Below are 70968 nucleotides of genomic sequence, written 5' to 3' on the forward strand. Positions count from 1 at the left end.
AGAGAGAGAGAGAGAGAGAGAGAGAGAGAGAGGAAAAACCCATAAGGGTGCTCCAGTTCTCCAGACAGCAGTAATTCTACAGACCAGAAGAGAATAAATGAAATTTTCATAGTGCTGAAGGGGGTGGGAGGTACTCAACCAAGATTACTATATCCACTTAGAAATAAAGGAAAAATAAACACATTCCCAAACAACCTAGCCTACACACTGAATTAGAAGCTAGCCTGGGCTACAGAGTGAGACCCTATCTTTAAAAAAAAAAAAAAAAAAAAGCAGCTGGGCATGGTGGTGCACAACTTTAATCCCTGCACTCAGGAGTCAGAGGCAGATGGACATCTTTGAAAGATAAAGGCCAGCCTGGTCCATATATTATACAAGTATTCAGAATGCTCTAACATTCTAAGCATGTTGCATAAACCATGCCTTTAGCATTGAGACTAAAGCAAAATTAATAACAGGTGATATCAAAAGATGTAAAATGAAACATCAAAATCTAAAATGTGGGGAGGAATGGAGAGATGGAGCTTATTAGTATATTTTACGTTTTTCTGTTTCCATCTTTATGACAATATTAAATTTTTCTTTCAAAATAGTTTTTGTAATCTAAATATGTTTTTATAGACCTCATGGTAGCCAGAAAGCATAAAAAACCTATAACAGACAAACCAAAAGTAATAAATCAAGACATACAACTAGAGTAAATTACTTAACCACAAAGGGGCTCTGGGAGATGAAGAAAGAAAGCAAACAAAGCAAGTATCAATAGACCTAAAGAGAGAGTTAGGCTCCAATGCAGAAATAATATGTGAAAACCCCCACTTTCAACAATAGCAGAAAGCCAGCAAACTGCAGACTTCAATTGTACCCCAGACCAAATGGACCTGAGCGACACCAACAAAACATTCTAACAATGGCAAGATACACATCAGTGCATGCAGTGGTTTCTGGAAGCAATCATGTGAAAGTGATATAGGAGGAAGCTCTCTGTAGGCAGCAAGGGAAAAGGGCCCATGGTGACAACTCCAAGTTGCTCACATAGGTTGCAGAGAATAGAACCTAGGGTTAAAAGGAAGATCAAGCATTAATTTTTTGTTTTTATTCTATATGGATGAGTGTTTTGTCTTGCATGTATGTAAGTGCATCATGTGCATGCAGTGCCCACAGAGGCCATAAGAGGGTGTCAGATCCCCTGGAACTGGAGTTACAGACAGTTGTTAGCTGTTATGTGGGTTCTGGGAACAGAACCTGGGTCCTCTGCAAGAGCAGCCAGTGCTCTTAACCACCGAGCCAACTCTCTAGCCCTAAGATTAAGGATTAAAGTAGCAAAGTTGAAAGCACTGAAAAAGGGGATAAGGGCCTGCAGCTGGGTGTGAGATAAACAAGCCAAACAGGTAAGAGGAGGACCAACACTCTGGGCCAGTGACGGCAGGCCTGCTGCGCCCCCACCCTGAAGTCCTTGAGGAAGATAGGTAAGGCACTATCGTCTTTTCATATGTTCTTGCTTCTAATACAATTAATTGTAACAAATCAGATGGAAGTTTCCTAGCCCACTCCATAGACAAGGCACTAAACATGAAGTAACCAAAAAAGACTGCAGCTACATCTTGGTGGCTGTGACAGCATTAACTCTGCCATGGTAGAACTATGAGCTGATCATGTAAATGTGAGAACAAAGAGAACATGGTCTAATTAGCAGCCAAAAGACACCTGCAAGGTCAACAATAACAACACGGGCCATTGCTAACAGCCAACAGACAGTCAAGGTCAGCAGCTAACAAATGCACGAGTCAGACAGGGACAGAGACCCCATCAACCATTCCTAACTGGGCAGGGAGTGTGTGAACAGCATATGATTATCTTTCTGGTTGGCCCAGGGGAACAGTCACAGAGCATGTGGGCCCTCCATTGGCTTGGCCCATGATGGTCCAGAGAACAAACCAGTCTCCTAGCAGTTACTTCACCCTTCGTCCAGTTTCTAGAACCCTAGAGCCCTAGACAAGGAAGTGCAATGGCTTTTCTTCCCTTAAAACCCCTCTCAGGAGTTTTTCTTGCTTTTCCTTAATGTCTCACTTTCTCACAATTTCTTGCTTTTCTGTCTTAATAAAGCTCACTTCCATTCTGCACTTCCAGGAGTGTCTGCATCTTTAATCTTTGTTGATGGTAAGGCAGCAAACTTAGAGCTACTATCCCAAGTCAACATTTGGGGACCATGAGTGACCAGCACCCTAGGTCCTTGGGCCATGCACAACTGGGCTGTCAAAGATCCTGTCACACTCAAACTCTGTGTCAATAGTCCATAAAAAATTCTCACATTTTTAAAATTAAAGTCATATTATCTTTTTATGTCAACATAATAGTCCTGACAAGAGTCAGGCATGGTGGTAATCCCAGCTATTGTGGACGCTGAGGCAGGAGGATTGTGGGTTTGAGGCTAGCTGGACAACATACCAATACTTAACTTCATAAAGCAAACAAACACTTAGAAATCAATAATAAAAACTCAGAAAGCTACACAAAATACATGGAAACTATATGATGTACTTTCAAATAACCAACGAATTAAGGAGGAAATGAACAAAAGAATATAAAATGTGAAAATGGAAATGCAACATACCAAAATCTATGGACTACATAGATTACAGCAGTATTGAGGGAAGTTTGTAGTAATCAGTGCCTGCATGGAAGGAAGTAGAAAGATCACAAGCAACCTGTCACTGTATCCCAAGGAACTAGCAACAAACCCAACCCCAAATTAAAAGAATAAAGGTACTGGGCACAGCAATCCACTTTTGTAATTCAGCGTTCAGCATTCGGAACATGACTGAGCACTGTGAGCTTTAGACCATCCTGGATTACATAGCAAGATCCAGCCTCAAAGGGCTAAGAAAGAGAAGAAAGGAAGGAGGAGATGATGAAGGGAGGGAGGAATGAAAAGAAAATAAACAGATCAGAACAGAAATAAATAAAACTGAGGCAAAAATATACAATATCAATGAAACAAAGTTAGCTCTTTGAAAAGATTAAAGAGGACAAATTCTTTGCAAGACTAATAAAAGGAAAAAAGAGTCAAGAAATGTAAAAGAAAGGCCTGGAGAGCACAACTGGTAAAATGCTTGCCTTGTACGCATGTTCAATCCTCAGAGCCCACATTAAAAAAGCCAAGCATGGTGGTACACATTTGTAATCCCAGTGCTGGGGAAATGGAGACAAAAGGATCCCTGGGCCTCACTGGCCAGCCAGTCAGCCTAGCCTAATCAGCAAACTCTGGCCAGTGAGAGACCCTGCCACAAAAAACAAGGCGGATGGCACTATTAATGTTGTCCTCTGGCCTACATGCGCACACACACATACACCACACACACGTACCTACATGTGGGAAGCGAGCACAGCTGAGTCAGCCAGATGGCGCCCTGGCTGGCTGCCAAACCTCGTGCTGTTTACTCCAACTCTTGGCTGATTGCCAAGGCTCGTGATTCCCGCTTGCTTACTCCAAAGTATGGAGAGGCCAAACAGGTGCTGCCAGCCTGATGATCTTGCTACGTGCCTAATGAGCTACACTCTGCCTGGCCGCTGCACGTGTGTGAACCCTGATTGGTACCGGCTGGGGGGAAGGCTGTTGGAAACGCTATATAAAGAGCTGAAGTGTGTAATAGTGGGAGCAGCATCATAGTGAGCCAGCATCATAGTGAAGAGAACATGAGATAATAAGAGAGAATAAAGGAGAAAGAGAAACAGAAGCTTGAACCTCACCTTGGTGTCTGTGTCGTCTTTCCTGGACTCTGCTGGACAGAGTCCCGGAGAGACCCTGCCACAAAAAACAAGGCGGATGGCACTATTAATGTTGTCCTCTGGCCTACATGCGCACACACACATACACCACACACACGTACCTACACGCTTAAGTACCTGCATACACACAAACAGGTACACACATATGCCCGAACAAATATAAGAAATAAGAGCAAAAACAGATGCGTTTAAAAGGAGACATTACAATTGATACCACAGAAATGGACAAGATCATCAGAGATTGTTATGAACAGTTATATGCTAATGAATGTAAAAAGAAATGGACAACTTCCTAGACATATACCCTCACCAAGACAAAATAATGAAGAACTAGAAAAACCAAACAAAGGGGCTAGAGAAATGTCTCATCCGTTAAGAGTGCTACTGCTCTTCCAGAGGACCAAAGTTTGGTTTCCAGCACCCATGTTAGGCTGCTCACAACCACCTGTAACTCCAGCTCCAAGGAATCTGATACCCTCTCTTGGCCTCTGAGAGCACCTGCACACATGTGGCATTCACTGATACACACACACACACACACACACACACACACACACAAATAAAAATAAATCTAAAAAAATCTGAGGAAACTAATAAAATTAATGAGATTATACAGTAATTTTCAGAAAGCCTCCCATCAAAGAAAAGCCCAGGACCAAATGGCCTCACCGATTAATTCTACCAAACATTTAAAGAACAAATACCATTTAAGTTAGTCCAAAACAACAGGACATTATGTGAGGTTGCTGTGTAGTTACCATCTTGTTTCAGCTTGCATCACCCATAGCTGGAGGTGGAGCTGACCCCTCTATGAAACATACTTGGGCTTTTCTGTTTCAACTGTTCTCCCAGAATCCTCCATACACTCATGAGTGTTCCCTAAAGGAGGAGCTCTGGGGCTAAAGTGGCAAGAGACAAGAAGGTCTGGATTGACTCTTTATGTGGCTTGCTTGTTCTCTGTCCAGAAGTGCCATTTGTATCCTATGAGGGGGCTGTGGCCAGGCTTGTCTGATAGGACCCAGCATTTACTGAGCAGTTGTAGTCACAAGACCCTTGGTTACCTGATGACTGGACATTCTGTACTAGGCACACCATCAGGTTGAGTTGGTAGTTGTTTTGTAGACACACACAAGGGTAGCCTTGAAAGACAGTGGTGAAAGAAAGTCCTCGGTGATCTGAGCCTTGAGTAGGGCATCTGGTCATCTACTTGGTGAGGAAAAGAACAGTGACCTAAGACTACAGGGTTGAGGGGAAATGATCTGGCCAGCTGCTCAGGAAAAAATGGAAAGATCAAAGATAAGGGGTCTGGGATACAGAGGTCTGTAGAGGGACTTAGTGAAGTGGGCATCAAGTGGAAAAATCTTCAGATCGCGTGTTAGCTCCCATCACACAGCATGCATCATTGATAAAGAACATAACAGCCAAGTAGGGACTAGAGAGATGGCTCAGTGGTTAAGAGCACTGGCTGCTCTTGCAGAGTACCTGGGTTCAGATACCAGCACCCACATGGCAGCTAACAACCATTTGTAACTCTAGTTCCAGGGGATCTGAAAACTCTTTTGGCCTCCTCAGGCATTGCTTACACAGGTGTGCTTAGATACATGCAGGCAACATACTCATACACATAAAATAAAAATAATTTGGGAAGTCTTTTTGAGAGACAGTCTCCCTGCAGCCTTGAGCTCCCTGGTCTTGAACTCACAGAGACCCACCTGCCTCTGCCTCCCAAGTGCTGGGATTAAAGGTATGTGCCACCATGCCCAGCTAAAAATAATTTTTTGAAATATGTTAAGGCATGGTGGTGGCACATAGCTTTAATCTCAACACATGAGAGGCAGAGGCAGACAGATCACTGTGAGGTTAAGGCCAGCCTGGTCTACATAGCTAGTTCCAGGCTAGTTGGAACTACAGGAAGATGAGACCCTGTCTCAAAAAAACAAACAACACCCCCCCCCCGGAAAAAGAAACTAAAAATACACTCCCTGAGTATGAATGGCATCTTCCAGGATGCAGAACATACATAGAACCAAGAACTCAGATGTGGTACTGCCTTCAGGAAAAGAAGTGGACGAGTAGCCCAGCTTATCACCAGCCCCATGGCTCTACTTTTTATGTTCCGTCCCTCTAACTCTGTATCTGCAGGGTTTGATGTCTTGATCCTACGTAATTAAGAGCTAGATCCCTTTGGGTTTTCTATATCCAAGAGCCTATAGGCAGAGGGTGGTTCCCGTTTGGACAGGGCAATTGGCTCTGGTCATTAGAAGGACATAGGGCTGATATTACACATTGAGAGCAAAAAATATCAAAAAAGTAGTGCTGAGTAAGGAAATGAGAAGATCGAATTATCTGTCATCTATCTATCTACCTATCTATCATCTATCTATCTATCTATCTATCTATCATCTATCTATCTTAGTGGTGGGGTTTTTTGTTTGTTTTGTTTTTGAGACAGTCTCCCTATAGCCCCAGATGGCCTGAACTCACTATGTAGACTAGAAATCTGCCTGCCTCTGCCTCCAGAGATTAAAAGCATGCATTACCACGCCCTGCAAGGATTTTTTTTTTAATAAAAAAAACAAACTCTGAGGCTGGCGAGATGGCTCAGTGGTTAAGAGCACTGGCTGCTCTTGCAGAGGACCTGGGTTCAATTCCCAGCACCCACAAGGAAACAACACGTCTGTAACTGTAGTTCCAGGGGATCCAACACCCTCTTCTGACTTCTGTGGGCATTGTACAACACAGGTGTACCTACCTACATGCAGGCAATACACTCATACACATAAAATAAAAGTAACAAATAAAACTGTTTTTAAAAAGAGCTCTGGATTGCAAGGAAGATGAATTAGAAACAATGTCACAGAGGCTCTCCAGGGAACACTTAAGTTTGGAGTATACGGTGTTTATTAGAGATCAACATCTTTGATGGAACAGAAGGAAAAGCTGAACCACCCTGGTATTGAAAAAAAATCCAACCAACTCAGTGGAACTTAGAAGGGCCATGCATTAGGGGGAGATGGTGAGGCCACCAGAAGTGGGCGTGGATTGCTCCAAGAAGAGCTTCACAGCCCTCTGGCACACAGAAGACTGCTCTCATCCTTCACCTGGCACCAACCCCACCCTGAAGACAGAGGCATCGGTGCCCACCACCTCCCATTATGCCACATGGCCCCCTGTGAACATATGTTCAGCAGCAGTTCCTCCCGAATCATGGTGAGCCCCTCTTCCCGAAGGGAACCCCTAGAGAGGGTTGGTAGGAGGAATCGGCACCCACTGCTGCTGATGGTTTCTGGGCCACAAAGACTGCTCATTGGGGTGCTCATTCTAGAAGCCTTTCATTGACAGACACCAGCTCCCTTGGCTTCATCAGTGACCCTTCAGATCAGGTTATTTGTTTCCTTAGGTATACCAGGAGATATGAGAAGCCAAACTGCATGAAGCTGGGCTAAAGGGTCAGTTTGTCTCTTTTATGTAATTTCAGATGGATTCTACAATTTGTCTTGCGCATTGTGTGGGCACAAAGCCCTCCACACTCTACCCCATCTGCCAGCCCTGCCTCTATATCTGCCCTTAGACGGGAACATTTACTAAGAGACATCTCCCTGCTCCCATAAGTAAGGCTGAGCCTCCAGAGGACTCTCTCCTGCCCTTCACCTGCCTAAAGGCTACCAAACTGCTTCACTCCTTCAAGAAGACTAGCATGTCTGCCAAGGCCCTCCCCAGAGCATTTCTTAATCTTTCCTGTGTCTGGTCGTTTCACTGTCTCTATCTGCTGCCCCTCATTTTCCTCCATTCTATACTGTTCTGTTCTTAAGATACTTTTGTACATGAATGTTAGCAGCTTTATAACTTCCACAAATTGCAAACAACTCAAATGTCCACCAGCAGGTGACTACACAAATTGTGGTAGGCGGAGAAGGCTCAGTGAGTAAACAGCTTGCTATGCAAGGATGAAAACTGGAATTTGGATTATCCAGAACTCACATGACAGCCAGACAGGCGAGGTAAACACCTGTAGGCCCAGCACTCAGGAGGCAGACAGGGGAATCCCAGGGCGAGCTAGCTGACTAGACCAGGTAGAATTGGTGAGCTCTGGGTTCAGTGAGACCCTACCTCAATACCTACAGTGAAGAGCAATCAAAGAAGACACCCAATGTCAATTTTGGGATGCCATACACGTACATGCACACATATACATGAACATGCATGCATGAACTCATGCATACCACATACAAAAGTTTTAAATTGTTATATAGTGTCAGTGTGCCACAACATCCAGAATAAAAGGCCATAACTAAGTATTAAACAACATTTATTTCTTCACAGTTTGCATTGTCTTTTCTCTGTGCATGCATCAAAAGATTTTTGTTTTCTTTTGAGACAGGGTTTCAATTTCTAGCCCAGGCTGGAACTTATGTAGCCAGGTTGGCATTGGCACGCAGCAATCTGCCTGTTCTGTTCTGTGTGCTAGAATTGCAAGCATGAGCCATCATGCTTCCCCACCACAAAAGATGATATTTTAAAGGAGGGCATAATCATGATTCTCATATAGTTACAAAATAAACAGATTGGGAATTTTCATTAATTAACATGAGGTCCATCGAATATTACAACTTGTTCAAAAGAGAATTAAAAGTGCTCAACATCAGGAATACTGAGAATTTACAAATAAATGAAAAATCGACAAAATGGGTCAGCAGTCATGGGGAAATTCCACCAAACACAATTTGCAATATTATGGTAAAATCATTCTTATGACTCAGTTTTTCTGAAATTTGTAGAATTATAAAATGGTAGCCAGTACAGTCCATTCCTGTAATCTCAGTCACTTAGGTGGCTAAGGCAGGAAGATGAGGAGTTCAGGTCAAGCCTAGGAAACATAACAAGACTCTGTCTCAAACTAAAATTTTAAATTTAAAAATATTTTGAGAAGTAACTCAGTGACAGTGTTTGCCTATCATGTGCAAGGCCTTAGGTTTGATATCCAGCACCAACCAACCAACCATCCAATTGACTGACCAACTGACTGACCAACCGACCAACCAACCAACTTACAAAAAAGAATTGTCTGTAAAAGAGCTCTGAAAACATGAGTAAGACAGAGCATTCAAAAATCTTTTTAGTCCATTCTAAAGTCTTTCACATTTTCCCCTAACTTTAGTTGATGGTTGACTCTTCAACTCAAAATTATGCATTTAATTATCAGGAGGTAGCTCAGGAGGTCAGTGAGTGCTTGCCTAGTATGCACAAAGCCCTGGTGGGTTCAGCCCCAGGCATTGCATAAAACCAAGCATGGTGGGGGGTATCCGCCTGCAATCCAGCACTCAAGAGGTGTGAGCAGGAGGATCAGAAGTTCAAGGTCATCCTTGGCTAAATAAATAGGCTAAATAGTGAGTTAGAGGCCAACTTGGGATATAGATGACCCTGCCTTGAAAAAATTTTTTAAATTTTATTTATTATTTTTATGTGTATGGGTGTATTGTTTGCATGTATGTAACTGTACCCATGTCGTGCGATGCCCTCAAACATCAGAAGAGAACTGCAGTGCCCTCAAAGGTCAGACGAGAACATCAAATTCCCCTGGAACTGGAGTTATGGACAGTGGTTAGCCACCATGTGGGTGCTGGGAATCAAACCTGGGTCTTCTGCAAGAGCAGCCAGTGCCCTTAAGGCGCTGAACCATCTCTCCAGCCCAGGGGGGAAAAATGTTTTAAGTGCTTTGTTCTTGATACCCTTGAGAAAAGTCCTCTTCATCTTTGACCAGTTAGCCAAGCAGGTAGTCAAGTACATCCAAGGGGCAGATGGCATACACCCCAGGATCCTTGTTCTTTCCTCGAAATATTCACATACATGGTCCCTACTCAAAAAATACATATTATTGGCAATATCAAAATTAACAATAGAAAGGTTTTGGCTCAGATTCTCCATTCTGAAGAATTAGCAAACGCTGACCTCAGGAATAGGTTTGGAGTCAGGTCTGAGAGCACTACTTCCTTTGCCCACACTGCTGGGACATCTCAGTTGTGTTCAGAGGGCCTAGATGGGGGCTATCCCTCATGATATCTTCTTCCCTTCTTTCCTCTCTGGGAAGTACTTGGTGGCCTCATTCCTGTTGTTCCAACACACAGTTTTGCAGCAGAGAGCAGCAACCATCCAGCTTAACATATCCCCATGGCACTGAGAGCATTGTGGCCTGACTTAGTGCCAGTGAAGATGGGATGGATACCAAAACTGGACACCCAAGTCACAGAATGTGGCCCAGTGATAGCTTCAAATGAGAGAATCCCAACAGACCAACTGGGGCCCACGTGAACACCTCTGTGCTCATGAACCAGGATGTGATAAGTAATGGTTATGTAAGGAATATACGCTTACAAAAGAAAACAAGGTAATGGAAGGGGAGGAGAGTGAAAAGGAGAGGAAGGAAGGAAAAGGCTAATTACATTTTTAGTGGTTGGTAAAGAATTATCAACTCCCGGTGTGGTGATACATCCTTGTAAAGTACTCAGGACTTCAAAGCTAGCCTCTGCTATATAGCCCAGATTAAGACTAGCCAGGTTTACATGAGACGGTGTTTCAAAACACAAATTTAAAAAACAAAAATAAAACAACAAGAACAAAGATAATTACCAACCACAATTTTCACCTGTTCCCCTAGGGACCGAGGACAGGTCAGCAGAGACATCTTCTCTGTCCAGGCCCAAGACTGTTTAAAATGAAGCAGGCATTGATGAGATCAGGAATTAGCAAGGGGCGCTGGAGAAATGGCTCAGCGGTTAAGAGCACTGACTGCTCTTGCAGAGGACCCAGGTTCGATTCCCAGCACCCACATGGTGGCTACAAACCATCCTTAACTCCAGTTCCAGGGGTATCTGAAGCCCTCTTCTGACCTCTGTAGCACTGCATGACATGGGTGCACTCACATACATGCAGGCAATACACTCATACACATAAAATAAAAATAATAAAATATTTTAAAAAGGAAACAAAATCCATCTTTAAAAAAAATTAGCAAGGACAGGTGACTGCAGTAGTGACTCTGTGTACAGGGAGGGGAGAAGAGTGGCCACCCATGATCCTCTCTGGTGTGGCTGCTTCCATAAGAGAAGCCATGCCTGGCTTCACAGTTTCAAAAGACAGCTGGGGACTTCATGTTGAAGTCAGTGCTCAGTATCCAGGGCGGGTGGCAAGGACAACTTGGGTTTAGAAGGTGTTTACCTGGGGGTCTGCAAGGTAAGACTGGGTCAGAGCCAGAAGAATGTCTCAGGGGCAGGCAGTAGGGGTAAGGAGGAGCAGCTGAGGCAGAGGAGTACCTTGGAGGAAAGAGCTTGTACACATGGTAAGGCTTCCTTTATATGACTTCCACATTTTTTCTTTTCGTCTTTTGAGTTCTCCTGGAACTTACTATGTAGACCAGGCTGGCCTTGAACTCACAGAGATCTGCCTTCCTCTGCCTCCTGAGTGCTGGGATTAAAGGCGTGCACCACCACGCCCGGCCCACATATGTTTTTAAATTGTGAAAAAACACACACATATATATATATATATATATGGCACAATGTAAAGAAGGAAGGTAATACCCATCCAACATTACAAAGCAGTATCTTTGCCTTTTTGGCTTTTTTGCATGTGTGTGTGTGTGTGTGTGTGTGTGTGTGTGTGTGTGTGTGTGTGTATTGCTAAGGAAGGATAGCACCCAGGACCCTCTACTGAGCTCCACACCCTTAGCCCCACCTTTGCTTTTAGAACTCTCTAGTCCAGTTGCCAACACCCACCTTCCAATACTGAGAAGGCTACTACCTCTGATCTGTATTAATAATAATTCTGTTGCTTTTCACAAAAGTTGTATACCACATATGTATGTCTTTAAGGAAAGTATCATTTAATTTTGTGTGTATGGTGTATGCCTGTGGGGGCGGGGGCTGTGTGTACCTGTGCATTCATGGGTAGAAGCCAGAGGTGAAAGTTGGGTATCTTCCTCAATTATTCTCCTCTTGATTTTTTTGAGACAGAGCCTCTCACTGAAACTGGAGCTCACTGATTGGCTACAATGGCTGGCTAGCAAGCTAACATCCTCTTGTCACCATCTCCCAGAACTAGGTTACCAGCATGTGCTGCCACACCTGGCTTTTCAAATGGGTTCTGGGGATCTGAACTCGGGTCCCCATGCTTACATAGCAAGCATTTTACCCACTGAGTCATCTCCCTAGTCTTGTATCATTTAGCATTTTATTTCTTTTTGCAACTTACTTTGTTCAACAAAATGTTAGTGAGATTTAGTCATGCTTGCAATGGGCCATTATTCATTTCCACTGCTGCACAGCATTCCATTTTATCTTTTTTGTTATATTTTTTATTTGTGTGTGTGTGTGTGTGTGTGTGTGTGTGTGTGTGTGTGTGTGTGTGTAGGTCAGAGAATAGTTTTCAGAAGTCAGTTTGCTCCTTCCACCATGTGGGTCCTGGGGATCAAACTCAGGTTGTCAAGCTTGGCAGCAAGCACCTTTACCCAATGAGCCATCTAATTAGCCCCTCAGTTACAATGCCACTATTAGCATTCTATAAGTGTCTTTTGGTATAAAGCTTATTTATAGATGGATTATTATGATTTGCATTCATTTGTGTTGTGGACAGATGCCACAGTACAACGGTGTGTGAACACAGTCTGACCGTTGGCATCAGTTAAAACCAAGAGTGGGCCCAATCTGTTTAAGAACTTGTTTCTTCAGATTTTGCTCAGAATTGTCCCTAAACAAAGGATTTGCTCTACACTTATTGAAGCAGTACATCCAGCATGCTATGAGAAAGGAAAAGAGAAACCTGTCTTATCAGAGAAGGCTTTCCCTTTCTGACCCCCACTGACTAGAACAGCACACACAAGAGTCAGCTGTTATCAGTCTAATCGCACCTGTTGTTTGCAACATAAACAGGGGATAACTTATTGCTTCCAATAATATGTACTGCTTTCAGCATGGATATTTTTACAACATACATGACATATATTATTTTGGGTTGGAGGCAAGGAAGGGTCGTGATACATTCTAAGACAGAAACTGGCAGGCAGCGGGGACTGAAGAGATGACTCAGTGGTTAAGAGCACGGACTACTCTTGCAGAGGACTCAGGTTCAGTTACCAGCACCCACATGGTGGCTAACAACATCTATCACAACAGTTCCAGGGACCCAGGACTTAATCCAGAGATTAAAACTATATGTTTAACTTACAAAAGGAGCTTATGACCTAGTAAGATTTGTAGCCTAAACTGGCCTTGAACTTGAGCTTTTCTTGTCTCAACCTCCAGAGTGTTGATATTACAGATGTGCACTGACAAATCTGGCTCTAAATGGATTGTCACTTTTTAAAAAATATTTTATTTTTTAAATTTATGTGTATGAGTATATTGCCTGCATGTGTATAAGTGTACCCATGCCATGTAGTGCCAGCAGAAGTCAGAAGAGGGTGTTGGATCCCCTGGAACTGGAGTTATGGATGGTTGTTAGCTGCCATGTACATGTTGGGAGTCAAACCCAGGTCCCCTGCAAGAGCAGCCAGTGCTCTTAACTGCTGAACCATCTCTCCAGTCCTGGATTGTTATTTTTTTGACTAAGATATTTTCTCTTTCAATTCTATCTTCTACTTGATTAATGCTGGTATCTAAGGGTAAGTATATTTTAACATTTATCTTGAGCCCAGTTTGCCTCAGAGATTAAATAAAGAAGATTAAAGAAGGGGGTACTATTTGAGAGGAGGTAGGGGATCACCAAGGGAGGGGTGGGCAAGAGGGATCATGGAGGCAGTAGGGGAGGGAAATGAATAAGAAAAGATATATATTGATGAAATGCCATTACAAAACATATTATTAATGAGGAAGAACCCAATAGAGGGATGCTATTGGAAGCCCTTGTCCAGAAACTCTAATGGACTATCATATGAATACTTGAAAATTGCCCTGTTCGGACTTTTTTCTAGTTCCCTGGCTAGAACTTGTAATGCTAATTACTCTTGTCTTTGCTTCTCTTTCACATCCCTATTCAGGATTCAAGGATTTCCTTAGAGACAAGAGTTGGGCAATTTGGGAGTCTTTGACTCACCCTGCGTCCCTGTTCAGCATGGAAGAAGCCAGAGTAGTCTGCATCCCTATTCCCTATTGGCAATTTCGATAACCCCTTCAGAAGATGGCACGGTAAGAATAGGAGGTAGGACTTGGCTAGGCAGTTAGGGTAAAAAGGCCCCAAAGATATGTAGCCAGTTTCTGGACCTAAAGTCAAAATGTCCTTGGGCCTGTTAGGAACACACTCTGTTCCAAAGGCCAAAAATATCAAAATGTTAAAAGCATTTGGGAGGTTGTATCTAATCCTTAAAAGATGTTAGGGTTACCTCTTCAGAGGGGGGAATGTTGGAGGGGAGGGAGTGGGCATAGATTTGATCAAAACACCTTATATGCATGTATGAAATTCTCAAAGTTTCTGTGAAAGTTTTAAAAAAAAGTAAAAACTACAAATATCAACTACAAAGCATGAGGATTTTTTACTACACCTTCTAAATGATCAAATGTCTTTATAGACCACCATTAAGTTACTATGGTGGTACCAAGTGTTCTCGTTTTGTCTCCACTTTTGATAGGGCCGCTGTGGAATGCACCATTCTGTAATATGTCAGCTGTTACATAGTGGATTAGAGAAAGTTAGTTTTATGTTTTAGGTCTATTTTCAAGCACAAGTGTTGAATTCTCTCAAATACCTTTTTTAAGCTCCCCCCGAAATAGCTTTTTACTGAACTACTGGTGTGAGGCTAATGCCAGTGGAGTTTTTCATATCTTGTATGTATTAAGACAATTATCAATAAAGTATGGAACAGTATCTGTCTTTTAAATTTATTTATTTTTATTTTATGTGTATGAGTGTTTTTCCTGTATGTATATAAGTGCATCTGTATGTGGAATGCCCGAAAAGGTCAGAAGAGGGTGTCAGATTCCCTGGAATTGGAGTTACCAACAGTTGTTATCTTCCATGTGGGTGCTGGGAACTGAACCCAGGTCTTCTACAAGAGCAGCCAGTGCTCTTAACCACTAAGCCATCTCTCCAGCCTCTCAGGTTCCTGTCTTAAGGTGAAAATGTGTCATAGGATGTCCAGTCCCAGTAATCCTCCAAGATTTTTCTCCCTGAGGCTTTTATTTATAACTGAGAACATTGATGGGGCTGAGACGACAGTGACTGTTGATGGGTAGTCTAAGTAAGGTCAGAATTCCTCTCCTCTTTCTGATGAGAGGCTCACGCCAAGCAAGGTAGAGTAGGAGGGATAGTATTAAAATACTTTCCTAATCCCAGTCATGTCCATGTGATTAGGATTATGGAATGAAAAGCTGCAGATGGACTCTGCATGAGGTCAGATGCCTGACAGAGTCAGCATCGCTGCAGGGTGAGCGACATCCAAGGCAGTGCTGTCTGAAGTTAAAAGTCTCGGGAGAGGTTCTTGTCCTGTGCCAGTCTTGGGGAATAAGGCAGGCAGGTGGTGCGCAGGTAAGAACACTTCTGTTCTCCTTGGGTCTTAGCTATAGCCACTGTGGTTTGGGGAGCTGGTGTGTGCATAGCATAGCAGAAAACACAGTGGCTGACCACACCCCTTGCCATGCTCTCCTGAAGGCTGTTTTTACATTCCTTCCCGTTATTGCCGCTTTTCCCTCTTTCCTATCTTCTTTGACAGTTGTTTGCCCTCTAAATTTCCAGGTTCTCTCAGAACTGGAATGTAAAGGCAATACTACTGTCTCTGAAGAGGGGTGAGGCAAGGAGACCTGGGTAAGTCTAAGGTCTCATGAGTGTCAGTCAGAAGCTTGTATGCTGGTCCTGGCCTTGCCTCAACCTTTCTTGAAGTGCTTAGGTCAGGACTGTCTGTCCTGAGTGGATGACCAAAGCCTCTGGAAGTAACCTCAATGCATTTGGCAAGTGGCAGTCCCTCCTCTAAGACATACTTGTATAGTAGGGATCTCTTTTTTCTTCATTTAGCCATCAACACGTTTTGTGCAGCCAGGGTCACGGTAAGGAACAGACACCATGCTTCTGTCAGGATCATTCTGAGAGGTAGGGCACAGCATCTGATGGGCAACTCGGTGTGGTAAGTGTTCCAGTAGGACCAGGGGAGATGTTGGGGCAGAATTCCCTGAGGATGAGTGTGGGTTGCTAGAGCTGAGTGTAATAGAGCACATAGGTGTACTTACATAATATAGGCAAACCACTCATACATATAACATAGAAATACATAAATAAAAATAAAGGCACTCATTCCATCATGGAGGCCCATCCTTATGACCTAGCGACCTCCTAAGGACACTATCGCCTAGCTTGGTCACAATGGAGGTTAGGGTTTCAACACACGAATAGGTGTATATAGCCTAGTGGCAGGATTTTCACGTGTGGAGTGAGGCAGGGTCTTTTAGGCTGAAGGGGAGCCCGGGCAAAGGCAAGGAAACACAACCAGCACCCCCAATGAGGCGAGAAGAAGCAACTCCACACAATAGAAATATGGGAGAAAGCTGTCAGGATTGTGGGAGAGAAGGCTGGAGGAACCTGTCTGCCATAAATTGCCCAGCAAGCCCATTAAGATGTGGATTCCAAGGTCTTCTTCTTTCCCCAAGGAATCAGAATCTCAGTGGTAGAGACTTTGGAATCTGTCTGTTGCCAGAGACAAGAGAGCCTCTTGATCACTGTAGTCCCTAGAACTACAGGAGTGCTGGGAGGGCACATGGCAGACCAGTTTCACCATCTCTGGCTCCTCTGCTGGAGAGAAGTTCTAGGGGCCTGACTGAGAGCCCTGGGTTTGAGAATATAGCCCTTCACAGCGGCTGCTGGGGTTAACTGCCTCATTCCTTCACCATGTGCCTGTCCATGGCCAAGACAAGCATGCTGGGGAAAGGCAGGTTTTCAGTTAGCCAAACTCCCTAAGTCTGTACAGTAGAGCGCGGCAGAGGTACCCCTCCCACCTTGTTTCTACCTGACCAGGCTGTGGTCCTGTGACCTGTAAAATAATCTCTTTTTAATCCTTTCATTCATCCTAAATGAAACCTGGTTCACATGCTACCAGCTCCTTAGTCCTGCAGGGTTCAGAGAACTGTGGAGAAGTTGGGGAGGATGGGGGAGGCCTATGCTTCACCCAGGAAGAATCAGAGACATCTAGGATGGCAGGTTTCTCTTAACTTTTAAACAGATAAAAGGCTATGCTTTTTTTTTTTTTTAAACCAGGCACTTTCACACCTCTGTGCATGTTAATAATCTCTTTTGCAACTGTGTCTCCCACCACTACCCTCTGCTTCTTCTGAGCCCCAAAGCTCATTGACACCCCTCTCTACACCACACCATCCCCTCAATCATCTGTTCCGGTGAACAGCCTACACACTACGCTGTGTTTCAGCCTGGCTGGGAACTCAAACAAAAGTTTGTGTGCCTGTCCCCTCCTGACTCAGTTTGCTGGGAATTCCTCAAGGTCACATCTGTGGTACTCAGTTTTGTTCCCAAGTCCCTGACACACCATAGGAGTCCAACAAATATTTGTGCAACCTACCAGAATCCGAATGAACAAAGAAGTGCCCACTGACACGTGGATGCCATGATAAAGCTTTGTTGGTTACTTTTTTGAGACAGGTCTTGCTATGTAGCCCTGGCTTGCCTGGTACTTGCTACTTAGGCCAGGCTAGCCTCAAACTTGTAGTAATCCTCCTGCTTCAGTCTCCTGAGTTGCTCTTTGGTATCTTTGGGACAGGTGCCTCCCCCCCAGACCCCCCCTCCCCCAAACAACAGATTTAATGAATAAACTGAAAGTGATCATTTGCATATTAAAAAGGTTGGGGAGGGCAGCTTCCTTTAAACATTAAACCTTAGCTGGAACTTTCAGAAATCTGCCTTACAGATCATTAACTTTGAGGGAGGTAAGGAACCAGGAATCCTGAAGAATTAACTTTGGCAATCTGAGTTCAGAGATGCCTTCCACAAGGAAGAGCAAGACACAATATCACTGTGCCAGATAGATTTGGGCTCACATAATACCTGTGTGGTCTTGGGCAAGCCACTTAATCTCTCTGTATCCCAGGTTTCTGTCTTGCTGAAGTGGAGATACACTATTCCTGTTTCATAAGGATTTAAGAGAGCCTATGAGGTACATTAGCTTTGTAGATGGTTCCAATAACAAGCAGGAACATTGTTAGGATTGGTATTGCTTGTGGAGGACAGGAAGAGGTCAAAGCTAGTTTCTAAGATTTACCATAGACACCAGGAATAAGAAAGATAGGAAGGATCCAGAAAGGAAGGACCACCCCACTGTGGCAGTCCTTTTTTTTTTTTTTGGTATTATAGCACTTCATGGTTTTTTTTCCACAAATGATTTGAGGTGTTTGTTTATAGCAATGGGGTCTCAAGTATTCAAGGATAGCTATGAACTGTGTAGCTGAGGATGAGCTTGAACTTCTGATCTTCCTACCTCTGCCTCCCAAGTGCTAGGATTACAGGCATGGACTACCACACCCAATTTATAGGTGCTGGGGATTAAACCTGAACTGAGAGGGCTTTGTGCATGCTTCATAAGACTGTACCAACTGAGCTACACTCCCAGTCCCTGGTTTGTATTTGTACTGAGGATGAAGATGCTGGCAACTGCAGTAAACAGTGTTTTGACTGAGAACTTTGGATCCTTGAAGACCTGCTACTTACTAGCTCTGTCCTTAAGTGGTCACCTAGGCACGGTTTCCTTATTTGCCCTGATTTTTAAATTTAAAAAAAAAAAAAAATCGTTTCTTTTTTAGAAAAGATTTATTTTTATTTTTTTATTTTTTTGGTCTTTTTGAGACAGGGTCTCCCTGTAGTCCCAGCTGTCCTGGAACTCACCATGTAGACCAGGCTGGCCTTGAACTCACAAGAGATCTGCCTGCCTCTGCCTCCCAAGTGCTGGGATTAAAGGCATGCGCCACCACACCCAGCCCTATTTTTATTGTTTTTAATTATTGTATGTGTCTGTATCTGTGTGTGGTTATGTGCATGTGAGTGCAGGTGCCCAAGGAGGCCAGAGGCATCAGATTCCCTTGGAGCTACAGTTGCAGGTGTAGCTGCAGGATGAGCAGGCCATCAAGCAGGGGAGGGTTGAGTACATAACTGAAGCCCTGGGGAATGCTGGGCATCTGCTGCTTGTCAGTCATTCACACACACACACCAGGTATTGGATGATAGGTTTTGTGTGGCTATGCCATCACAGTGCTACTTGTCCATAGCTTTATGGGATCAGGTGAGGGTGCTATACCCCTTCCTGGGTCTCGAATTACCAGTCAGTTCTTGGGCCTAGTTTACTTGATATGATTTTAATATGCCATGTACCCTCACAGTTGTGTCACTCTTACAAACTTATAGAGTGGCTTCCTTTCTCCTCCAGGAATAAGTCACTTAAGTCTATACTGGGTATGTGGGCCTAATAGATGGTGTAGTTTGTGGGTTCCCTTAAAGACCACAGTCATCTTCCTCCCTCAAAATGGTGCCAAAAGCTGTTTGTAAAATGGAGTCTCCCAGGGCAATGCACAGCCTGAAAAACCAGTGTTTTATATTTTATACAACATGGAGTAACTTAGGGCATAGCCTAATCTCAACATTGTTACCCCACCTGCCATCAGTGGGAGACACCAAGTACTCTTTTTTAAAAATATTTTATTATTTTTATATGTATGCATGTATTGCCTGCATGTAGGTAAGTGCACCAGTGTTGTGCAATGCCTGCAGAGGCCCTCTGATACCCTGGAACTGGAGTTACCCCACAGTTGTTAGCTGCCATGTGGGTGCTGGGATTTGAACCCAGGTCTTCTGCAAGAACAATCACTGTTCTTAACTGCTGAGCTATCTCTTCAGCCTCGACACCAAGTACTCTTATCTTGAGATGAAGTTTATTGGTCAAAGGATCTGACCCAGCACTTTCTCTCCAGAGATTTCTGGAATGTCCTATGTCCTCTCTTCTATTGCTTGTTTTTTGCGTGCCTGCTCCCCCGCTCCCTCCCTTTCCCCTTCTCTCTCTCTCTCTCTCTCTCTCTCTCTCTCTCTCTCGCTCTCTCGCTCTCTCTCTCCTCTCCCCTCTCCCCCCCCCCCCCCCCCGCCCCCTGTAAAAGTAGGTTTGGAGCCTGGCCTGGTGGCTCACGCCTTTAATCCCAGCACTTAGGAGGCAGAGGCAGGCGGATCTTTGTGAGTTTGAGACCAGCCTGGTCTACATAGTGAGTTCCAGGGCAGCTGGGGCCACAAGGAGACCTTGTCTCAAAAAAAGACAAAAAAAAAAGTAGGTTTGGAAATAGAAGTGGCTTGGTCACCTCCCTCTGGTTAGAGAGAGAAACCTCCATGGATTTGGGCCTTCCCAAATCCAGTTGCAGGCAAAGCCCTTTTCCACTCCTTCCTCCCAGACAAAGTAGTAAGATCTGCTCCAGAATCCTTAGCATCCTGAGAGTCCATTCCCAAGGAGGCAGACAGTGCAGGAAACCCGCCCTTTGGCAAAATCAGATGAGCACTTCGGGTTACCTTCACGCCATGGTAGAGGGGCTGCCAATAACAACCTAGTAGGGCGCCCAAGGACGATGGGGACGGCCCTGCAAAGTCCACGACTCATCCCGAAAAGCTATCTAAACAAAGGGGACATTCCTCCTCCTAGCACCCTCCAGCCGAGCGGGTGTGGAGTTACACGCGGCCGGGAGAAGTCCGCAGGACAGCTGCGTCCGGCAGTCGTCTCGGGGTCTCCTCCGGTCCCCGGGGAGGAGTGGGGTCGGGCCCCGGGACAGGCCGGGTGGCAAGTGCTCCCCCAAATCAGGGCGCATCCCTCGGTCCCCGGCCGAGGCCGTCTGGGCGCCGGGAACGGAGCCGCAGCTGCTCTGGGCTCCGGAGTCCACCCCATGGAGCGGCCCGGCGGCCACCCCGGAGGCTGGGGGTGGGGACAGGCCTAGGTCGCGGCTCCTCCAGCCCCTTCCGCCGCCCCTCCTCTCGTCTTCCTCGCCCTCTCTTCTCCGGCGGCCACGGGCTCGGCCTGTGCCCCTCGAGCGAAGCGGTGAACGAGCAGTCGGTGCGGCTCCTAGCGTCCCGGCTGGAGCGAGGTCGTGACGCGCGCTCAGCGGGGCCGGGATTACAGCGCCCAGCCTCGCCCCGGGACCCGGGCAGGACACGCACCCAGAGGCGAGGCCTGCGGGCCGCGCTCTTGCCGGCCGGGACTCGGGGCTGAAGTCCGTCCCGGGACTCTGTAGCGGGCCCCGGACGGAGAGAGTGCAGAAGGGCCGCGCGTCTCCGAGGGATGGAGGTGATGGAGGCGGCGGCCAGGCCTGCGCGCAGCGGCAGTCAGTGAGTACCTAGAGGAGCCTGGTGGGGCGGCGGGGCGCAGAGGGGTCCCGGCAGCCTGGACCCACAGAGCCGGCAGGGTCGCGGAGGCCCGCCCTCACGTCCATCTTCATTAGCTTTTCGTAGCTCTCTGGCCCTAAGAGCAGAGTGCTCCAAGCACCACTGTCTTCCGGGAAGACTGCCCAGAGCCCTTCAAGGGGAGGGTCTCATTCTTTAAGATGTGCAGACAAGGATCATCTGGGCCGCTGTTCCAGACTTACCTATCACAAAGTTCTTCTAGTTTTACCGAAACGGCTCACATTACATTTCAACCCTGTCTTCTGGATTGGACCTTAGAGGAGAGGAAGAGGTGGCTGGGCTGCCTGTTGTATTCTAGATGAACCGGTGGAGGAAATGACTTCTGCCCTGAAGATAATCCTTAAACTTCGCTGGCTTACTGCTGATGTGTTTTGTGTTATATGTGTTATTTTGCTTTATAAAATCCATGTATTCTTGAAAAACATCTAAACCGAATTGTAATAAACAAGAGGGACTTGCCTTGTAAGAGCATTTTAAGGTCAACCCTTAGTGTGTAAAAGGAATAATTAACCCCCAACTTGTAGTTTATGCACATTCTTATATATAGAATTTACTTCAAATGAGACACATCTAGATGTAGGGTGTTGTTTGAGAAGCCATTAGTATCAGCCCAGTTACCAAGGAGCTGTGCAATGCTGGTGAGCCTCCTGACCTCAGACCTAGGGTCTCCTGAAAGAATAAGGGGGTGTGCTTAAGTGATGACTATTCTGAAGGAGCGCTGGGCTTGGAATGAGAAGTTTTTGGTCCCAAACTCCCCGCCCCTTGCATCTGTGTGGTGTAATTTCTCTGTGTCTCAGTTTCTCCATTTATAAAAAAAGATGATGACAACCTTCCAGCAGAGCCATGTCAGAATTATTTTAGAGACTACTTGAAAACTCTTGAGAAAGTTTCTGCCTGGTACAGAGCAGGTGGCTGATAGGAGTTGGTGACTGATCACTGTCTCCTTTTAAGCACAGTCCCATACTGTGTGGCCTAAGTGCACTGGGGGTGAGGGTGAGGCTGGGAGGCAATACCTTCCACTGGAGGGGATCCTATCTGTCCCCTTCCTGAGGTCCCTCATCCACAATGAAGAGCACATCGTCATTAGCAGACATTAACGTCCTCCTCTGAGGCCACCTTTCAGCACAGCAAGAGGCAGGATTGGGGAATTGTCCTGCTTTTCACTCTGGTACATATTTGGCATGGGATTAATTGTTTGAAGCTTTGTTTTGCTCACCTGTAAAGTGGTATAGAAAAACTAGAACACAGCACCTATGAAGCCCCATCCCCCTGAGGTTCTATTGCCTGCTAATGGTTGCTGGGGGTTGAGGGTGTGTCATTTTCTTCAGTGGTATAACCACTGAGAAGTTACCCATCCTTCAATAAATAACCTCTTACAAAAAAAAAGAAAAGAAAGAAAAACTAAATTAGAACATTATTCATACTTGGAAGCAAAAAGTTCAGTAATAACTTGTTTGCACTGTCCTATGACTTGTGCTTTTCCAAGTGCAACACATTTTGTAGAGGGTACCTAAGTGCTTAGACTCTAGGTTACTCTCATCTGAGCAGGGCTCCATCCACATCAGGATACGATGAGGGACTAAGCAAGTTACTGGAACCATCCAGATACAGGGTCTCACAATCTGTTTTCTCCTCAGAGGGTCCAGGACAGGGAACAGAACAGCCAGCCCCATGCAGGTAACCTCAGCTATGGAGAGAAATGGTCCTGAGCCACAGCCAGACAATGGGCCCCTCTTGAGATCCTGGATCTGCCCCCAGGAAGACCGAACATCTAGCCTGATGGCCCCCAAGCCTCCCAGGGCATGGGCGCTGCAGCTCCAAGGCTCTTCTGTTCTGGAGTCCAAAGTAAGGGCCTTGAAGGACAAGATGACAGCAGGTAAACTAGGGACAAAGCCCTGTCCCACTTCTCAAGAGTGTTCATCTTCCAAGAATTCCAAATGTCATCAAATCAAGCCTGGAGTAGTCCAGGGCTCTCCCCTGCCAGCTGCATTGGTTGTCCCCCAGGCTCAGAACCTGACTGATGGGCAGCTGGACAGCAGTGCCAATGAGAAGGAAACTGCCAAGAATGGTAGCTCCAGGCTACCCAGGCCTCCTGCCCCTGGGCTTGAGTGCTGGAATGGGCAGAACCCATGTTCTTCAGAAGCCACTTGGACATTGCCTGACCATGAAAAGGATCCATCATCAGGATCTGGCTCTTTGCAAGAGAACCCCATCCACCAAGTTAGTGTGGGCCAGCCACAGGGGCCTGGTCCTTATAAAGTAACCCACATGCCCAGCCTGAAGAAAGAAAAGCCATACCCATGTCAAGATGGTCTGGTCATAGAGCGAGATCTGGACAGTACAGCCCTGACTGCTAAGGAGGACTTAGTCCCCAAGACAGACCTGCTGGAGTGGCGCTGGAGAGCTGGTGATTTGGGGTCTCTGGGCACGGAGAGCAATGATTTGTCCCTGTCTGACCGAGTAGAGAAGAACCGCTTACTGCTGCAGGAGATGCTGAAGGTTTCAGGACAGAGTTCCCCCAAAGTGGGAAGCCCAGCTGAGACTCTGTCTTGGGACAGAGCTACACTAGGTGAGGGTCCCTCTGTGGGCCTGGTTTGGAGCAAATGAGGAGTGGTGGAGGGCTGAAAAAGAGGGAGAGCACAACCACCTGTCACTCAAATCATCAGTATCCAGCTGGGACATCAGTCCTTTATCATCTCAAAGGTAGCCCCAACTGCTGCAGACCCTGTGACCCTCCCTGACATTGGGAGACAATCCTCTGTGCTTTTGGACAGAGGCTACATGACATTGCTGTGTCTGTAGCCCTTCCCAGAGTGGCCTCTTGTAGTCCCTCCAATGACAGGATCCCATGCCATTCCCAGTGTGCTTTAGTGCCCTCTGGTCAGCTAACAGACAGGAGCCCTTCCCTGCAGAGGCTAAACATCCTGCCCACTCGGCAGAGCACTGCTGGAGGAGTAAGTGTTCAGACCCTAGAACGCAGCCTTCTCTCATAAGCTCATTCATTCCCTCACCATAAGGTCCTCTTAGCCTACAAGGAGCCCACCTACAGTCATTTTGTGACAACTTGTGTCTCCACTTCTCAGGCCGGGACACAGGTCCCAGTTGCCACTTTCTGACCCTATCACACTGGAGTTTAGATGTTAATATGTGAATTTGAGGGAATATAGGCATTCAGCCCACATAGGGAGTAAATTATCAGAGAGCATCTCTCTTCTGTGTATGCCAAGTGGCAGCTGAGAGTTCAGCTGGTGGCTGTGCCCTGACCTCTGATTCTGCTCTGGGCCCTAGAGCGACCGGCGGGGGACGTGGACTGGGACTCGGGCACCCCCCTGCAGGACTCAGGTCAGAGCAGGTAAGGGCTTGGAGCCCACATCTTCTCTCCCTGCTTCCTCACCAGCATCCCCCCATTTTCTGTGCACCAGGACGGGAAGAGACCTTGCAAAGGCCAGAGAAGTGGAAAGGCGAAGCCCTTCACTGGTGGACACTGGTCACTGCTATCATGCTTGGGACCCTGTAGAGGGTACCAGTCATTCCTAGTGCCCCAGGCTGTTGCCTGCCTGCCATTTGAGCAAAACCACTGGGTGCAGAAGTCTGCAAAAAGCTGTCTATCTACCTGCTGTATGTCCTAAGGCCATTTCCTCTGCTTAGACTTCTACTCTTTTTATCTTTAATTTTTTAAAATGTGAGTTTTTTGCCTGCATGTATTTAAGTGCATCATGTGCATGCAGTGCCCAGAAAGGTCAGAAGAGGATGTGGGATCCCCTGGAACTGGAGTTATAGATGGTTGTTAGCTGCCATGTGGGTGTTGGGGACCAAACCTGGATCCTCTACAAGAGCAACTGGTGCTCTTAACCACTGAGTCATCTCTCTAGCCCATCTTTATATTTTAAAAGCAGGAGCAGTTGAGAAATCTGGTTAGTTCACAAGATTATTGTGAAGCTAAAAGGAGATAATGGATATGAAAGTCCTTAGGGAAAGTAAAGGAATGTAGAATTTTAACTCCACCCAGTCTCCCAAATCAAAGGAGTATGCTGGGGTCAGGGTCAAGGATTTCACCTCCAATCTTACACCGAGGCCTATGGTTTCCTAGCCCCTCCACTATTGTTTTGGGGAAGCTGGCATCTAGGGGCTGGTGGAGAAAGTGAGGTAGTGCACTGAGCCTGGCAGGTTAGGGAGAGTGTATATGCCCCAGGTATGGTGGGGACCCCTTCTGGGCCTGAGCCTCCACTGGTGCCCATGAAGAGGCTGGCCTCAGCCTCAGCCTTTGCTGGGATGTTGGTGCATGAGGCTGAGAGAGGGTCTAGGGCTGGGAGGGGCTCCCATTTCCACAGCTGCACATGATGCCGGCCTCCACAGGGTCTCGTGGTATCTGCTCCTGCTCGCAGCAGCCATCATTGTTGATTCTCACTGGTCAGGCTGCTCCCTGCATAAGTCCCATTTAGATAGACCCATCCTCCCCAAAAACACAGGCAATGCCTCTGTCTTAGTCCATGTAGGCTGCTGTAACAAAATGCAATGGGTGGGCTGACTTCAAAACCACAGAAATGCCATTCTCGCAATTCAGGAGGCTGGAAATCCAAGATCAAGAAGCCTGCAGATTGGTGTTTGGTGAGGACCTGTTTCCTGGTTTATAGATGGCACTTTCTCACTGTGTTCTCACAGGGTAGAAAGGGACAAGGAAACTTCCTAGTTTCTCTTTTATAAGAGCAGTCATCACCTCCCTAGCCTCCATTTCCTAATCCCATCACATTGAGAGTTAGATTTCAACATATAAATTTTGGAAACTATAAGCACAACCCCAGTTCTGTTCCTGCTTTAGCAAACTGAGGGTGCTGAGAGTCAGGTGATCAGGGCTGGTAGAGGGACATCTGGTTCTTTTGTCTATGCTAATTTATGTCTGTCTTGTCACCTTCCTGGCTGCTCTTCTCAGCCTCTCACCCATCCTTACCTGGCCCTGTCACTGTGGTCCTCAGTGATGCTTTGCTCCCTCTACCCTCTTGCTTCCTCCATCCCTGTCGAGCTCCCTGGTAAGCCTGAGCAAAGGCAACTATGTGCTGCAGAGACTGAGCCCCTTTCCCTGCTGCTGCTCCACTTCCCCACTCCCAAACCCCCACCACTCCAGTTCCCTCACAGGAAAGTACAGTCACTGGGATTTTGCTCAGAGGTCACTGTGGAAAAAAGACAAGCCCCTGAATTGTACATTAGATAATAAGTAACAAGACCTATTATTTTTAAAAGAGATTCTCAACCAGGGTTAGGGAAGGGCTTTCACCTAGGCTTGTGAGGATGCATAGAATCCGCAGGACTAGACTTCTGGTTGGATAACCCAACAGGCCATCTGTAGCCATGGGCTATACCTCAGAGTTCAGGTATTAGAACCAAATGTGGTGGTACATACCTCTAATCCAAGAACTTGGGGAGCCTGAGGCAGGAGCATCCAGGCCATCCAGGGCTACATAGTAAGACCATGTCTCAAAAACAGACAGACAAGCATATAGAGGTCAGGTGTGGCATGTATGTATATTGTATAAGTCACATATATATTTGTGTGGGTGAGTATGCAGTTATAATGAGTAAGAGTATGTGTATGAGGGAGATACATACACAAAGAGAGAAAGACAGACAGACAGGCACACTGACTTTAGGACTCTGTTCAAAGACTAATGAAATGCCCCTTAGAATGCCCAATAGGCAGAGAAACAGAGTTGGCATGAAGATCAGGTCCCTGCTAGATAGACACCTGAGCTGCAGGGCCAGGAAAGGTAGCCAGATTCATGGAGGGGGAAATGCCAGTCCTGCTATGATACCCTGAGACACAGCAGGACTCTGTCTCTTTTCTGAGTGAGGTAGATTTATTGATACCACAGTTAGAGAGTCCAGTTTGCCCAGAGACCATGGACTTCCCTTGGCTCTAGACCCCAGGAGAACCACAGAATACTCAGGTCTTGGGCTTAGTGTCTGTGTTACGGGGTATAGGACCTTGGGCAGAAGAGTGCTTTGAGGCTGTGGCTGACCATTGCAGTGGCCACCCATCAATTCATGCCATAGCACCTCATTCTTTGAGTCCTGCAGACCTTCCCAGGGTTTGGAGAGCAAATAATCCTGCCTCCCAATCAGTTAAGTTTAGTATCAACATAATTCATGTTATAATCAAGTAACCATTACAACCAAGTTAACTTAACCATACTTAGTTGTTACTATTTTGCAAGGTAATAAGAAGCTCATGAAATGACATGGATTACAGAGCCCCAAACAGTATTTGGGACTGGAGGAGTCTAGGCGAGCTTGCTGCAAGGTGGTCTTAGAGAATCAGCCGTGGAGGAGAGTCACCTGAGCATCCAGGATCTCAAATCTTGCAGGAGACCTTCTTCCCCTACCCCCGGGGTTGTTCTGTATTAAGAGTCAGCCTTTGCTCAGTCCTATAGGAACTGTGGCCAGTTGAAAGAGCAGGCTGGCATTTTCATACTCTGCCTATGTGCCAGGGTGGTGTAAATGCTGTTTCTACATCTCACTTTATCCCTAGGATAGATCTTACCTATTGTTCCTGGTTTACTAACAGAGCGCTCTCTGGAGGAGGCCAAGTGACTTTCCCAGGCTTGGAGTCAGGACTTATACTCAGGCTCCAAAACCTGTGCTCTAACTGCTATTGGGCACCGCCTTAAGCTATCCTTTCCATCCCTCCACAGACCATCTTGTCAGACTACCTCTTAGGCTAGGAATCCAGGGCCTTTCCCTGGATTTTCCCAGCTGATCTGTTCTCAGATGTGGGCAAAAAGGGATGTGTAAGCCAGCTTGTAAGCTGACCACTCTACGTGTTGGTGTGCTTTCAGACAGAATCACCTCCTCTTGCTCTCCCCACACACTGCCTACCCCTCTTGCCCCCAGTGCCACCTCTGTTATCTATCTCCTTAAGTTCCTGGGGGCAGGAACCATGCCATTCAGAAACAGGCTCTCAGAAAACGCCTAACAGAGGCAGCCAGGAAGGAGCTGGTAAGGGCTTCCCAGCAGCTGGAGCTTGTGTGGGCTTGCTAGGGTCTGGATGGAAGCAGGAGGGGCATTCCAGAGGAGTGAGACTGCGGAAACGCTGGGGAGAGTCTGAGGTGGAATGTGCAATGATAGTTTCTGGATGTAGGGTAGAAGGCAGCTGAAACTGAGGGGAGTCTGGAATTGAGATTTCATCTTTGATTTCACCCTGTGCCTACTGCCCTTTCATCACAGGATGATTTTATCTCCTAGAAGTATGGGCTGGTACAGCCCCTGTGGGCTTGGCAGTGTCGAGGAGCCTGATGAGGAGGTTTGTAGGCCATCTTGAGTCACTGGCCAGTTTTTAAATCTTTTGGGTCCTGAGCATCAGTGAGTCATGAGGTGCCCCTCAGTAAGCCTGGGAGAAGAGACACTGGCCAGCTCCAGAATTCCTAGAGCCATTGGAGGTCACTGAGGAGTCCCCAGGGCAAGATGTCACTAAAAGTGGTTGAGACTTGACCATCCTCATCCTGCCCCAGCCAATTAGATAGGCAAATACAGAGAAAGCCCTGTCCCACTCCTAGCCCAAAGAGACTGAAAGAAAAAAGGAAAAAACCAACCAACAACAAATTGAGTGTTTTAAATACTTAACCTGTTTCTATGCTGTCTAGTGTTCTGCCCGAGTTGACCCTGAAGCCCTATGCAAAACCAGTGTTACTGGAACCTGTGGGTATACTGTCCCACACCACATTTCTTGCCACAGTCACATTCATATCATACAGGACATCTTTGTCATGGCTCAAACCTTACAGTGGAGGAGCTGTCCCCAAGGTGGGAGTCTCACCTGGGAATGTCTCAGACACCTGCTGCCATCTATGGCCACTCTGTCCTCCACATTGAGCCCAGGCAGTGCTGACATGGTCAGGTGTCTTGCTCTGGACCTCAACAGGAGTTTGTCATCTGTCTTTGTTTTTTTTTTTTTTTTTTAATCTCCACAGGAAAACCCAAATGCCATCACAGGTAGAAGTGCACCCCCTCTTAAGGACCCCTTTCTTCCTTCTCTATGGAGAGGAGGGGCACAGCCCATCTCTGCTCCTCACTGGTCTTCTTCTGGCCTGTGTGCCATAGAAATCACCTTTTCTATGATTTCCTGTCCAAGTGAGAACAAAACCAGCAAACCCTCTCTAGCAGCAAGGTGACAGTCACTTCCAAAGGAGCCTTCTCTTTGCCAGAAGCAGGGTGATCGCATTGGCAGGTGACCTTAGTTAATGTTCAAGGATCCCTGCCTTTGCTTAGTGGAAGGGTAGAAGTGATTTAACAAACACTGTTGCAAATAATAGAAACAACAATAATAAGTGCTTACATTTATGGAATTTTCCCAAGTTCTCACTCTAACTTCAGCCCTTTGAAGGGAATGATTCTCACATATCTTTACAACTGATCTTAAATTAGCAGGTGAGGAAGCTTAGGCTTTAACCCTGAAATCACTCAGCAGGGTAACATGGCTAGGAAGAGACAGTCCAGGGATTAGGACTTAGGGGGGCTACCCCTGGGCCACACTGTGAACCTCTCTATGTTTGTCCTGTTGGTAATCCTGATGACCAGAGAAGGGCCAAGGCGGTGCCCTCATGAACCCATGAGCCTCAGCCGACATGCCTTTCTTCCTCCCTCACTCAGGACAGTGATAGTAAAAGAGTTCTTCTCTTGGCCATCAAAAACCCTTAAAATAGAACAGAGCGTGGTGGCACAGGCCTTTAATCCCAATATTCAGGAGGCAGAGGCAGGTGGATCTCTGAATTTGAGACCAGCCTGGTCTATGTAGCAAGTTCCAAGCCAGTCAGAGCCATATGGCGAGACCCTGTCTCAAGAAAAAAGAAAAGCTTTAAAATGTACACAAAATGGAACAAATGTTAATGTTTTCTCTTTACTGGCTGTATCCTGGAATCTGGTCAGATGTCTCTATTCTTTATTATTTCCTGATTCATGTGCCAGAGATGAAAGGGTTAAGCCAGACTTGCTGGAGCTTATCTTTGTAATCCAGGATTATGATGGCTGTAGAGAAAAGCCCCTCTCTCCCCTTGACCTCTCCGGCTTGGAGAGAGATGGGATTCTCCTGACCTGTATGGCTGTGAGGGGACCTGAAGTCACCACTAAGCTTATCCCCACTCTGAGAATCTGGACTAGATGCAGAGAAGAGAGGGGAGGGGACACAGGCTCCCTTTGTCCTCAGGATGCTGGTGGTTGGAGGAGCAGAGGCAAAGGCATGAACACGCCAGTGGACCTCCAGTTTTCCCCCAACAACTAGCTCTTTGTGGGCTTCATCACACCACAAGAACCAGTCTCCTGTGGTCTGAATTCCCCCAAGGTGGGGACCATTGGACCCCCCTCCCCCATCACAGCCTGCGTGGCCAAAGACACAGACTCATAGGGTAGCAGCGTGAGACCTTTCTCCTGAGGACCCTCCTTACAGACAGAGAAACAGGCCTGGGAGGAAAAACACAGAGCCACCTTATTCCTATGCCTGCCCACAGAGCTAATGAGCCCCAGAAATTCAGGCTTCAAGGTGGTAGTAAATGCTTTTAGTTTGTAGGTGGGTGTGGTCTGTGCAGATGTATGCATTGACTGCCTGACCTTGCCAGGTGATTTCCAAAGGAATTGGGAGAACTAGGATTATGGATTTTAGTCTGTGATTGGAAGGGTTGGCTCTAGGGCTATGTGCCTCTGGCCAGGATCAGATTCGAGTACAATCTTCCTTAGTTAGAAGACCTTGAACCTGTCTGGAGGGGTATGTACCCTCTGGTGTGGTGATGGGAGATGGGCAGTTAGCAGGGACAGACTTGGCACCCCACAATGCTGCACGTGTTTGCTCCCTGTCCTGAAGGATAAAGACTACCTGTCCTCTGCAAGCTGGCAGGACCCCATCTCCAGGGTGCACAGTAACAGGAGTCCTTGTTCTGCTGACCTTGGCTGCAGTCTGTGAAGGTGGCTGCCACTCTCCTCCCTGCATGGATGCCTCCAGGCACCCAGAAAGCCTGTCTTTCTAATCAGTGGAGAAACCAGCTTTTCCAGAGACTGAACAGGGCAGCTGATGAAGGGAAGACGGGGGGAGCTATTCTAAAAAGGAAACAGCAGAGCTGGAAATGGCTTAGAAACCCGGGGGCAAGGCTGATCATGGCAGCATCTGGCCAGCTGCCTAGGGGCCCTCCTGCCTGCCCACCAGGCCTGTGACAAATGCCCTCCGACAGCCGGGGAGGCACAGCTGTCACCGGAAGGCTCTGAGTGTGCAGGCTGGCAGCCAGAGGCCTGCGGCTGCCGGGGCACCTCTGTGGCTGGTAACCTCATTATCTCTGCTGTCGGAGCTGCAGCCCCCGGGAGCACAGCTGCTCTCAGCTGTGGTTTGGGGAGCTGCCTACTCTGGAAGCCATGTGGGGGGAGCCTCTCTTGCCAAGGGAGGCCTCATGGGGCAGCCAGCCTGGAGAAGTACTTTTGCCATCACTCTAGTGAAGCCTTCCTTCCAAGCCCGGCCTGGCCCTGCCAGGGCTTATGGGCCCAGATGGTGCTTTTATGCTAGCAGCCTATTCCCCTCTGGCCCAAAGCAGGGTTCAAAGCACATGACAAGAAGAAAACAAAAAGAAAACCATTATCTGCTCAAAGCTGGTCCAAGGGTATCCCAAGGAGCCCTTGTCCTGCAGGCCTCAGATTTGTGCCTTTGTCCAACTCATGTCTGTCATCATGAAATTCCCTGGTATCTTTTTGAGGTCAGAACAAAGCCTGCCCTTTTTCCCACGTAGCATATGGAGGGAGTTGGCACCCCAGTTATGAGCCCATGCTGAGCCTTTGACTGCCTGAGTTCTCTTTCTGGGGAACCCTCTCTGCAAGCAGAGCCAAAAGTGTGGACAGTGTGGATGCTGGAGTTCTAGAAAAGCCTGTTTGACCTTAGCCACAGACATCCTTTCCCACCTGGGGGCCAAGGTAGGAGAGGCAGGATGTGGAATGAGGCTGAAGGTGATGGGGCTAGCTGGTGTCTGCATTGCTCTGCTTAGCTCTCGATTGTTGTTTAACCTTGAACCATGTACCCACATTCCCCTTCACTCCAAACACTCTCATCTGTCAAGCGGAGAGAACACCTGCCCTTGTCTAGCCTGCTTGGGGCAAGCCAACTCTGCAGAGAAAGCCATCTTGTCAGGGGGAGGTGTGGGCTGCTGTACTTCCATAACCAGCACAGGTGGCATGTTACTGCTAGGGAGTCAGCTTTGGAAAGGGGTGCCTATCATTTCCACAGCCTTGGACTGGCCGGGGAGGTAGCACATCTGGTCTGGTGGTTCGCCACTAGAGGATCCTTGTTATGAAAATCCAACCATTTGCTGACTTGGTTTGGGTCCAGCTTAATTTCTCTCTGCCCTGAGCCTATGAGCCCTGAGCTGATGTCTGACAGGTCTGGATTGGGACTATGGTGAGAAAACACCAGGAATTATAAAAATGTCATCCCCCAAAGGACCAGGACTATGATCAGCAGCACCTTGGCCCTATGTCTGTGGTGGGAGCTGGGGGCGGGGCAGTATGAGCCACAGTGAGTGCATGTGTGGGTGCTGAGAGACAGAAGGCAGTGACTGGGAGGCCATGCATGGAAAGACCATCTGTCGGGGCACAGGCCCATCTTCATAACCCCAGGACCTTTCATCCCCTCCTCCCGGAAAACTCTTCTGCCCAGGAAGGAACAATAGAACAGACTTTCTGACCTTTTTCCAATCCATGTGCAGATGTCCAAGGTCGGGCCAGCCCCCTAGTCACTGTCTGAGCTCAGGGCATTTCCCAGGCCTCAGGCAGGACCCTATGGAGGCGCTAGATCGGGAAAGCTGCAGAACCAGCACTTGACACCATTAAAGCCCCCAAGCCATGTTATTTTCTTCTAATCCTCCTGCCCATCCTGGCTTATGCTACCCTGCAGGACCTTTCCTCCCAACCCGGAGCCTGTGCTGAGTACCAGGCACGAGGAAGCCAAGCATCTGTTGAGGCATTCTCGCATGAAGGCTAGAACCCAGCCGCTCCGTGCCAGCCACGATATTGTGCCCACTATTGCTCAGGGCAGCCGGTAAGTGGGGTGTGGGGCCTGAGCCAGAATGGCCTGGGAAGGAGGGCTGTGGCAGGGAAGGATTAGTAGTGGGAACAGCTGGAATCTAGCCAAAATGTCTCTTCCTCTCTCTCTGTCTCTCTGTCTCTGTCTCTCTCTGCAGTACTTGCTGTGATCTTTTAGTCAGTCAAAACTCCTTTACTTAGGGCCTACTGGGTATCATAAATTGAGATGTGTAGGAGAGGAAAAACACAAATGCAGAACTGGGAATGTACCACTCCACCTGGAAAGGACAGGTGGACTCTCAAGAGGAGGTGGCTTTTCAGTTGGGCTTAAAGGAGCTGTCTATGTTCATTGGGCAGATGTGGGCAAGCAGGGGTGGTATTCTAGGGATTGAAGCTGAGTTGAAGTGCTGTGCTCAGGAGCTCTGCCAGACTGGAGGAGAGTATTCCATGATGCATGATATATAACTTGAAGGCTGGAGAGTTTGGGAGAGGGCAGCCATGGAGGAACTGCAGGCCCACAGAACAATTCATATGTCCCCTGACATAGCTTGGGACCACAGGACTTTAAGTTTGTGGATAGCATAGTCACATGTGTATTTCTCTCACATCCTTCTGACTTTGGGCAGCACATAAAATCTGGGAGGCTGAGGCAAGAGAGGTTGTTGCTGTGATCCTGGTGGGAGGTTCCAGGAAGAAGACATGGAGACTTCTCAGAGACCCCCAAGAACTAGAAGCAAGCTGGCTTCCCAGGCAACCTAAGACCTGACTACCCAGGTTGGAATTCTGGCTTTTCCAGTGATTAGCTGTGTGCCTTTGGGGAGGTCTCTGTGCCTTTGTTTCTATATCACAAAATAGGAATTATAACAATAGTTGTCTTACAGGATTGTGAGATTATATGAATTAATGTACAAAAGGCACACCCGGCATATTGAGAGCTATATGCACATGTAGTATCAAACTCTAGTTATCCAGCATCTGAATTTGGGGGCAGAAAGGGAAGGTCCTGGGTTTGTTGAACTGGACCTGTGCCCAGACAAATGGTCTTTTCATACATGGCTTCCTTGTCTCCCCCACATCTCCAAAACAGAGCCCAGTGTTCTGACTTGTATGTAAGTACTCAGTGTGGCCCTAGCCAAGGGGTGATGCCTAGGTTCAAGATCAGGCTTCAGAGGGGAGGAGCCCTAGAGCAACCACTGGAAATGGCCATTGAACAGCTGGATCATTAGAGGTGTGATCAGCACTGGAGATGTGGGTACTGTTCCTGACTTCATCATGTGGGACCGGTGAGGGTTGAGCTCATCTAAGATGAAGAGACTGGAAAAGAATAGGTTCAGGAACTTCCAGACTAGTACATCACATATGTGACTGCTCCCAACCCACACACCTGTCCCCAGCATTGTGCTTATTATTTTTATGTTGCACCTTATAGCGTCACTCACATAAATTTTCCAGCACACAGATGCAGCCTACTATGCTCCTGGGCCCAAGATGAAGCTGTCAGGTCATGCTAGATCTTGCAAGATCCAAGCAGGATCACTTCTGTAAATGACAAGGCCTGTGGCATCATCAGCATGGTAGATACATTGAATCTGCCTGTCTCTATCACCATGTGGTACTGGAAGGAATGTGGACTCTTAGTAAAATGGAGCCGTGTGCTCTCTGATGGAGGATGCTGAGCCCGCTAGCTAAAGACTCACAGAACCATTGCCGTGACTCCACTGAGAGCAGAGGCCTCTTTGTTCAATATCATTGTGATCCTTAGAAGAGGGGCACAGGAGACCCTAAATCCCAAGAAGATATGCCCAGCAGGTTACCCTTTCATTGTCTTCCTCTGGCCAGAATCCTCATTGGAATGATACAGTTTCTTTGAGGCATCCTAACTCTTCTCCACATATGCAGAGAGGGATGCATTAGACAACCAAGGAACTCTTGTCTACTTTTCTATAGGTATTTCAGTGGAGTGGTGAGCCACAATATACGCAAGACTGTTCAGTGTGCTTTGTCCTCTTGGGCACTTCTCCAGATCACTTGAACTACCCTCTAACACCCTGTCATTATTGTAAAGTGGGTTCCCTCTTTTCCTGGCCATAAAAATGCTATAAAAATGCAAGGTGACCCACTTTAGCAGCTGCTGTGTCCAGAAAAGAATTACTATGGCTTGGCAGCACTGGTGAATCCTCAGAGGGTAGAGCTGAAAAATCCACACCAGATGGCTTGCTGCAGCTGCTCTGAAAGGTTACACTCCATCAGCTCACCCTGGAGGGCAGGCAGAGTTAAGATGGTGATGCCAGGCAAGCCCTAGGCCTCAGTTAGATGCAGGAGGTTCTGCTCCAGTCCCACAACATCACTCTTAGGGAAAAGATGAGGGAGGAGGAGGGGCAGTCAGGCAGAGCCATCTCTGGGAAGCCCTCTTCACCCTAGGTCTACCTAGGGGCAGTCAGGTGAGCCCAAATACAGGGCTTTCCCAGGAGGGGACGTGGTAGAGACAGTGGCTTGTCTAGAAACAAATCCACATAGAAATCAAGCAATTGCTGGCACTTGGGGACTAGGCAGACTTAGATTGATGTTCTTAATCCCAAGAGATCAGGACATGTCAGCAGGCTGCACCCTGGGAAGGTGGCACTTTAAGTGGGTTTGTCCTTGTGTCAAGAGGCTGTATGAGGCTTCAGAGCTTACATATCACATCAGTTGTATGGCTAGGACAGTACTGTCATAGAAAGTGGGCTGTAGAAAGGGGATCCTCTTGAAGGCCATGCAACTCCAGGGCTACAGTAGAGGCCCTGAGCTTGGCCAGAATCCTGTCCTTGTGGGGCCTCACCTTGAGAAGCAGAGCAGCCGTAGTATTTGCTTGTGGCTTAACTGCCTCGTGTGCTCCAAGGGTCTCACCCTGTTTTTTCTGTGCTGTTATCTATCTGCTGGTTGGGCCTCGGGGTCTGAATAATTAGATTGAAGACCCTTACATGAATAGCTCTCCTTTACTTTTTACATTTTTTTTATTATTATTGTTTTGTTTTTGATACGAGGTCTTACTCTATAGCCCAAGCTGCCTTGACCTTACTATGTAGTCTGGCCCTGGCCTTAAACTCAGAATCCTCCCACCTCAGCCTCCTGAGTGCTGGGATTACAGACATATCCCACCATGCTCAGCTTTTTCATTTGTCCTTTTAAAATAAAAATCCACTCCCAGATGGGTGTGGTAGCACACACCTTTAATCCCAGCACTTGGGAGGCAGGTGGATCTCTGTGAGATTGAGGCCAGCCTGGTCTACATAGTGAGCTCTAAGCTAGCTGGAGCTAGAGAGAGACCCTGTCTCACAAAACAAGAAGATTCACTTCTTTTGGAGTGAATTTGGGGATGGCTCAATTCATTAGCTTCTGTGTAAAGTTAAGGCCACTGCTGTACCCCATGGAACCCAGACTCTTACTATACTGCCCTGAAAACTGATTTTTTTTTTCCTTTTTGGAACTTAGAGCCCACTTCCCTCCAGTCAAGCAGGTCATTGACCCTGGAGCCTGAGAGCTGGAGCAGATGGTTCTGAGCCACAAGTGCAGCATCTCCATTGCACCATGTCTATGTTGTGTAGACCTACTGTCTAGGTTGTCCTGCCTTTGTGCTGGGGAGTGTCTGCTTGATGGTGCACCTTTTGTTTCTAGAGGGCAACATTGCTATCTTTCAGTGGTTCCTTCAAACCCTGATATTTGAATCTGTGGTAGTAAATGCACAGTGTAGGTGTTCAGAGCAGGGATACACAATCAAAGGACATTATCCAGAGTTCTCCAGAGAAACACAACAAAAGGCTATGTCTGTATATTGAAAGGTTTACTTTAAGTAGCTGGCTAATAAACTTATAGTAAATCCAAAGCCTGGTAAATTCAAAGCCTGCAGGGTAGGCTAGCCTGGGGAAAAGTTTCAGTTCAATTCCAAAGGCAGTCTGTTGGCAGAATTTCTTCTTGCTCCAGGAGGTCAGTCTTGGTTTTCCTAAGGCCTTTGAGGTCTAAATCATCATAGAGTATAATCTACTTTATTCAAAGTCTGTCAATTTAAATGTGACTCTTATCCAGAGAAGCCCTTGCCCAGTAACATCCAGAATGTTTGACGAAGTACCTAGGCACTGTGGCCTAATTTTATGTCAACTACCAAATCAACATAAGATTAGCAATCTTGTCACCAGCAGTGGGAGATGTTGCTATCTGTGCAACCTGAGGGGTTTTCCTCGGAGGCTTGTACAGAGTGCAGCCAGGATCTTATGCTGTAGAAAAGAATTTTAGGTGAATGACCATGAAGCAGAGTTGCAGTTTCTTTATAGATATATTTTTATTTTATGTGTATGAATGTATTGCCTGCATGCATGTAAGTACCTTCCAAGGTCAGAAGAGGGCATTGGATCCCTTGGAACTGGAGTTACAAAAGGTTAGCTGTCATGTGGGTGCTGGTACTCAAATCTGGGTTGTGTGTATGTGTGTGTGTGTGTGTGTGTGTGTATGTGTGTGTGTGTGTGTGTGTGTGTGTGTGAGAGAGAGAGAGAGAGAGAGAGAGAGAGAGAGAGAGATGATTTGCTGGCTTTTGAAGTTACATTGTTTAAAGGATGCAAACTTTAACTCTGAATTTAAAAAATAGAGTAAAACATGAGCTGATTTATTCCTCTTAAAAATTTTCCTTTTGTAAATGGGATTATCAGGTAGTTTATACAGTGGTTGTTTGGGTGTATGGATGAAAAAGGACTTCTGATAGGGTTAGAATCTAAGGTCACAAAGACTGAAAACAGGTCTTGTCCTTCATTTGGCTCTTGCTGGAGTAGCCCTCAGGAAAGGAGTGAAGTCTGCAGTCATCTCTGCAGTAGGTTTGGTCAGCTGTGTTGATATTCTTGACTCTTAGCCTTGAGAGACTTAAACCAGAGCCCAGGGAAGAGGGTGACCATCTCTTTTCCTTTCTTGTGTCCCTTTACTATTCCCCATCTTTCAGCCAGGTATGATGGTGCACATTTAATCTTAGTATTTGGGAGGCAGAGGCAGATGCAGGCAGATCTCTCTGAGTTTGAGACAAGCCTCGTCGACACAGCGAGTTCCAGGCTACCTGAGGCTACAGGGAGACTTTGTTTCAATAAAACAAAAAGCAACAACAAAAATTCCCTATCTTTCTATCTTGCCTCAGTTTTACCTAGGCTGGTAAGTTTTAATAACTTGGAGCCAAAGGGAGGCAGACAAAGAAGAAAGATTCTGGAAATGATGGCAGAAGAGGAGGTAGATGGGGCAGGAAACCTGAAGACTGTCCTAAGTGTTGGGGGCCAGAGCTGGAAAGGAAGGTAGGAAGGACGTGGAGGCCCTGTGGGCAGGTATTGAGATGCCAGCTGTGTTCCAGGAGGTGGGAAGAAAGCAGGGTAAGAGATCACTGCAGTGTGAGATAAGGAAGTGATGAGTGGGAAAAACTAGGTCAATCCCAAATACTTAGCCCTAGATTGGTGGGGACTCCTCCAGAGAAAAGGAAGAGCCTATAGGCCATTTGCTTCACTCTGTTACTGGGCTCCAGGGGGTCCAGGGGTGGATTTGGCTACCAGCCAGTGTTTCCCAGAGCCAAAGCTGATGGCAGCAGATGTGAAGACTCCCCAGCACAGCAATACACAGCTGGAGGCAGGATGAGGGGGTGTGGGCTGCGGGGGTGGGGGGGTGGAGGCTTTGAAACTTCCCGAGAAACAACACTAGTGTCTGCTGCTCTGACTCTAAGCAAGGTGATGAAGGAGCAATCCCAAGTGGAAACTTCAGGTCAAGAACCCTCAGAAATCCTGACTTCGGGGCTCACACAATCCCTGCAGACTTAAAATACCCTCTTCCTCTGAAGGTTTTGTAGTACATACAGCTGCCTTCAGTGTTTGCAGGGGACTGGTAGCCTTGGATACCAATGCCCATGAGTGGTCTCACTGCTGATGTGAAATGGTATAGCCTTTGCATATAAACTGTGGTTTGCTACATGACTTCCCAGGAACTCGACAGGGGGTAAAATTATGGGTTGTAGCTACCACAGAGCACCATGGGAGAATGTGATGAGAACTGGGTCAGGCACTCCATTTTTCCACCTGTGATTTCTCTCCTGTCTCTTCACTAGAAATAGCCAAAGAAGCCCAGCCCTGAATGTCAGGACCACCTCTGCCTATAGAGACAGCTTCCAGAATGGGAGCCTGAGTCACTCCTCCAGTAGAGAGTCCAGCAGTGTGCAATGGCCCAAGAGGGGCACGCCCCTGTCCCATGTCCGATTTGAAGATGAGTCTGCCCGAGAGGCTGAGTTCCGGTACCTGGAACGGCTGCAGCAGCGCCAGGTGCTGAGCACAGTGCTACAGGCTGTGGGCCAAGGTCCACTGCGCTCCAAGCCAGACCTCACCAACTACATTAACCACGACACAGGGGACAGCACATTCCACATGCCCTTGAATGGCCTGGACTGCAATAGCTTCCTTGTACCACCTCCAGCATGGGACAGCCAGAGGAAGTGTCATGCCTGTGGCAGCCATCCTGAGGAGTGTTGCCCTACTGAGGGGAAGGCAGTCCCTGACCTGAGGGTCCTCCAGGGTCTCCAGGCTACCTGTGGAGCAAAAGCAGTACTGCTGAAGCCTAGTGATTCCCATGGCCTGAGTTCCCCATTTCTGCCCCTCCCTGCGGAACCAGGGCTCCATACAGAATGGAACCGGGAAATACACATCAGAGACACTACTTCCACTTTCCCTGAAAAGGGTGATTCTGTCCTAGACAGCACCTATATCTCAGACAGCTGCGGGACAGACGGTGAGGAAGCCAGGACCTCTCAGCCTAGTAGGGCAGGGCAGCAGGGTTCCAGGCTTCAGAGAGGCCATAGGTGGTCCAGGAAGGCTTCAATGGAACTGCCCCAGGACCTTCAGGCCTGGCCTCTTCTGCCTGGGGTTGATGGCGTGGTTGTGGAGGTGAAAGGAGCCAGAGGACACATGCCCCAGGGGACTTGGTGTCTGAGGGATGATGCTGTCCCCAAGCCTTCTGCCTTGGAACCAGAGACGCCTTCCCTGGGGTCCCACAGGCAGTCTGGATCAGGGTTAGGAAGTCACTGCACCTACCCTGAGAACTGCTGGGCTCCATGCAGTACAGTTTATGCCATGTCTTCCATGAAGCTTGGGTCCTCAGGATCAGGCCGAGAACAAGTTACAGAAAACCATGAGTCTCTGGAAATCCTCTGCACTCCTTCTCTCCAACAGAGCTATGCACAGCCCTCTGTACCCCACCCAGCCCTGCCGCCAACCTCATTCCTCTCCCCTGAAGACTGGATACCAACCCCTCCCTCTTCAAGGAAATCCCCCTGCCCTAAGCCTCTGAGGAAGTCAGCCCCAACAGGACACCGCAGACAAGAGCATCAGATGGAGCCTATGGGTGTCCCCCTGCCTCTGTCGCCTCCAAGAACTGTGGGTCTCACTTCATCCCAGACCCAGCTCTGCCGCCCCCAAGTCAAGCATCCACTGCTGGACCTGTCCAACAACTGCAACAACGGCATTCCTCTGGAGCTGCAGGAGTCCTGGGGAGTAGCTGTACAAAAGGATAGGGTGGAGAAGAACCTCTGTTGCCAGGAGCCTGGGCCAGCCCTAGAGAGCACCGGAGATGGTAAGGATTGCTGTTGGTCCATGTTTGTCTCAGGCCAGGTCTGTAACATGACATTCCATTCTCACTTGCCTTTCATCTTAATCATCTTGTGATAAAGCCAATCACCTCTCCCAAGCAGCCTCTTGGATACCTCAGAGTGGGCCCTGCCCCCAATCATCTGAGAGCTGCCTGTGGCTCCTACCGCTCTCCAGTTTCCTTTCTCTCTCCTACCCCTAAGACTGGGAATGTGTCTTTCCTCACTGTGACTGTGGGGAAGGTCAGTGTCACAGTAGGGATGCTGTGATTATTGCAGGAACAGTCCAGGATTCTCTCGGTTCATCAGATGTTGCCACTGTCAATTCCACAGCCATCACCCTCTCCCTCACCATGGAGGAGCCTGAGTCCTGCCAAGAGCTGGCCAGAGGCCTACAGAGGATAGAGTCCAGCTCTGGAGGCCACATGCCCACTGGGTGAGTGGCAAGACCAATCCCTGACTCTGTGTGTATGTTTTCATGTGGGTATGTGCATGTGTGCAGAAGTTGATATTTGTCTTCCTCAATTACGCTCTACCTTTGAGAGAGGGTTCTCTCACTGAACCTGGCTAGCCAGTGAGCTCCAGGGAGCCACTTGTCTCCCAGGAGCCAGGGTTACAGACATGTACCACCACACCTGGCTTTTCCATGGGTGCTGGGGATCTGAACACAGGTCTTCATGCGTGTGTGGCAGGCACTTACTAATTCCAGCCCCTTCCTTTCCCAGTTCTTTTAATCTGATGGACCTGGTTGATTCACTGAGTAGCCCTCAAACATCTTCAAGCCCCAGTTGCTAATGATACAGCTTACAGTCCCCTCCCCCAAGGTGCTCCCAGGGTACAAACTGTTCCCCTTCTCTGCTTTGGCTGGGGGTGGGCATCTGAGGCCTTGCCCTGGGGGACCTCCTTGGGTTGAGTTCAAAGCCTTGGTGAGACTAGTATTTGGAAGAACCTTCTCTTCCCTGCCCCAAAGTGTACCCTGTGACTATGTGCAGCCCACAGCCTCCCTACTATGCAGCTATCCCTGGGTGCTTGTCAGAATGTCAGGTCTGTCTAACCAGTTTCTCCTGGGTATCTCCCCCAGAAGTTTGGTTATCTCCTCAACAAAAACTCAACAGCTGATTTTCTCATGTCCCCTTCCCAACAGCCGTCCTGCTGTCCACACATTGCTAGACCCTGTATCTGTCCCCTACCACTCCTTCCTACTTCTGTCCACTGGCAACCCTCTCTAGCACCCTAGTCCCCTTTCTACCATCTGGTCTAAGCTGCCTCACTTCTCAGCTATACAAGGGTATCTTTTTGAAAAACTCCAATTAAATGGTTTCACTGTCCTACCTAAAACCCCACAGTAGTTCCTCCTCTCCCTCTCTTGCCGTGGCTGACAGCACTCATGTGCTGGGCCTTGCTTGCCTGCCCAGCCTCATCTCGCACCTCTTCTGGCTCTTTTCACTACCTGGCTGCGGTTCATGAATACTCTGGACTTGCCTCTGCACTGGTGGAGGCCCTGGCCCTCACCTCCAGGCTTGGTGTCCTGGCTCCCTGTTTGCCATTTGGCTCTTGGTGTAAAGATTGTCTTCTCCAAGAGAAACCTTCCCTGGACACTCTTTTTAATAATGCCTGGTCACTCTTTCCTTCACTCCACACCCCAACCATCTCCAGCCACCTCATGTCCACTCTTGTGTTTCAGAGCATCACCTGGGGTCAGTGCAGGGCCCAGGCCACCTCCAGCTGCCCCTTCTGATGGGAACAAGAAAAGGAGCAATAGCATTGCCTCCACCCTGGGGCTGAAAAAGCTCTTTTCAGCCCTGGGCCACACATCCCGGCCCAAACTCAGAAAGTTCCGCAGCTACAGTGTGGAACAGCTGCAGCCTGTGGCACCAGCCTCACACACCAGCACCCCTAAAGTGAAGAAAGCCCCATCATTACAGACCTTGCATCTGGTGAGTCCCCCAGGGCCCTGGCCAATAAATAGGGTGTGGCCAGAAGTGGTGCAGTCCTTTGGACTGAAAGGTAGAGGGAGAACAGTACTGAGGGTGCTTGTCAAGGAGCCCAAGTTAGGGACAGGGGAGCTGCTGCTGGCTCTCAAGATTTGGGTTCCTTGGACACAGGGTTGATGGGTAGTGTCCCCTCAATTCTGTTCTACCCAGCCAACCCAGGCTCCTCTCTCCCTCTTCCTCAATTTTGTCACCCTTGTTACCTGGAGAGTTCATGGTCTGATCATTCTGGAACCTTCTGCACAGCCACAATGACACTTTTAGTCCAATTACCATTCATTTGAATCTGGATTGTCATAGTGACCCTCTACTGGCCTCCTTATTTTGGTCTTTCTGTGAGTGGCTTCCATTGTGGTATTTCAGAGAACACAAAAACCTGGCCATAATAACCATCTTGTCGGGTATCCATCCTCGGTCACTTCACACTCAGGATAAAGTTGAGACCACTCAGCATTGTCCTTGGTCACTTGTCACACTCCAGATAAAGTTGTGGGAGGGAAGCTTCCATGTTCTGCCTGCTTTTATCTCTCCTCACTCTCTCTTGACCCTGCTGGCTAGGCCCCCTTGCACTTTCGCAATCCGATCACACAGCCTGACCCAATCTTCCAGTGTTTCTCCACGGTCTCTACCTGCTGGTGTCTGCTCCTCCACCGGTTCTCCAGGCATGTCTCCTCCTGAAGTCACCCACAGTCTTCTGTAGGCTGAGGGGGCTTGCTGTGTGTTGCCCTCTCACCCTGGGCTTTTCTTATCCATGGAACTTGTCACTTTTGTCTCCCTCACTAGAGTGTGATGTTTATGCTCTCAAAGCCTAGTACAGTAGCTAATCTGGTATATTCAGTTCACATTTGAACGAATGCAAAGAGTTAGTGAAACATCTCCTTTCCCACGTGCTACTGTCTTAGCAAACCTACCTCAGCACACCAACCTCAACAAGCCTCTGGAAATCTGTTCTGTTCCAGTAGTTTATAGATAATACGTTTATTTGTCCCTTGAGTAAAAGAAGGTAGGTAACTCTGATCTAGGGCATTGGCGCCTTTCATTTTGGAGGCTGCAGGGAGAATGCAGGGAGAATGACAGTCTGTGAACTGCTTTCACCCCACACAGTACCTGGGAGGGGACGACCATGTGCAGTAAGTATTTGCTGCCTGGATGAGTAGAACATGGAGAAGAAGAAACCAAGAGTAAGCTGGGGAGGAGGGTAGCATGGTGACCTTGCATTGTGGCACTCCCCTGTCTCATGAAGTTAAGACTTGTCCTGTGTGGGACTGTGAGCCGTGGCACTTAGATTTATAACCATTGGCGCTTCTGTCTTCATAAACCCCTCAAGGGAATGACAGTACTGTTCCTGTCACAGAGGTTTTGGTGCAGTGTAAACTGAGTGACTGAAGGTAGAAAAGGTAGAGGATGTGCAGGGAGGGTGGTACGGTAGAAGACACTCTTGAGACTGGACAGACAACTTTCCAAAAAAGGAAAAGAAGAGTCATTCTCATTCAGAAATACACATGACACACCTCAGGGCAGGATGCTTCCTGTTGACCTTGAGCTTCCAGTGTGTGTGTTTGGTGAGGGGCTGATGCTTTGTTTGGTTTTCATTCAGCCCTGGGTGGGAGGCAGCTTGCCCTTGCCTACTTCACCAGTCCTCTCCTGAGCAGTGGCTTTCCCCCAGGCCTTGAGCCTGTATCCAGAGGTGTCCCTTCCTTCTTCCCTTCCTCTAGGGCCCCAAAAAACTACTGCGTGTCCTTCAGGTCTGGTTAAGCATGACCTTTCCCAGGAAGCCTTTGAGCTGAGATACAAGGTCAGGCAGGCCACTCTTGGGCTTCTGGGTAATAGACCTGCCTGCTGTCATTAGACTACTTTTATCCATTCAGGTTTCTGTAACAAACTACCAGAGAGCAGGTAGGTTATACATGCATTTCTCACTGTTCTAATGGCAGGGAGTCCAAAGTCAAGGCACCAGTACAGTCAGAGTCTGGTGAGGGCCAGCTTCCTTACATGCAGCTGTAATGTATAGCAGAGGCGATGAGCTCTCAGGGCCTCTTCCATAGGACCTGAGAGGCTCCACCTTCATGTCCTAATCACCTCACCAAGGGCCCACTCTCATGATTGTTAGGCATTAGCTTGTTAACTTGGAGGGGTCACAAATTTTCAAACCTTAGTGGATTCCAAGTGTAATGAATAATGTGCAATATTTGTTTAAAAATGTGCTTCTCCCTGCTTTGGTATCCACTACCCTCAGCCCCACCTTCAGAACTGTCTCCTCATTGGGGCCATTTTCTAAAGCTCAAATCAGACTTCATCTATTTTAATAATGCCTCTCAGTGGCTCCTTAGCAGAGCACTTAACAGTCCTTCAGGGTAGGCCTCTGGCTCTGGCCCATGTCTCATAACCTTCACAGCCTGGCCATTCATGCCGCACATATACCAGAATACACAGTGTCTTCTCTCATCTCCCCATGCCTTCTCACATGCTGATTTTCTTCTGCTTGGAGAGCTTTTGCTTTCAGCCTCACCTGGGTCCCCATCCTCAGACCTCCCTGTCCAGTGCCACTCTGCTTCCTACACTTCTCTCATGCTTTAATTTTTTTTAAATTTTATTTTGTGTGTATGAGTATTTTGCCTGCATGTATGTTAACTGCACCTGTGCATATAATGCCTGTGGAGGCCAGAAGAGGGCACCAGAGCCCCTGGACTGGAGTTATAGATTGTTGTTAGCCACCATGTGGCTGCTGGGAACCGACAGGAGGCATGTTATGCCAAACATGCTACCATTGATCCATACCTCCAGTCCTCTTTGTTTTGTGAACAAGGTCTCTTGTGTGACCCAGGCTGGGCTCAAGCTCATGATCCTCTAGCCTCCAAGTGCTGGATTTTCTTCATCAGTGAACAAGTGCTAGTATAATACTATGTTATTATTTCAGCTATTATTATTATTCAGTTATTTCAGGATGACCTGGAGTAAGCTCTGCTGACTGTGGCTCAGCATTTGGACATGTTGACCAAAGCTTGCGCCACTGTCTTCTCAGAGGGGCTTCTTCTTTGGGGCCCTGTCTTCTTTGGGGCCCTGGCTGCTTTTCTCACCTGCAATATTGGAACCTTCCCACCAGGTGTCACCCTCCCACCAGCATCGGAAAGCGGCCTCCTTTCAGAACCTCCACTCTCTCCTCAGTGGTAAGGGGGACCGGTCCAGTCTCTACCTGGTAGAGGGGTCAGGGGATCCCAATGCAGCTGGCAGGTAAGCATAGGCACAAATAATCTAAAGATTAAACTCTAGTGGCCAGTAGCACTAACTCTTTCCTGCCTCAGCACCATAGCCCCGAGTGAGTCCCTTTAAGAGGAAGTGAGGCAGTGTAGTGGAGTCTTGTGCTCAACAAATCCCAAATATGGAGAGACAGGTGGCACTGGTATCCCAGAAAGACACCTTAGTGTCAGGTGAGCACTGAACATGTGTAGGGTTCCCAGAGAGGCCGAGCTGGCAGGTTTGGTGTCTCTCTCCCTTGGCTGACTGGTGACATCCTGAAATCAGTTCAGAGTTTCCTTATCCCAGATAAAGATCCTGTTAGCCACCCACTACAGAAACCCCTAAGGTCCTTGACCCCTGACCCCTATGCCAAGGCCCTCTTGGCTGTATTTACTCAGGGCCCCATGTAAGGACTTTGGGGGGGGGGGTCTCTTAACTCCTAGAAATGTTATATAAAATTTCTAGCTTCCCTCAGTTTCTCAGAGGTCTGAAAATTTTAGAAATCACTGCCCTTGCTTCAGAGAGCTTTGCCCTGAGGTGTTGCCTGTGGGTGTGGGAACCTTCCAGTACTCTTTCTGCTGGTTGAGGCTAGAGAAACCCCAACTCTGGCACCAGACTTAAGTTTGAGAGCTGTGGATCATCTTAAGGCCAAGGAAGAGCCAGGCTCTGGTGCCTGACCCTCTGCCTTTACTGTCTCTGGTTCTCTTGCAGGCCAGCCAAGACCTCTTCCGGGCGTGCTCTCAGTGTGGAGGACGTGGGTGCCCCCAGCCTGGCTCGCACTGTGGGCCGTGTGGTGGAGGTGTTCCCCGATGGCACGAGCCAGCTGCAACTGCAGCGACCCCTGGAAGGCACTTTTGGTTTCTGTGTGGCCTATGGCAATGGCCGACGAGACTCAGGTATGCCCTCTCCATCCAGAGCAAAGCCCGGCAGTGCCTAGGGCTGTGGTCAGGTTTGTTGTGGGCCTTGACTGAGCAGTGGAGCTCAGTGGTGAGTGCAGAAAAGCCTTCGCTACAGGACCAGGGTTCTTTCCTTTGCTCTTCCTGGTCTCAGGTCCCAGGAGCTCCTACCTGAAGTGACTGGGCCCTGGGCAACTCTGGGAGGTACAGGCTGCTGCAGGGGCAGAGTAGGCAGGTTTGACTCCACTGTTCCCCTGCTGTCCAGTGACATTTCAAAACCAGAATCCTGAAGGCCACTTTGCCAAAGAGAGGCAGGGGGAAATTGTCTGTGCTTGTCTGTTCGGCTATTCCTTTGATGTGGTTGGTGTATTTCAATGGTTCCCTTCCTCCAGCTGCTGGTGTGTCTGGGCATGTGGAGTGGGCCTGCCTGTCTGCGTCCAGTCCTCAGCTTGCCCTCAATAACTCCTGGGGGTTTTGTTCACATGGATCCTGGCTCCAGGCACCTGTCTGGGTTGCCTGTTGTGTCCTGATTCGACACTGTCACTGTGCTCTGATCAGCTCTCGGTGTCTTCATATCCATGAGTCCTTCATGGCAACCTGACTTGCCCAGACCAAGACCTGTGATCCAGAGTGCACCTGAGAGCAAGACACATTGAAAGATATTCCCCAGATGTGATAAGTAGGGAAGACTGGGAGGTATGCTGGGGGAGGGAAGGCAGGCAGAAGAAGGGAGATACACAGATATGCTCCTGGGTCCTGCTCAGGAGGGGTTAACTTGCTCTTTTATCTCCTAGGCCAAAGTTGTTTAACCTGGGAAAAGCCCTCTTGCGGCCACATTTGCAGATATAGTTTGTCTTCTCCGACCTTCCCATCATTCATTGCTCAGCATCATTCTATAAATATACAGAGCACCTCCTAGTATTATAAACACTGTGACACTGGTTACAGCACTACATGGAGCAGACAGACCCGACCTCATGAGCATGCACTCCACAAAGATGCTAGGGCTAGCTCTACAAGTTCACCTCACATATTTTTATTAATGTGACATAAAAGAACTAAGAAAAAAATATAAATAAAGCAGGCATGGAAGATGACAATGGAGACAGGTTTTCTGAGATGACACTTGAGTAGACAGAATAGAGGTGCCGTGTGCATGCATGTGCGTGTGCGTGTGTGTATGGGTCTCCAGGTAGAGGGAATAGCCAATGCAAAGGCCCCAGGGGATAATTAATTTGGTTTAGGGAAGTCCTAGGGGTGGCTGGGAGCTGAGTGGCTGTGATGTCCTAAGGGACTTTGGTTTTCCGAGTAGCATGGGAGCCATCCCATGGGAGGATGTCTTAGAACAGAGAAGTAACGTCCTGCTGTGCTGCGAACACACAGTGGGAAGGACAAAGAACAGCTCTAAAGGTATTTCCATAGCCCAGGAGACAGATAACAGCAGTTTGGAACAGAGTGAGATGGTGAGGAGTGATGGGAGTCCTGCTGATTTGCAGTTAGTGTGGCCTGAACTTGCTGATGGAAGTAGTGTGAGAGTGATTGGGAAGGGTGTGGGTCTCCCCCAGTATGACCCTGGGGAGGGTCAGATGTCAGTGTGTACAGGGAGCTGACATTTGGGAACACAGACTGTTATTCAGGCCAGCACTGTACCCCTCACTGATTCTGCCCAGGTGGTGCCCAATTCCTGTTGCTGTATTTGGCCCCTGGATGTCACACAGGGATTTCATGTATAGTGTGGTGGGAGCTGGGGCTCCCTACTACAGGCCCTCCTAAGAGCCTCTTCCCTCCTGCCTCAGTGGAGCCATGGGCTGGGCTGGCTTCTTGCTAAACATCAGGATGCCAGCATGTATCCCATCTGATGCCACAGTCCACGAGAACAGAAGGTTCTGCTTTCTGCTTCTAACTGGCTACAATGCAGGCATCTCACTTCCTTAACAAAGGCTGTCCCCAGCAGACTAGAAATGCAGCAAGAGCTGTCTCCCTATCATCTTTTTGTCACGACTTTAGACTTTCGGCTAGGAAGCCTACCCACGTTTCCCCCAAATGGCTAGAGTGACGTCAGTGTCTGGTCCGGCTTGGCTGCATTCTTTTGGGTTTTGTCATTCCTCTCCACCTGCCTTTCCTGCAGACACTTCTGTGGGTTTATCCAGGCCCTTCTCCCTCTCCCCATGGGGCGAGTACATAGACCTGTCATGTAAGCTGTTCAAGCACCAGAGAAGTCAAAGATAGGGCAAGGCCCCAGTAGAAAAGCCTTGTGCTGTGAGGATGGTACATGCTTGGTCATTTAGAGACTAAGCCTCCATAGAAAGGTGGAGCTTGGCAAGCAGCACCAAAAGGAGATCCACACCTCAGAGAAGGGAGGGAGTATGTACACAGCTTGGATTGCCCAAAGAGTCACAAAACTTCAGGCCCTTGGTAAATGCATTGTAGACACCAAATTTGGAGAGTAGCTCAGAAAAGCCTGGCTTCTGTGGGGGCTAGCAGCTGTGCTGAAGGGGGCATCTTGGGGTTGGTGGGCTAGTTTAGCACTTCCCACCAAGGCATGAGGCTTCCAGCCAGAGATGGAATACTAGAGCAGACATCCTGCCCAGCCCTTGCTAAGCACCTGACTGTAGGAAAAGGTGGTAGAGGTGGTGCCCCGTGGGCAGCTGCTTTGTTTCCCAGCCAGCTGGTGAGGGTGTCAGGGCTGTGCTAAGCTGTCTCCAAATCTGGTAGTGTTGGCTGTAGGAAAGTCACCTATAAAGATAGTTCCCTTGCTGTCCTTCAGTAGGCTGGCTGTGTTCACTCAGCAGGGCATGGCAGTGGACTCTCGAGCTTTCTCCAGAGGAACCTTACTGGTGCCTCATTTTCTTTCAGGTGGGGGCGGCTGACATGGAACTTGAGAGGTGCCTAGCCCTTGGCTGGACACTCCTGTGCTGTGAGAGCAGAGCTGGAGGCCCACCTTGCCAGCCCAAGTCCCTACAGCCACTTCCACAACACGGGCTCCCTGTGAGCCAGTGCCTGCGAGGCTCTCTAGGCATCTTTTACAACCCAATGAATGACCACACTGACCAGGGCATCTTCAGGGGGGTAGGATGGTGGGATGTGAGGAAAAAGTAATGTGAGCCAAATATGTGAGTAAATTGCTATTTTTTCCTGGGCTTTGGCCCAGATCTCACCAAATCCCAGGTGAGGAATGGTATGGATAAGGCTGAGGCAGGGCCAGTTCTGGACAGTACCTTTAGGAAGGTTTAGTCTCAGCTACTTCTACTACACTGATGATATCTCACGCCTCACCGCAACTCTGGGTCACTTGAGCCGTCAACTAGATCTATTTATGTACAGTGCAGGGTGTACAACAGGCATTTGACTTTATTTTTTAAAATGAATTTCCTCTCTAAAAGCTTTTATCAGAAAAAGGTAGACTACAGATGAATACTTTCAAGCATAATTTGCATGGTCGTTGCCATTTTGAAAGGGGCCACAGAGAAATGAGGTTATGCATGGAGCAGACACACTGCATCTTTCTATATAGCCAGTTGTGAGAGGGGTGTGTGTGTGTGATCTGTGCCCTGCATGGTCTTTCATCTTTCTTCTCTTTTCCTTTGCAGGGCTCTATGTACAGGCCATGGCTGACCTGGACACTGCCAAGCTATACTCAGGGTTGCTCGGGGTGGGAGATGAGATCCTGGAGGTGAACGGGGCCAAGGTTGCCGGGCTAGGCTTGGCTCACATCAAGGAGCTCCTGGCCCACATGGAGAGTTTGTCAATCCGTGTCCTGAGGCAGAGACCTGTCCCTCAGTGACCCAGAATACTGCTTCCCTTACTGTCACTCCCTTGGAGGCCTTGATCCCCCTCCCTGAGGGCAGGGCAGGACTGGAAATACATTGCTGATAGACCACCTCTTAGGCAAGGAGCCTGTCTGCATATTTCCCTTAGGGACATTAATTTATGCATATCTTGGGGAAAGAAAATACTGGTCTTCTTCCATGATGGATGTGGTGGCAACATGGTGTGTCCCTTTTGGTGGGAGAGGAGAGCTATTGACTGGAACCTTGATGGTCCCTGAGAGTTGGTCTCACCTCCAGGGAGCTGAATAGGTTCTCCAGCCCTCAGCACTCTAGGGACAGAAGTGGCCACGGTGGCCTTGCGCCTTTCTCTTTCAGCTCAGACCTGCCTGACTTCCATGTGCCACCTTTGCTCCTTATCCAGAAAGAGGCACACTGTCCCAGCACAGCCTTCCAGCATAGTCCAAACCAAACACTGAAAAAGGGTGTCCCGTGGAGAGCTCTGTGCCCCTTCTGGGTATGCGAAAACCTGGGAGATGTTATCTGGCAACCAGAATATTAAGAATGTCTAGGAAATTTTTAAGATTCATACAAAGTTGAAAGGCAAAAATTAAACTCTTGCCAATTTCAGGAAGTGCGGCTGTGGCAGTGGGGGTGCGGCGGGGGGGGCACCCAGCCAGGACTCCTCTGCCTGCCCCTGCCTGGGGTTGCTGCAGCCTGGCCTGGGTGGGCCTCACTCTTTGTTCTCCAGTCCAGCTCCAGGCTGCAGCTGGTGTCTGGCCCTCCCCCAGCTGCATAGTTCCTGTCCAGACCTCCCTGGTGGCAGCTGTGGGTGGGCAGCCCGCAGCAGGGAGGCTGTGAGCTGGGAATGGCCATCCCACCTGGGAATATGCCATTCAGCTTGGACACTGCCCAGAGGTCTGGGACTCTGTAAATCCGTGGACACATGTCAGTCTTAAATTATTAAAATGCAAAGCTTAAGCTTCTTCCACGCTGCTACTAAATTCTGGGTTCACTTGCTCTTCACTAGCCCTCAGAGGGCAGGGCTGGGGATGGAGGGCACAGGTACTGGCAGAGGGCATCAGAGGGGAAGCTGGGGAGGCCTGCAGGATTAGGGTCACAGCCAGGGTAGATGTAGAAGGCTCCGCAGGCAGTCCTTATGTTTGGAGGGAATGGAGCTAAGTACTCTCAGCTGGGCTGGGTGCTGTGGAGGAGCAGAGTGAGCAGCTCATGCTATTTTGGAATTTGCCAGGGTACCAGCTGTGGTTAAAAAACAAAACCACTTTCATCCAGACTGGGCTGACATGAGTGTCAGGCAGTTTTCATCAGGTAAAGGAAGGACACTAAAGGAGGCCTGTGCCTGTGGGAAGGCAATGGTGTGGGGGAAGCCAGGGGGAGGTGGGAGTGCCCATTCTCTCCTTGGGCCTTCTCAGCTGGATTCACTTTAAACCGTGTTGCCCCTGCCCCAGAGGTTGAGAGGGAGAGGCTTATAGAACCTCAAGAGCACAGGACGGGGAGGGCTAGGGCCACCCCAGTCTGGAGGGCAAGGAAGGAGGAAGCTCTAGCAGGTGGCCTGAGGAACCAGAGTAAGAAGTACATAAGGCTTCCGGGTGTTAAGAGGGTTCTAGGGCACCCCAGAGATCAATGTGTACCCCCGGGGGGGGGTAGAAACAGTACCCCCTAGTATGAAACTACAATCATGGGGAAGCTTGCACCTCCTGCTCACCAACTCCTAGCTTGGAGACCATATAGCGAGCAATTTCAGCTTGAAAAAACTTCAGTAGCAAACATAGCCTCTATTTTCTATGGCAAGGTCACTTGCTTTTCAGAAAAATGCAGGGGTTGGGGGTGTGGGAGAGGAAGGGGGAAAGGACTCAGGAGTAGGAGTTTCTGCAGCGCTGGTCTTCCAGATGCTAGCTAGCACAGGCCCTTTATGGAGCTTAATCTTTAAAACTGTCCTGCCAAATATATCCTGTTCCTTATCATTTCAAAGGTGAAAAACCAAGTGAGGTACCAGTATGGATATCAGGCATTCCAGCCCTGTCTGTCTAATGTGGGATCTACTTCTGCACAGCAAACTTCTTCCCTGGTACCAGAAAAGGATAGAATTAGGATATAATAGGGAGAAGGGCATGCAGGGCAGTAGAGGCTCCCGTCTCTGGCTTGGGATCTGAGGCACCAACTGTGCCCCTGGAAAGTGATGCTGAGGGCCTTGACCTGGGAGGGGGCTCTGCTTCCTCAGGGATCTTGTCTGATCTCTTCCACCTGGGAATCTTGTCTGTCATCTCTTCCTCCTGGGGAGCTGCTGACCTCAAAGGCCCGATTCAGCCCTTCCTCACATACTACACCATCAGAACCTTATAGAACTTGTTTATTACCATTGAGCCAGGCCTATTGCAGGCCAGAGGGCAGGGAAAAATGAGAAAGAGTTCATTGACAGATGGTGGGGGGGGGGGCAAGAGCACCATACCACCTGGGCTGTGCAGTAGAGAACCTGGCACTATGCACAGCCTGCTGCAGATCAGGGAAACATGGTGTAATATTTAAGGGAAAAAGGTGTGCCCAAGTGGGGTTTAAGTGAACCGGAACCTAGGAGCAAGACAACGGACACTCGGGCATGGAAAATACACAGCGTGTACAAAGGTGTGGGTTTTGTCTGCATAACCTGTGCCCCTTCAGCAGCTCACAGCAAGCACCTCACATTGGGACCATGGAACAGAATTAGGTACTAACTCTGGCCTCAGACACTTCAGTCTCCCAAGGGACTGCAGGGCAGGGATGGGGGTGGACCTACGGTGGATTTCAGAAGGCACCAGCGGAAATGCAGTTGAACTGCCAGGACGAGGACACTGGTTGACCTCCTGAAGTGTGCCTCAAACATTACGCAGGAGCTGGAAGGGGCTATCAGCACTTAAGTTCCCATTGGCACTAGCACAGAGGTCTGTTGTGGGTCCTGTGCCAGACAGGTAACTTGCAGCTGTCTCTATGCCCTGCAGCCAGCCGGGCAAAGGCAACTTTGCTGCAACTCAGGTGCAGCCCAAGAGTCTCCTTGTGAATCAGGCAAGGACAGGGTGTCCTTGAGGGTCTGGGCGGGCTACAGGTCAGCTGCACCTTTGCAGCCACGGGCCACTGGGGAAGGCTCCCAGTGTACGTGCAGAGGTGCCATCTCAGGCTTCTCTGGCCTTCCAGCCTTGGTCCTCACACTACCAGGTGGGGACCACAGCACCAGGTGAGAGGGGTGCAGGATGGCTTGGGAAGCTACAGTTCTTGTGCACAGTGGCAGTGACCTGATGAAGATAGCTTTATTACCCTGAAAGAATGCACAGCTGGGGGCAAGGAAGAGGAGGATGAGCACAGCGAGAGCTGGTGCCTTGCTAACTCCCAAGCTTTTATGCAAGAAAGATGGGGTGCAGGCAGAGCTTGAATTTTGGAAAACAAAGTTAGGTAGGAATTCAGGGACATGCAATGATGCCCTGCTTTGCCTAGCACACAAGCTGTGGGGATCGGTGGCTGCTCACCTTCACTTTCACAGCGTCGGGGGGCTTCACTTTCCGTTTCCTTTGGGAAAGTAAGGTCCAACTCTCAACTTCCCACCTGCAGGGCTGGTGGTTTTCTCTGGCAGTGTTTCTTACATACCCATTGGCTTATCAGTCCTAAAAGTAATGTGAACTGATCCCAGTTAACATTGAAGTGGGGTGTGGAGGGGGTTGGGGAGCAAAGAGTACTTTGGCACAGGATAAGGGTAGGTCCTCTGACCCCCTCTGATTGAGCTTATGAAATCCAATCTCTGGGGAAGGACATCCTTATTTCTAGAGTCAAGTCACTAGAAAGAGGCCAGACGTCCAGACGCAGTTGTGATGACAAGACTATGGACTTCCTGGTTCTTCACACTGGCTCAGTGCAGGGGGCTAACCAACATTCATTGGGCCCCAATTCCACACATTCATTTATCTTCATTCCCAGGTTTATCCATGGCCTTTTGCTGGAATGCCCTTCCACTCGTCCACAGTCCACCTACTCACCTAGCCAGGGCCTGGCAGCCTTTCCCACGATAAGAAGTGTCTGTCTAGGAAGCAAACCATGACACTGCATGCTGGCTTCCACTTCCTCTCCTTAGCTCTCACAAAATCTTGCAATCAAGGGCCCTTAATTTCTTGACTCTTCACCTGGAACTGCTTGTTCTCCAAACTTACCTGGCAATGATTGGACTGCCCTAGTCCACCTGCCCAACCCATCTCCCAACCCCCAGGCGAGTTCTGGAGCTATTCAAAAATGCCTGCCTTGACCAAATCCCTTCCCCTATCATCTCTCCCTACTAGCCTCTGAAGTTTCCTGCTATGGAAGCCAGAGTGCCTGCTTAGAAATGGCAACAGCCTTCCTTGGCAAGCTCTGCCCACCTCGCAGGCTGTGGGTTTGGCCAGGTCACTGTGCTGGGTCCTGAGGAAAAGAGCTTCTGGGACTGGCTCAGATACTATGCCCATGGAGCCAGGGCTTAACAGCTGCCCTGCCAGTCCTGGAGGGTGTCCTGGGCTGTCCCATCAATGCCTGGCCACTTGCCAATCCTGCCTTTGTCCTGTCCTTCTGGAGTCTGGGTTCAGGCCCCTATTACAGTGTGGGGCGGCCCTTGGAGCTCTGGCCAGATGCCAGGTACTAAGGTGAAACCTGCTCTGCCCTTGGGGGTGCTCACACCCTCAGGATAGAGTCAGCTTTAGCTGTAAGAAAAGGCAAATCAGCATACCAGGGGTGACAAGAGAAACCCCAATGCAGAAGACCCACTCTACCTGGGGATCACAAAGACTTCTCAGGAGGAAAAAGCATGGTTTCCCAAGTTCACCAGCTTCCATCCAGCTCTGGAGTGAAACTGGGAACAAGGAACATGGGCATGGCAGGAGCTTTCGACTGCCATGGTTTTGTTGTCACCCTGGCACTTAAATCTCAGGTTTTTTGAGGTTACTATAGAGTCTGCCTCACTGTTTTTATTATTTCTGGCTAAATAAAACTCCAAATACCAGTGAGATTGACCTGCTTCAGATCCTGAAGCACAACTGCTATTATTTTTGAGATAGGGTCTCACTGTGTAGCCCAGGCTGGCCTTGAATTCAGCACAATCCCATGATCTCAGCCTCCTGAGTGTCTGGGATTACACACACTCCTGAGTACCTGGGATTACATACACACCTGTGCCAGCATGTCCAGGCTTAGAGAAGATTTCTTGACCTAACAGTAGACTTAATTAAAGGTTTTGAGACATGGTTAAGACCAAGGCAACTAGTACCCGTGCTTTATGCTTTACCCTGAGCACTCAAGAGTTCAGTTTAGTGTTTTGGGAGCTGTGGTGGTAGTTCAATCAGTAAAGTGCTTGCCATGTAAGCATGAGGACTTGTGTTTGATTCTCAGCACCCACATTTTTTTTTAAATTATTTTTATTTTATGTGTATGAATGTATTACCTGCATGTATGTAAGTGTACCCATGCCATGCAATGCCCATAGAGGTCAGAAGAGGGTGTCAGATTCCATTGAACTGGTGTTACAGGTGGTTGTGAGCCACCATGTGGGTGCTGGGAATTGAACCCAGGTCCTCTGTAAGAGCAGCCAGTGCTCTTAACTGCTGAGCTATGTCTTGAGCCTCAGCCCCCACATTTTAAAAAAGTTATTTGTAGTGGCAAATGCCTGGAGTCTCGGTGCTTAGAAGGTAGAAAGAGGAGGACCTCTGGAGTATGCTGGCCAGCCTAGCCTAATGGGAAAGCCCCAGACTCTAGTTGGGAGACCCTGTCTCAAAAAACAAAAGCAGAAAGCTCCTGAGGAATGACATCTAAGGCTGACATCTGGTCTCCAAAGACAAGCACACCCACACTCATGCACATAGACATAACACATACAGAGTTTAGTGTTCTGATCCACCACTAACTTGTACAGTAGTTGTGATGTCTTTTCCCTCCTCAGCTTTGTACTACTGTTTTTTAGGTTAAAGGGACAGCTTAGTGAAACACCTACTTGCCATCACTGAAATCAGAACGACATCTTTTCCCTAAGGGAAAAGCCTATGGTTCAGTCAGACCTGGATTCCAATTGTATCTTTGAATGACTGAACTTGGTCTCATGCATGCTAGGCAGGCACTCTACCACTGAACTATTTTTATATTTACTTGTGTGTGGAAGTCTGAGGACAACTTGAAAAGAGTGATGTCCTTTCCTTTTACCACCTGGGTTCTGGGATTTAACTCAGGCTATCAGGCTTGTTGGCAAGCACCCTTACCATTTTTTTTTTTTGGAGACAAGATCTCCATAAGTTGATCAGGCTGGCCTTGACCTTCAACCCTCCCACCTCAGCTTTTGTTAATAGCTGGAATTATAGGGCCTTTGACACTAAACTGGTGGTAGATTTCTAAAGCTTCCTGCCTCAGTCATCAAGCATTCTGTAATCCCAGCTACTTAGGAAGCTGAGGCAGAAGGACTGCTGTTGGGTTCAAGGCCAGCCTGTGCTACATAGGGAGAATCCTGTCACCACAGAGGGTCTCAACAGTGTTTCCCTCATGGACTGTGGGAACTGAATCAAACTGCTTTTGCTCCCTACCCTATCCTTAGAGCCTTGGTCAAAGACCTGCCTAACACATAAGAATTTTGTAAAATACTAGCTAGAAGTTAGCTATGAGGCATAAAACTTAAGGCACAAGGTCCTAGAAGAGCTGATGAGCTCTTCCCAAAAGCCGGCTCTTCAATAAGAACAACGGATTTAACTCCTTTTAAGTCTTTCTACTCCTCTACACTCTTTCCCAACACAAAGCCTGTTCTGTGAACTATTCTGAATTTGACAAAGTTGGGTTTTAAGAAATGCATGTAGCTTAAAGGGCCAGAGAAAGCATAATTACTAATTCTGCTTAAAGAGTCTCAGGTATCCTAGCTAGCCTTGAACTTGCTATGTAGCTGAAGGTGACCTTGAACTTCTGATCCTCCTGCTTCCACTTACTGTGTGGGCATAAACACATCTGGTTTTATGCAGTGCTGGGGACTCAACTCAGGGCTTTGCGCATGCTAAGCAAGCACTTCTACCAACTAAGCTACATCTTTAGCCTCCACAATTTGTAATTCTTCCAGCAACCATCAATTTCCCTTCCCCATTCAGTAATTTCTGTTCACATGTGGTTGGTGTCTCTCTCTGTGTGTGTGTGTGTGTGTGTGTGTGTGTGTGTGTGTGTGTGTGTGTGTGTGTTGTGCAACCAGGGGCCAGAGGACGTCAGTAGATGTCTTCTATCTCTCACTGAACTTGGAGCTTTCTGGTTTTTAAGCCCCAATGATCCTCTTGGTCCACTCCCAACCAGCACTGAGGTTACAGAAGTGAGCAACTACATCTGGCTTTTATGTGGGTACTAGGGAATCTGGACTCCTCAAGCCTATACAGTAACTGGTCTTACACACTGAATCATCTCCCCAGCCTCCATATTTTAGTATTAATCAGTGCAGTTGGGAAAGGTGAGTGACCTGTGTTTAGGTGTGAAAAAACTAAATACAAGAATAAGAGTGGGCTGGAATATAGTAGAGGGTTTGCCTAACATGGGTGATGATCTGAGCTCATCGCTCAGTACAAAACAAACAAAAACAGGTAATGAAAAAACACCCAGTACAAAGCACACAGTCTCTCCATCTCTCTTTAATACTGAACGGAATTCTTTTATACAGCTGCAACAGTTTTAAGAGCAAAAATAAGAAAACATTACCAATAGACTTCAGGGTGTAAAAACATCACCTTTAAGGACGGCTAGTTGAGTTTTTCTTTGTTTTACACAAGTTTTGTTTTTTTGTTTGTTTTTTTTTTTTTTTGGTCTTTTTGAGACAGGGTCTCCCTGTAGCCCCAGCTGTCCTAGAACACTATGTAGACCACCAGGCTGGCCTTGAACTCACAGAGATCCACCTGCCTCTGCCTCCCGAAGTGCTGGGATTAAAGGCGTGCACCACCACACCCGGCTACTAGTATGTTTTTAAAGTTTTCAAGTCTGTGATGTCATCAAATTTTTGGATTACAATCAAAGCTGTGGATGATACTTCATTTTGCAGGAATGTTTTCTGTACACTGAGGTCCACAATGATGCAGCAGTGGTTCATCAATCTTAGTATGAACTGACCCCGCCCCCAGTGTGGGGGTGCTCACCTCCAGACTTGCTAATTCTACAGAGAACAGACATCTCTAACAAGCTCTCAGGTGATGCTGCAGCCACCATATACAGTCTATGGTCAAGGGTGACAAAACCCTAGTTGAGGGCACTGGTTCCCTCTTACCACGCTATGGGGAAGCCCCATTTGGAGGCCACCCAGGTGTTCACAGGATCCTGACCCCGTGCCAGTCTAAACCTTCCTATTATGTAAAAGTAAAACCCAATAAAGCTATTTATTTGGAAAAATATATAAGGGTTTATTCCCTACTATTATTTTGCTGCTTATATATTCTATTTCTGATTTATACTAATTTCTGATTAAAATGAGCCAGGGAGGCTATTTCCACCTACAAAACCCAAATCCACCATCATTTGCAGTTTGGTGCCTTTGGCCCTTCCCTAAATGGCTCTCGTGCCTGCTTATTGAGGGCTGAGCCCAGCCTGGGCCAGGTAGGGAGAAGTCACAGGGAGCTGAAAGCACTTCCAGGGCTGGGGTTGACTCAGAGGTACCTCAATGCTGGCTATGTGCAAGGGAGGCCCTGGGTTCAATCCCAAGCCGTACCAAGAAAGCGGAAACAAAATCCCAAATAAACAAAACAATTCTAAAACCTTGCTAGTGGGATGGCTGACTGCCTTCTCCTCCCCACAGACACCAGGGTGCAGGCACTCTGTTTTCTGGGGGATGAAGACACCTGCTTCTGCGGGGACAGACTTCAGCTTCAGGGTCACACATGCTGTTCACAAGCAGGATTCCAGCTGTCTACTTTCTACTGAGCTGAAATAGACAGCCTGACCTTGGTCCTACCTCAGGGCCCACAAAAGCTCAGATGGAGCAGGGGGCTGGGCTGCCATCAAAGCAAGGAACAAGGCCCAGATATGTGGTCAGCAAACAATGAAGCTGGGTGGTCTGATTTCTAGTAGCTCCTGAGAAGTGGTCTCTTGGCTGATAATTCATGACCTCAAACACACACACAAACTGTAAATGTACTTTCTCATAAAGGTCTGGCTGAAGCTGGCAAACCAGGTCCATGAAACATTCATGTGAAACCCAAGCAGGGCACTCACTGCCTGAGCATAGCCAGAGGAAGGACATTTCTGCCTTGAGGTCACATCAGAAGGAAAATAGCACCAGCTGTTAGTTGACAGTACACGCGTATGTAGACACACACACACACACACACACACACACACACACACACACACAAGTTCTTCCTTTCTCACCCCTGTCCCGACAACAGGCTTAGCAGAGGCTATAACATAGGAAGAACCTTAAGAACACAGAGTCAGCGGCCATCTAACCTTCAGCTACAGTATCTATCCACATGGCAAAAAAAGGTGAAGCTATAATGGGGAGCTGAACACAACAGGTCAGCATCAGTCTAAGTTCTGTCACTAAGGCCAGCTTGCAGTGCCTCAACTTACCCAATGGCTAATGACTGCAGTATGGCTATACTGTGGCTTTTCATTTCCCACTGGCTCCCCCATCTCTCTCAGTCTACAGTTGATGGTAAGACAGAGACAGCTGCTTTGGAGCTTTACCCCTGTGCTGGGTCACCAAGTGCTGGGCTCAGTCTCGAGGCTCAGGGTAGTGCTGTTCAGCTCACAGGGATTGCTTTATTCCAAACTCTCCCTGCTTTTCCACAGCAGACAGCAGTTTCTCAGTGAGCCTTAGAGAGAAATGGGTGACAGTAGCATCCACATTTATATACAACAGACCAATGCTGCCCTCTTTTTTAATGAAAATTTACATTTATTAATTTATTTGTGTGTATCTGTGCCTGCACAATATGGCACACTTGTGATCAAAGTTCTCTCCTTCTACCCATGTTGGTTCTGGGGATCAAACTCAGGTTGTCAGGCTTGGCGGTAGGTGCCTTTACCTGCTGAGCCATCTGACCACCTTGCAACACTGCCCTCTTAAGAACATTTTCAGGGTAAGCATGTCTTTTAAGGGGTGAGAGCTGAACAAAGGTAGCTGGACATTGAAGGAAGACCACCTGCTCTTCCAGGCCAGCTGGGTGAGTTAACCTTCCCCTTCTGGCAGCAAAGGTCCTGAGAGAATCTGGTTGCTAGGTCTCTGGTGGCCTAGCAACTGCTCTTGTTGGGAGATCTTCTCTTTAGGGACTGTGGTCAGGAAGGGGCACAGTGACAGAAGGGCTGATAAATTTGGGAACTCTGGTTTTACCTTTTCTCGACTCTTGAAGGACAAAGAACATTCTTTAAAAACAAGCAACAAAAGCATTATTCCAAACAATTTGAGAGGAAGGCAACGCCAGTGGCAGGAACAGGGAAAAGGAGAGGCTGGCATCCCTATTCTGCAGCTTGCTTTCCACAAAGTCCATTTTTATTTTGTTTACAAATTCACTTTGTAGCACAAGGTGAGCCAAACAGGACAAAGCCCACAGAGGTGCAATTGCAACTCATTTCTCATTCAATTTTTTTCACCTTCAAATGCTATGAATGTCTCTTTGGTCTCACTTTTTGGGCAGGGAAATTAGAAAAAGAAAAATCTTGGCTCCACCACCTTTACTTACAGAAGGTAAAACACTTAGCAGACACAGATTTCTGTTGGAGTTAGACTAGATTTCTTTTCACAGCCCTTAATCTCACGAGGTGAGAAGGAGTGGAAGTTGCCAAGTTGTTGGCTACCAGACCCATCAGTCTGTTTAACTCTGGCTAAAAGCAGAGAATAATGGGCAAGTTACCAAGTTCCCCCTTCAGCTTTGGCATAAATTCTGAAATTGTGGAAGATTCTCATGTAATACACATGCGCGCGTACACACACACACACACACACACACACACACACACAAATTTCATTTGCCTCACTGTCCAAAGCATACGTAGCACTGTGGTTTTCCAGTCCAAACAAAGACCAGAAATTAGGGCTGAAAACTAAAGGTGTTTTGGTTCTCCTGTTGGAGTCACACTCTGGCAAATGCCCTCAATGGATGGTACCCCATCTCATACCCCCAACCAGTTAAGTAAAATGTTCTGCAATTAAACACAAACTGAGCTGTTTCTCTGTTATCCATCATATTCTGCCAGTTCTTTAAAAATGGTGAATGTAACACTCAGTGCAGAAAGCTGGGGGTTAGGGTGGGAACACAGCTTCAAGAGGCACTCCTAAGTAGTGTGGGGTGTCCCTGTTCCCCCTTTCCCTCTTCTAGGACACAGGGTGGAGGAACCTCTTTAGCTCCCTGGGTTACTAAGAAAGATTTGCCTCTTGTTCTCTCCCACAGTTTCCAAAGGAGCCTCCATCTATAGGGCTTCCAAGGCAGGGCCCAACAGGATGGGGCCTGGACTAAGTCAGTGGCCACAACAGTGTGATGGCCTGAAAGGTGAGCACTTGTATTTGAAGTTGACTTTCTACACATTCCCTACTCGTCTTCAGCCTGGTTCACATCTACAACCCTGTTCAGTAAACACCTTAAATGGTGAGGTCAACATGCTGATTCAAAATCAAGCCAACAAATTAAGTCAGAGTCACAAAACTTTGTCCTTGAACTAAAGGGAAATGTTACTCAGTGAGGACCAGGCCTGTTCTAAACAGGCCTGTCTGACAGAATCTTGTTAGAGCAGGACAAGAACATGGCTTCTAAATTGGGTAATTTTAATTCTTTGAATGCTAGCTGCTTTGTAATGTGGAGTGTGGATTACAGTACTTAGACAAGGCCCACATTGATTTTTAACAAAAGGCTTCTATACTTGAATGCAAATCTAAGGACTATCCCTGGTCTAAGTTTACAGAAGACTACTCAAAACCTTAAAATTTCATGAAACATAAATAACCTGGTAACATACATTGAAGCCCTTTGTAATTTTCACTTTTCCCTCTAACCTGAAAAGAAATAATTTCTATATCAAACATCAGAGCAGAGAGTAAACATGGATGTTGACCACCCTTTCAGTTTTACGAATTTGCTTTTAGCTTTCATCAACAGGTAGATTTCTTTACCTATCATGATCCTAAAGATAAAATATCCTTCTTTTTAAAAATTGTTACAAATATTTATTTAAAAGTGCAATTTAAAAGTTAGCTGGGCAAGCACATCATTGAAAATAACAAAAAAGAGGGACCCAAAAATCAAAACCCTAAGGAACATAAAGAAGATTTTTAAAAAGCTGGCGTGCTGGGGAGTGCACAGAAAGGCAAGGTGAGGGGAGTCACGGCTCACGCTATGCAGGTGCTGTTCTTTCCAAGCACAAAGACAAAGATGGGGGAGGCTGCAACTCCATGGCCTAGTGTTGGCTCTGGTACCCACAGTGGACTTTAATATCATGATATGCATTAGGGAAGTTATAAAAAAAGTCCTATATATAGGTGGACACTTGAGGCATCTAAAAAGTCACCAGAAGCTTGAAGTTTAGCATCTCAACAGTTCCAGCTACTTAAAGTCAACTAAAGCCTCTATCATTAAATTTGGACTGGCTCATAATTCAAATGGATGATGAAGTCAAGTTGCCATCTTAGTGAAGAAAAGCCTCAAGTTCTCCATCCTTGCTATTACACACAAGGTAAGGGAAGTCTGATCCAGACTTTGTGTGTCAGGACGGTTGCAGTGTAAATGTATTATAAATATACTGATTCCTGCCCATCTCCCCTCCCTCATTGCAGAGTGCAATCAGAATTTAAAAAAAATAATAAAGTAAAATAAAGGAGGAGGAGCCAGTAGCTCCAGCTGAGTGCTGCTACTGTGTTCAACACTGTATTTTAGGGGCACTCTAAAAATCTAAGTTTCACCTCTAGGGAGAAAGCCCTGGGACAGCGACACAAGGTCAGCAGGTCTGGTCCGACCCCTGGAGACATTACTAACCCTTTACTTGAACCAACTTGGGTCATGCTGTTTCTTCTCAATTGCTCCTGACCATTAAAGCTGCTGTCTACAGCAGCCCCAAGCCTCAGGCATTTCACTGTTTCCTGTTACTTATTCCTACCACAAAAAATGCACCTGGGAAAGCAATTTAATCTCAGTTTTTACCCCAGAAAAATGAAACACTGCATTTCTGTCACAAGTGTTCCGAGCCTCTGTTCTCATTAACAGCCAGCTCTCAGGAGAAAAGAACTGCAACAGCAAAGGGAAATGTACATACCCAAACACCCGCATTCTTGACAGGCCTCTTTTGAAAGGACAGTGGTGCCCGTCTAAGCAGGAAAAGGATTGAGCACAAGGAAAGAGCTGCCAAAGACGAGTGGAATGAGCGACAGATTGAGTGAGTCCATTAATTCTTCTGGATGACTCTGAGTTCCTCCTCAAGGAGCGAAGTCCAGCGAGGCAAAGAAAGTGGCTAGCTGTCCTCAGAAAAACGGGCATCAGGGGGCTTCTGTCATCCAGCCAGGAATGCGGTCACCTTTCCTCTTCCAAGCCTGCCCTTCCAGCGCTGGGATGGAGGGCTGTATCAACAGCGGAGTCACACAGAGGAAGGGTACGGCAGGGCAGAGGCATGCTTCCGGGAGAGGAATGTAAGTGGAGTGTGCTTGCTTCTCCTCTCCCCTGGGTCCACATGTAGAAGGGCCCGAGAAAGGCCACCATCACAGCACTAGAAAGAGGATCAGCACGACCAACAGGACTGCGAAGAGGATGGCTATGGCACACCACTGGCGCCGATCTGGAAAGCAGGACACAGAGATGACCCTCCTAGGATGAGGCACTCCCCTCCCAGATTCACAGTTACACAGACTTTAAGACCATGCCATTGAAGCAGAAGAGGGACAGAGCATGCAAACGGCAGGGGCAGAGATGATCCTGTCCACACTTAGGCACCAGGCACCCTATGCTGTTTTGCCTGGGGCTTGCTTTAAGCACATCTATAACTTTGCCATTGAGTACAGGTTTTGAGTGTCTATAACCTTTAACTGAAATCTGTGAATTTTAGCTTTCTCTGGTGTTCGGTGCACCCTTGGAAAAGTTGCTGGCATTGGTCTGACAGATCAAAGCCCCCCTACTTTAATCTCCTACCAAAGTCAAGGCATGTAATTCAACAATGCTCATGCTCTTTCCTCAACGAGCACTATGAGAAGGTGGGAGATAAAAGCCACTGCTGGTCACTTCAGGAAATGAACAGCCAAGAAAGCAGGCTCTAGTGACAGAGCACGATGGATTTCACATCACACCTAGTCAAGTAAGAAGGAAGATTTACTTAGTAACCTGCTGATGTGATTCATGCACTCATCTGGACATGAAAGCCAAACGTCTTTTCTGAAACCTTTAGTGATACCAATGATTTTGAGTAATTGGCACAGGATACAGAGTGGCTGGAGTCCTTCTGTATGAATGAGAGTAGAGAGGCCCTGTAGGACAGAAGGGCAGACAGGACCAGGGATGCCTGCCCAGTCCACAATCCTAGACAGACGTCCACAAGACAGAACTTCTAACGCTGCAACAGCTGCCTCACGGGGTTCTTGTGAGAGTCCCAAGCCTGGGACACTGAGGACCATCATCATTAGGACACTTCCTTAACTTGAAGAAATGTGGAACATGCAAGTGGCCTTTCTGTTCGCAAGTCCTGACATCTTGCACAAAGGGTCAGGAAGATACAAAGGAAGAAGCTAGGTATGCTGGGGTACACCTATAAACTCAGCACTCAGGAAGCTGAGGCAGAAGGACTGCCACAAGTTCCAGGCCAGCCAGGACTATATAGAGATCCTGTCAAAACAAAACAAAACAAAACAAAACAAAACAAAACAAAACACAGAGCTGGGAGATGGCTCACTGAAAAGTGTTTGCTGCACAAACATGAGGACCTGAGTTTGGATTCTCAGAACCCACATAAAAGTCAGGCACAGCAGCACAGCCCATTAACCCCAGTGCTAGAGGGTAGCAGAGACAGGTAGACAGATGGACCCTTGGGAGCTTGATGACCAGCCACTATAGCTAAAATGGAAACTCCAGGTTCAGTAAGGATCCTGTCTCAGAAAATAAAAATCAGGCCAGGTGTGGTGGCACATGCCTTTATTCCCAGCACTTATGAGGCAGAGGCAGGTGGATCTCTGTGAGATTGAGGTCATTCTGGTCTATATAGCTAGTCCCAGGCTAGCTGGGGCTACAGGGAGACCTGTCTCAAAAAATCCAAACAAGAAAAAACAAAAACAACAAAGAACTAAAAGTTAATAAAAAGTAAGGTGGAAAGTGATAAAGACACCAGAAGTTGACCTCTAACCTCCATATGCACACAAATGAGTGTATAACAGCAGAGAGCGAGAGCGAGAGCGAGAGAGAGAGAGAGAGAGAGAGAGAGAAAGAATATGCCACTAGCCTATGAAAATGCATTTGAACCAGTAGGAATAACAACTTCTTTTAAATAGAAGTATAAGACATAGTGGTTTGTTAGTGTTTACTGGAGAACCTACAAATTTTAGCACACCATACCTATTGTAAAATGGTCTGATATTTAGGAAAATAGACAGCAAAACTCTCCACAAATCAAAGATGCCATGGATATCAAAGTCTTAGAACTTTTTAAGGGCCAAAATAACTGCTACTGAATTCCAGTAAATACAGTAAATACCTTCTTAGTGGGATCAACCACTTGTCTACCTCAGACATGCCAGAAACTCATTTGGTAACTAAGATCCCCAGTCTGCGCACTCCTTGTTCTGAAGTATGACTACTCTGGAGGCTATGGAACACAGCAGGCCTATCATAGGAGTCCCTTTCAAGCTCTTTAACCATCACGTCAGTAATTAAGAAAGCTTTCAAATCTAGCACTCTCTTATTGCTTTAAATTATTGGACTCCTGGTTTCCACTTCAGCATGGAAAGAGATTATTAGTTACTTACTACTCTGTCCTAATATGAAAAGACTGAACACACTGAAAAAAAATCAACATATCTTCTTAGATCCACCAGAGGGGTAAGGCTACAGGGCCAGCCCCTAACAATGGAGAACGTAGATGAATACAGAGAATCACAAATTAGAGCAGAATCCCCCAATGCATTCCCCCCAACCCTCCAGCACCCAGCAGCAACATCCCCTAGAACTAGTATGGGGACAGGTAAACTGAACTGAAACTGACAAGCTATAGGGGTTCAGTATGGACAAGTCTAAAATATATAGTCAGTTAAAGGAGACAACCCCCCCAACACATTTTTGAGTTTTACTTCCAGAAGCTCAAGCAGATTGTCATAGTGAATGCAGGAGAAATGGTAACATTTTAAGGTGCTGGATATGCTAATTATTCTCACTTGATCACTACTCAATGTATACATGAATCAAAACACCACCATGCAACTCATAAATATGTACAAATAGTATGTGTTAATCCAAAAAATTAAATGAACAAAGAATTTTTAGGGCACTGAGACTATCCTGTATGACAGTATGATGATGCTGTCAAAACCCACAGAATGAACACGTACAGTGCTGTAGCAAATATACCACTGTGATGTCCAGGGTCAATAGGGGGTGAGTGGCTGGGATGGGGACAAAGTTGCTTGGGAAGTCTCTGTAACTTTCCCTTCAATTTTGCTCTGTACCTAAAACTGCTCTAAGAAATAAAGCTTATTAATTAAAAAAAAAAGTTTGCAATAATTTAAAACCACACTCAGTAAACAACTGATGCTTTTTCAGGGCAAACACAGAGAAGGCAACTGTTTCCTCCTTCTACTCCTTGGCCCTCCAGACATACTTCCAGCATGTGTTGCCCTACCCCCATTCCAGCACCCACCACTCTCAGGACCAGATTTTCAAAACTGACCCAGATTTCCACGTTTGGCCTTCCCACCAGCCTCTGCCAGCACAAATCCTGTACTTTTCTTCAGTCACTTTTTCTTCAGCAACTCCCTTCAGCAGGTTCTCATCAAGTGAAACCACAGGAGCTAGCATAGCCCAGGCATGCTCTTTTAAGGCCATTCTCCTTTGAAGTGGCAGGCTGCTTCTATGAGGTATGAACTAGACAACCCAGGGAGTATCTACCCTACCAGACTTCTCCCCAGCACCTCCTGTAAGGTTTCAAGCACAGAAGGAATGGGTACTGACCACAATGGCTTTTGTGATCTAAGTGTAAAGTTTTAATCCATTTTTGTGTGCTTGCTTGTGTGCTAAGCCTGTGCTCTACCAAGCTACACCTCCAGTCCAAAGCAAGCTTGAGAACTGCTTCAAACAGTGGAAGAGGAACAAAAGGAACTCCAATAGTCGGGATCAGAGAGTGTTGGAGGGGGAAGGAGTCCTCTATTTCATTCAATAAAGCATTTCTCTGCATAAGAGAAGAGCAAATTAGTCTCTCTTGGGTCATTTACAAAGTAGGTATACGGTCTTGGCTGATTTCTCCCATGAAGCAGCCAGCCAAGGGGAAGGCTTGGCTTTCAAGAACTGCTGATGTGTACTTGATCAAATTCTGGTGTTCTTCCTTTATGTAGAGGTTTAATAACAAAGTGGTGATACAGAAGTTATAGAAAAGAGACAATTACAAACTGCCTGGTCAACAAACAGAAGCAGACATCATAGCAGCATTTCTTTTGGTAGCAGGAAAGAGTAAAATGAAAAAAGTAACCTGTCAAAAATGAAGGGTGGTATATATTGTTAGAGCTTGGAGCTAAGGTCACAAACTAGCAGATGAACACTCACAAGTGTAGGTAGTGTGCTACACGAGTGGCAGGTTTTTGCTAACACTCCACTCTGGCCTGTGAGTGGAGTTTGATAGTAACCTTTGCTACAAGTGGGGGGTGGTGTGGGGGAGGCAGGCCCTTCATGCTGAACACTGTTACCTGGCTTTTTTTCATACAATATAACCAAGTTCTTACATTTGCTTTCTAAAATTTTGTTTTGGAAAAGCAGAATAAAACATAAGCAAGTCTCAGTGCTACAGATGCCCACAGAGGCACTTATCACAATGCCAGTACTTTCCTAAATTATTCATACCCAGAATGCTGGGAAACAAAAGACACAGGGCATCTTTGTTCACTCACTCTCCCCACCAGAACTGGTACTGAAGTAGCTACTTGACTGTACAGCTAATACATACACTAGTGAGAAGGCTGGTGTCTAAACCAGTTATATAATACTATATTAAAACAACCTTTTAAAAAGTACAGGGGTATTGGGGAGATGGTTCAGTGGGTAATGTTTGCCACCCAAGCACGAGGACCTGCGTTTGAATCCACATGTAAAAGTAAAAGCCAAGTGTGGTGGTATGTTCCTGTAAACCTTAAGCTATGGGCAAGTGGCTCACCTGTCAGCCAGTCTAGTCAAAATGGTGAGCTTTGGGTTCAATGAGTCACTTGGGTCTCAAAAAATACAGTAGACAGGCTGGTGAGATAGCTCAGTGTACAAAGGTACTTTCTGCTAAGCCTGACAATTTGAGTTCAATATCAGAACCTACATGGTAGAAGGAAGGAATCTACTCCTTCAAGATGTCCTCTGAATTACGCATGCATGCTCTCACACACAAATATCATAAATAAATAAATAAATAAATAAAAATAAATGCAAGAAAAATAAAGCGAAGAATATAGAAGAAGACATTGATACTGACCTCTGGCCTCCACATGTGTATGTACACATGCACCCCCCCCACACACACACCTTAAAAAAATAAATAAATAAAATACAGGGGTATGGGTAGGCAAGAACAGAGGAAGAAGAAAGAAGACTTTTCAGACCTTTCTCTAAGCATGTGAACAATGCACTAAGTTGTTGCTGCATCTGCACAGCTTTGGGCAGGACGAGCCTGCTTGAAGTGCAAAGATATTTGGCCTAGAGAGAAAGGAACTAACTCCAGATATGAACTTCCTTTTGTTTTGGATTTGATGGGTCCCTTGCCCCTTAGGGTCTTCATTGCTTTGTGATATTTTTAAACATTTACAGAGTACAAATACACTATCAAACACCTGTATATTATTTCCATGGAACATAGGGCCTCATCTATGCTAGGTCAAGTGCTTTACCACTGAGCTACACCCACAACCCTCAGTCTGTTCTTACAGTTATGAAACGAAGCCTCAGAAACCATTCTGCTACTTGGCTGGAAGTTAAACTCTTGAGTAGTACACAGGCATTTGCATTTCAGTCTTCAATGTTACAAACTGACAGTGGAAAACAGGAAAATGAAGTGTCAGAAAATGGGGAGCCTTTTAGTAGGGGGGCATCGGATGGTTTGGGAACTTTCAAATTACCTAAAGAAATATCTCAGTTCTTCCTTCCACCAAGCAAACCCTACCAGATAAAGAAGAGGTCTTTCTTTGACTCAAAAACATTATTTCCTGCATGGTAAGGGAGGTGGTTTATAGTAATAAAAAAAAAATAAAGTCACTGAAAACATCTTCATATACAGAAATCAGTCTGAAAATTTATCCCTTCACCCCCATCCTGGTACAAATTTGCTAGGACATTTCATTATGACTTAAATACAGCACTGTATTCTAGGAGGCTACCATATTCTGAAGTAGGCATTTTTCTATCAATGGACAGAAGACAGTTCAGAGGAAAAAGCAAGTGGAATGTTAGGTACTGCTTTAAATATGTTCCGGGGGCAAAGGTGCCTGCTGCCAAACCTGCTGACCTAAGTTTGATCCCTGAGACCCAAATGGTAGGAGAGAACTGTCAAATTGTGCTCTGATTTTCACAATATAGTATGGCAAGTGTACACACACACACACACACACACACACACACACACTGTCGCATGCAGAGACACACAAATATTAAAATACAAAATGAATTTTTTAAAAAATGCTCTATGGGGGCTGGAGAGATGTCTCAATGGTTAAGAGCACTGACTACTTTTGCAGAGGACCTGGGTTTGGTTCCCAGCACCCACATAGTAGTTAAAAACCATCTGTAACCCTAGTTCCAGGGAATCCGACAGCCTTTTCTGACCTCTACAGGCATTGCACGACACAGGTGCACTTACATACATGCAGACAATATACACATACACAAATTTTTTTAAAAAGTTCTCTAACATGGCAATGAAATGTCATTGCAGGAAAGTTTCTCCAACACAGTGTGACAGCCACCAAGCTAGGTCTATAAGCAGAAGCTATGCCTTTTCCACATTAACCTTCCATTTTCCAACTCTAAAGCAGCTCAAACAATTATGCACCAGGCGAAGGTCTGTGTGGACAC

General features: G+C 47.3%; 2 protein-coding genes and 1 non-coding gene across 13 annotated transcripts in view; 2 read left to right on the plus strand and 1 right to left on the minus strand.

Annotated features, from left to right (window-relative positions):
* The first annotated feature begins 20279 nt into the window (after window positions 1-20279).
* On the plus strand, window positions 20280-51742 carry Kiaa1614 (KIAA1614 ortholog). Of its 11 annotated transcripts, none has more exons than XM_008829742.3 (10): window positions 20280-21120; window positions 22833-23764; window positions 24484-24547; window positions 33107-33250; window positions 39335-40848; window positions 41141-41297; window positions 42546-42798; window positions 45956-46083; window positions 46801-46985; window positions 50576-51742. In XM_008829742.3, exons 1-10 carry the CDS (start codon window positions 21074-21076, stop codon window positions 50767-50769), a joined length of 3618 nt encoding a protein of 1205 aa, XP_008827964.1. In that variant the 5' UTR covers window positions 20280-21073; the 3' UTR covers window positions 50770-51742. The 11 variants fall into 11 exon arrangements, with proteins under 11 accessions (XP_008827964.1, XP_029417777.1, XP_017652800.1 ...); XM_029561917.1 differs by having other exon boundaries at window positions 20363-21120; window positions 45956-46019; XM_017797311.2 differs by having other exon boundaries at window positions 20363-21120; window positions 41195-41297.
* Window positions 51743-58385: 6643 nt separating this feature from the next.
* Window positions 58386-70968, minus strand: part of Stx6 (syntaxin 6) — a 43943-nt gene continuing 31360 nt past the window's right edge. The window contains exon 8 of the mRNA XM_008829743.2: window positions 58386-64513. Coding sequence (XP_008827965.1) covers window positions 64437-64513 — 77 coding nt within the window. The 3' untranslated portion in view covers window positions 58386-64436. The remainder of the gene's footprint in view (window positions 64514-70968) is intronic.
* LOC115069734 lies at window positions 68414-68562 on the plus strand. The gene has a single exon (XR_003848968.1). It is a non-coding gene; the product is annotated as a small nucleolar RNA SNORA62/SNORA6 family (small nucleolar RNA).

Source organism: Nannospalax galili, unplaced genomic scaffold (assembly GCF_000622305.1).
Source record: "Nannospalax galili isolate Female #2095 unplaced genomic scaffold, S.galili_v1.0 scaffold294, whole genome shotgun sequence".
NCBI classification, from domain to species: domain Eukaryota; kingdom Metazoa; phylum Chordata; class Mammalia; order Rodentia; family Spalacidae; genus Nannospalax; species Nannospalax galili.

Coding starts and splice junctions, on each gene's coding strand:
- Kiaa1614 (XM_008829742.3), top strand. CDS start 21,074: ATGGAGGTGATGGAGGCGGCGGCCAGGCCTGCGCGCAGCGGCAGTCA. Junction 41,298..42,545: donor GGAGGCCACATGCCCACTGG/GTGAGTGGCAAG, acceptor CTTGTGTTTCAG/AGCATCACCTGGGGTCAGTG. Junction 46,986..50,575: donor CAATGGCCGACGAGACTCAG/GTATGCCCTCTC, acceptor TTTCCTTTGCAG/GGCTCTATGTACAGGCCATG.